Source organism: Lucilia cuprina, chromosome 4, assembly GCF_022045245.1.
Source record: "Lucilia cuprina isolate Lc7/37 chromosome 4, ASM2204524v1, whole genome shotgun sequence".
Taxonomy (NCBI): domain Eukaryota; kingdom Metazoa; phylum Arthropoda; class Insecta; order Diptera; family Calliphoridae; genus Lucilia; species Lucilia cuprina.
The window spans coordinates 61,199,559-61,271,647 of NC_060952.1; the positions used below are offsets into that span (position 1 = coordinate 61,199,559).

The 72,089-nt window shown below is 31.4% G+C and overlaps 1 protein-coding gene and 1 long non-coding RNA gene across 2 annotated transcripts; both read right to left on the reverse strand.

The window, feature by feature from the left end:
* Positions 1 to 5,121: 5,121 nt before the first annotated feature.
* On the reverse strand, positions 5,122 to 56,628 carry LOC111688923 (pinin). The gene is made up of 2 exons (XM_046949560.1): positions 56,363 to 56,628; positions 5,122 to 5,957 (listed from the first exon to the last, which is right to left on the reverse strand). The coding sequence occupies exons 1-2, from the start codon at positions 56,494 to 56,496 to the stop codon at positions 5,150 to 5,152; spliced, it is 942 nt and encodes a 313-aa protein (XP_046805516.1). The 5' UTR covers positions 56,497 to 56,628; the 3' UTR covers positions 5,122 to 5,149.
* Positions 56,629 to 62,429: 5,801 nt separating this feature from the next.
* Positions 62,430 to 63,196, reverse strand: LOC124419722. The gene is made up of 3 exons (XR_006940781.1): positions 63,018 to 63,196; positions 62,714 to 62,820; positions 62,430 to 62,609 (listed from the first exon to the last, which is right to left on the reverse strand). It is a non-coding gene; the product is annotated as an uncharacterized LOC124419722 (long non-coding RNA).
* Between the last annotated feature and the right edge of the window lie 8,893 nt (positions 63,197 to 72,089).

Consider the following 72,089-nt stretch of genomic DNA (forward strand, 5'->3'; position numbering starts at 1 on the left):
TGTCAGGAAGGACCTTCGTGTATACGAAGAGAGCATACGAAGTTATGTTCAGGATCCCTTAGATCGGACTTCGTATACTGCATCTTTGAACGACATTCATAGAGACGCCATCAATACCGCGGTTTCAGGTTACTGCATGAATGCCGTTCTTGGAGGTCGCCCACCGCCCATAGCAGAAACAGAGAAGAACCTGCCGCGGAAAACAAGAGTTGCTCTGGCACAACTGAGATCGGGATAGAGCAACAGGCTCAACTGGTCCCGCATTGACCGTGCCGTCCCCAATATATTCAACTGTCCAGCCCACCCTACTTCACTTACCCCAATGGATTTATGGACTAACCCTATTGAAGTAGTCCAATTTCTTGGCTTGGACCTAAATACAGAACCCCCAGATTAAAATTTTAAAGTTTAAGCTGTTACAACAACAACAGGAGTACGCGTTACTGTAAGAAATTTTAAGGGCGAGTTTTTCTGATAAAGATAATCTTCATTCTTTGGTTAAACCCGGTTTAATATATGTTTCGTGTTTTTCAGTTATCAGTAAAGTTACTTATTATCTTAGTTTAACTGAGTGTAATTGGCCAATTAAACTCAAGTTATAAGTGAGAAAACACACTCTTAACATTTTTGCAAAATTTTCGATTTTACAAAAGTATTGTTTGCAAAAAACAGCTGTTCATTGTTTATATTTTTAAGTGAAAAGTTGGCAATACTAACAAAGTTAACTGAGCTTAAATCTAAAACTGAAAAGCACAATCATCGGTTAAAGTCCGCATAAATCTGTTCCGAGTTAAATCTAACAGCAAGTTAAGCATAGTTTAACTGAGAAGTAAGAAACCCGGCCTAAATAAGGTATAACGTTCACTTATAAATTAAATAAATAACTGCTACATTTTTTGCAAGTATAGGTGAGTATGTCCTATACTTGCTTATTTAAAATTATCTTTTGGAGTATGTCCGCAATTATAATTAATCATAAAAACACCTTATCGAAGAAATTAAGTATATTTTAATTTAAAATATTTATAAAAAACTTTATTGCGTTTGGTGCGTAAACTTTTTTAACAACCGCGAAAAAATAATAACGTGGTTTTTCATATTTTTTAATGCTCTATTCGATTATGCTTTGCCAATTTACATATCTTGAAAATTGTCATTAGTTATATCCCAAAACTTGTCATTAGAAACAGTTTTACTTACTAGTTATATATAAAGAATGTAAAAATAGATACTTTCCACATACAAGCATGAATACATAAAAAAGTATAATCTACACACAATATCACTCGCCAAGTATATCATTTAGTGTGTCATTTAATTTAAGTAGCATTGCTACCAAAAACTGCTACTAAATTAAAGTAGCAATGCTGCCAAATTTTTGATTTTTGAAAAATATAACATCATTTATTGCTACTTCAAGAAAATATTTACTACTATTTGAAGTATTCAACTGCTACATTGAAACATTAAAAACCAATGACTGCTAACAAATTTTTTTTTTGGTACATCTATAAATACTGCTACCAAAATCTAAAGGTAGCAGTTGTAATAGTAAATGATTTGCTACTACAAAAATAGTTATTTTTCGTTACTACAGCTAATTGTAGTCTTGTTATTTAAAAACTGCATGATATTTAGTTTTATTACATTTTCATTGGATATTGTAAATATGTACACATCGATTTTATTTAAAATTATATGTAGATAGAATAATGATAATATATATGAAAATTAATAAAAAATTCTGTTAAAAACATCGTCAAATTTCGAGGTAAAATCGCCAAAAGAACATTTTTGACTCTGAAAATCCTAAAAATTACTATAAATCTTCAAGTTTTGCAACAGTGGTCGTAACACTTACATTTTCTACTAACCCCCATTATCTCAATGTCTGGTTATATTTTATCGTAAGGTTAAATTGACAGTTTTCATACAAAAATTATTTTATCCGGCAGAATATCTACCGGTTAAACGATAACCGGAATTGGTGTTAACGGGGGTAACAATGTTATGTTAATCCCTCAATGCTTCAGAAAATGTATAGAAAAGACTTACATAAAGAGTCGAATTTCTTATTACATTTTGGTGAAGTGTATACAGTTATTCGATATTTTCTGGAAAGTCAGCAATCGCAACTATTAACTTTAGCTCAAAAAACGGCATTCAAAATTTCTGAAGAAAACCCTGATTTTACAACATGAGTTTTTCAATATTATCTTAAAAATTTAATAAAGTTGTTGAGCTAAGATAAATCAGAAAAATTTGCAACTATGTACATACAGTGTCTCACATAAGTATCCGAATTTTGTTGTACATTGAAAAGAAACATAATTTAATAATATTTTTGTGTGTGAAATAAATAATTAAATTTGTTATATTGTCTAGAAAGTCCTAAGGTATAATATTACATTTACCTCATTTGATTTAACTTTTTTTTAAAAAAAAATTGCCTCACAAAAGTATTCGAATTTTTCCTGTATTTCATATATGACCACATTATACGAAACACAAAAATTTTAATCGATTGGTTTTTTGCTTAAAATTGTGATAAGGGGTTACTATCAACTGAAATTATATATTTTTGGCCCATTTGTTCCACAATTTTGGAGCATTTATTCCATCTTTTTATGTAATGGCGATTTTTACCATATTTGTATTTTTTTCAGAAATAAAACCAATACACCCCTTGAGGTATATAAAAATAATAATTTTTGTTATAAGGATCTATTCTTAAAAAGTTCCATGATGTATTTTTGGTGTCATTCTTCTGTTTCTAATTGAATATTAAGTCCCTTTTAGTCGATATTTTCCTACAAAGTTGGCTAGAATACTATCATGTACATATTAGCACTAATATATTTTAAATTTTCAATACATTATATCGGTATACAATTCCAAAAAATGCCTCTACAAAACGTCATCCTATACAGTAGATTTCAGTTTTTACTATTCGTAACTTTCACGCTTATGTTGCCCATTACATTAACACTGTAAGTACAAAATTTTGGGTTTATTTTAATCATACTAATCAATATTTAAACAGATATCGATATTTTTGAGTTAGACCATAATGATATAGTGGCATGCAGCCAGGACGTCATTGGTATATAACAAGTTAGAGTGCTATATTCGGCTGTACCGAATCTTAAATACCATCCACCAGTTACTTCTATGTTATAACTTTTCTAATTGATCAAATATTTGTAGAAATAAGTTTTCTCATGTCTTTAATAGAAAAAATCCTAAAAGTTTAATCTATTACAATTCCAAGATTTACTGAACGTTATAAATTTAGTAATTTGCATGTATGCATGTCATTTAGAGATTTTCAAAATACAAATACATATATAATTTTGATCTACATAAAATTTTTTTCAACACTAATTGATAATGCTCTTTAAATACGGTTAAAGCGCTTTTAGGGGCTGGACCTAGTATAGGAGAAATAGAATTTTTGTGTACAAAACTAATATTTTTGCCAAATTATGTATCAATAGCTTTATTTGGTAATAAGTAATGTGCGTTTAAGAAATTTTGGTAAAAGAACTTTGTATAGGAGCTATGTCCAATTATGTATATAAAGCCAAAATTTCAGAACTCTTTACCTATATCATTACTTGTTAATAAATATTGTGAATCTAAGTGATTTTCTGGACCTAGTATGAGAGCTATGACCATTTGGTCGTTTGTAAAACAATTTTATAGTGTTTTGCTAAATGTATGGATATAAATATTTGGTTATGAGTTATGTGCGTTTTTTCTGATTTTCGGAAGGGAACCTTGTATGTGTGTTTCTAAAGGGACCTTATATGAGAGCTCTGATCAATTATTGACGGATCGGAAAAACATTTCACAATATCATTTCTTTGTATATGAGCAACACTTGTGCCAAACTTTATATGGGTATCTAAATTTAGTAATGAGTTTTGTGCGCTTAAGTTATTTTCGGGAGGGGACCTTGTATGGGAGCTATGACCAGTTATGGACCGATGGAAAAAAAATTATTAGTAATATATATATATATATATATATATATAATATATATATATATATATATATATATATATATATATATATATATATATATATATAATATATATAATATATATATATATATATAATATATATATATATATGGGAGATATGACCAAATAAGGACCGATCGAAAAAAATCTTTCATTGTAATATTTCTGTATATAAGAGCAATACTTGTACCAAATTTAATATCGATATCTTAATTTAGTAATGAGTTATGTGCGTTTAAGTGATTTTCGGGATGGGTCCTTGTATGGGAGCTATGACCAAATATGGACCGATCGAAAAAATTTTGTGGAGTTTCATTGCTTTGTTTTAACGTGAGCGTGTTTTATACTTTGTTGGGTCTTAGATGAATATTTCTTAGTGTTACAAACGGAATGACAAACTGATATATACCCTCTATCACCACTAATGGTGGTCGAGGGTATAAAAATAATTATGCTACCATATTGAATGGTGTTTCTTCGAGGCATGTTTTGGAGTTGTACACTTCCACAATACATTGAAAACTTAAAATATATAAAAACTGATATATAAAAGAATATATACAAGAAAACTTTCACCGAAAAATTTTGACCCTTGTATTATGAAAATGGACTTAAGTTCCAATATTACATGAAAAGATGGTACAAATGCCCCAAAATTGTGGACCAAATGGTCCAAAAATGTCTCCATTCGGTTGATAGTTACCCCTTAAAACAATTTTTAGCAAAAAAAAAAAACATTCGAGTCTAATTTTTGTGTTTCGTATAATATAGTCAAGTATAAAATACAGAAAAAATTCGTATACTTTTGTGAGGTAATTTTATGGACTTTTTTTAAATAAAGCTAAATTAATTTAAGTAAATGTGAATTTTTAAAGTTTTAAAAAGCGTGATATCAAAGCTAAGGACTGTCTAGACAATTTAACAAATTAATTTATTAATTTTGCATACAAAATATATTATTAAATTTGGTTTCCTTTCATAGTTTACCTAAATTCGAATACTTATGAGAGACACTGTATGTATATTATTTTTGCATGCCATATTTTGATCTCACACACAAAACCGCCCCCAGCGTTGGTAATTTCTAGCAATTATATTTCAAAATGGAAGATTTATTTAATTTTTTAATTACATTTTCTGTCTTTAATAATGCATATTGAAGATGCTAGTGCATTTCCTGCATGAAAGGAATTTTCAAAACCATCATCTAATTTATCTGATATAAAGTTCACATCTTCGCCAGTGTCATATTCTGGAACTTGTAAATTTTCTTCCAATTTTATTAAATTTAATTTCAAATCTTCTTTCTTTTTATTAATAATTGTATCAATATCGTATAAACTTTCACTCAGCAATTTTTCCGTTCTCTTTGTTAATATTTTTGGTCGATAATATATACATGGCTTAGTTTTAGTTTTTATAAATGATTTTAAACATTTCATTGAACTCTCCCAAGTTTCATAGTCTTTTATACGATTCATTTTCGACTCCAAACGCTTTATTTCCATTTGTTTGCGTTTTCTGTCAACAAATAATGTTTCGCGTTCTTTTTTGATAGATTCTTTTTCAAGAATTTCTTGCTCTTCCAATTTTTTCTCAATTTGTGCTTTCTTTTCTTCTTTTTGTTTCAGGCGAGACTCCTCTTGGCAAAATTTGTGCAAAGTACCCAAAAGAGATCCAAACATGCGACGATTTCTTGCTCTAGATTCAGAGTCAGCACACTGTGCAGCAACAATTTCTTGCCGTGATGGCAATTCTCTAATAACCCGCGATGTTAGTTTTGGTCTTGTTTGTACATTATTGTACCGAATGGTTGGCGATGATAACCGTTTAAAAACTGACTTAGTATTATTTGTTCTTTTTTTTGATCCGGAAGACTCCTGCTGAAATTTTTTAATCGTCTTTTCATTATCACAGCGTTTTTCATCCGATCTAAAGAAAATAAGAAAAAACACATGTTATTGAAAAAAAATAATTTTCCTTTCTATTTACGCTGCAGTTACTTTTAATTTTTAATGAAACAGTACAAAATTTAAGTTTCAGAAAAAAACAACTAACAACAATTTAATTTTAAATGATTTAAATTCAAGTGATTATTTCATAGTACAAATCAGAGGGAATGGTTCTTTTGCTTTTCGGCCAATTAGTATTCTTTCCTGCCTTACTAATAACATGTTTTCATGAACAGTTGAATTACTTAATTTGGCCTCTAAAATACGATATCTAATTAACCCGCTTCTACGACACATTCGTAATTCGTTATGACAGTTCATCGCCATGTTGTTTTTTTTTATTCATTATTTTGTCATCTTTTAAAATATAAGTGTTTGTGTATGATACAAAATACGTTTGTTTCATTTGTTCAGTCATAAAATTTTCGCAAATAACATTTTTTGAAACAAAAACAAACGTTCTACGATACAACCCTACAACACCGATTGTTCATTGGACAATTATTTTAACAAATGAAATTATATATTTTCTATTTATTTGCATCTCTTTTGTACCCAATCAATGAAAACAAACAGCTGATTTTAATAAATACTCGATAAAAAATCGAGATTACAGTCATTCGTTCGTAAATAATAAGGTAATTCAAACTGAATTACATTTGAGCAGCTTGTTGCCATACAAAGTTTGTATCTAACCGAGAATAAATCACTTAGGTCAAATCTTTAGGTGAAGGATTAGGAATTAAATTTAAATTTATCCTCCAAAGTTGTTTTTGAATACTCAATTAGTTAATTTTGTTTGCTTAAGGGCTTAATGGGGGAGGTTTAAACTTGATCAAGAAATGCGAAAGTATAAACAAATGATGTAAAAAATTAATACAATTTTTATGAAAATAAACATTAAAATGTTTAATTTATTTATTATATAAAGCAGGGGTGCCCAAAAGTTTCTTATGAAAGAGTAAATACCAATACATTTAAAGAAAAACAAATTTCTATTTAAGATTTTTTGTTGCAAAAACCAACAAAGAAAAAGAAAAAATATTTTATTAACGTACACGGCAAAAAAAAACATGATTTGCATTTTTTGTTAAAATAAAATAATTTTCGCTTTTGTTTTTCAAATTTATTTTTAAAGGATAAAAACAAGTAACTGAAGCGTTTTCAATTATATAAGATTATATTGTGAGTGATCGTACAATAATTTTTATGCGAATAATGTAAGTTTGAAATTTAAAACTAACACAAATTTTTTCCAAGTGCTTTCTAAAACAAATTTTTTACGACAAACAAAAACAAAATCTACGTCTTGTCAATGTTTACCAGCAAAGAATACGAAAATGTAATTGTTTTACTCATGCTTGTATACAGTAAAGAACAACAACAACATATTGCTAAAGCTTAGCTCATGTAAGTGTTTCTATACACTTTACACACTGTCTATAGCTACGCGCATTTACAAAAACAAAGGTGTACCAAGTGCATAGGGCTTGGGCACCCTTGGTATAAATTATAGACTTAAAAATAAATAGTTTTTGTTTTAAATTAAATTTTTCATTAATTTTCATAGTGCTGTTTTGTATCGCAACACTGCAAACTTAAAACATGTACTAAAAACATAAAAAAGGGATAAACATCAGATCAAACTTATTTTTAAATTAACTAATCTGATTATTAAGAATTGCCATACAAACCATCAGAAAACGTCACTGTTTCTTATCAAAACAATGCATGTTTTATAAAAAAGAAGAAGACAATTGTAAATGTAATATGAAAATTAATAAAAACTGAAATTTAAAACAAAAAATATGCATTTTAAAGTCTATTTAATTTGTAGTACTTTCCAGCAAAAAAAATTGGAAGTGGTTCAAAGCGAACGTTATTTTCATGACTTTTAAAATAATGGTTCAATTAAACCTATGCTGAATGCCTTCCAAAATGTTAAATTATTTGTCATAAATGATGTAATTTAAGAAACAAGTAAATCTGTCAACTATACAACATTGATACATTCATTGCAATTGTTCATTTCAATCAATTAAAGTTAAAATGATTTCATTTTTCATTAAAGTTGAATTTACGTTAATGTAAATATGAACACCAAAATTTTTACAATCTTTTCTTATAGAATTTGTTTTTAAATTTTGATTATTTACAAAAAAAAATTATGTATGACAGAAAACAATGAATATAAACAGTATAAATTTAAAACTTTAGTTTATATAATGTAGCATAAAAGTTAATACTTTGGTTCAATGCTATTTAAAATTATTTAAATATTTTTTTATATACATTGTGTCTAAAATATTATCTTTTTTAAAGGAGTTAGAATTAAAGTTATTTTTTATAATATATTGTCTACAAAAATATTTGTTTTTAATGTATTGTTAGTTGATAACACTGATTGTTGTTAAACACCATCCATCGATGGTTATAAAATACTTGATGTATTCGGGTAACCACATTTATAAATTAAAAATTGCGTTATTATACTTTTAATTATTAATAGAAGTATAAATCAACAATATACTGTTGGAATGTTTAAAAATTATTTAATTGCAACTTATTTTAATTTTTAATCATTTTGTTTGTACATAAAACACGACTACTTCTGAAGATTTAAAAGAGTACGGCTACTAAGTATTTAGTAAAAGTATTCACTATATTTGTAGTTAAAGAATGAAGAAGCGCAATTTAATGGCTGAAGTGCTAAAAAGTAAAATTTGAAATAAAAAAAGATTAAGTGTAAAATTTTTAATTTGAAATAAAAAAGGATTAAAAACAATTACATATTTAAAAAGTTGAAACAGTTGTTAAAAAAACTATTAAAGATAAGTAACATGAGTTCAAAAAGAACTTTCAAACGCCAAATAATAAATGAAAAAAAAACAGGATTTTTTCTAAACTTCAAGTTACGCCAGGCAAGGAATGTGTTATTCACAATTTTTTTTAAATATTTATATCGCATCTATATGAGCAATTTGCGGTCAGCGAGAGTGAAGTAAGGACTTTGCTAGTTGGTTTCACCGGAAGTTTTGGACAAGTTTAATGTGGACGGCACCAATAATAAGGAAAGATTACTAAACTACCCAAAATTTATGCATATTTTGTTTTGTAAGCTTCATTAAATTCAACAACTTTTTTAATGACAATATCCAATAATTTTAATGTACATTTTAATTAACAAATTATTTTCATTTCATTACTGCTGGAACTTATTGCGAAGGAACGTGTGTCATTTAAAATGGATATATGGGACGGTTTGAAATTGGCAAAAAACAACAAACTTAAAAACAATTCATTTAATTTGATATCTAAAATGCAGAATAAAACTACATTTTTTTCACTTATGAAACATCGCAGCAAAATCCTTGAAAATTAATTGGTTTTAAACATTCATTCGGATGGGTACCCGTTTCTTTTAAATAATTGCATAAACACATGATCACCAATGACACGCTAATGTTAAAATCATGCATGTTTCACCTAAATCGAATCACTTCCTCATCACTTTGAACAGCATCTTTGTCATGTAACTTTTTGCTGGGTCAATAAATAAAACATTTTAATGTATATTTTTATCAGAGACTGAAAATAACCGAGTCCACTTTGATTTTATAAAGTTAATTGCTGTGATCACCATTCTTAATTGTGTTTTTGCAGTTTATCACTGTTACATTTTTTTTAATAAGTGGTTGACAGAAACCGAAAAGAGGAACAAAATAAGTCGCTGCAATTGATTTTATTTTGTAAACATTTTTTATTTTTATTTTTAAAAACAAAACAATAAATCGCAAATGTAAATACTCGGTTAGGACACACATACACACAAACTATATTCAGAAATCACAGAAACCAACACTCTCATATAAGCAAGAGAAAAAAGAAATACAAAAACCAAGTGCTCAAACAAAAACATAAGTAACAAAACTAATATAGTAAAGGTTATACTGAACCATTTAAGTAAAAATCATTTTATAACTGTTATTCTGAGTGATTTATTAAAAAAAATCACAATTAAATCACTTTGGTTATGTGGCCCAGTCTCCGATTTTTATAAAAAATATATTAATTATTTTTCATCAGCTGTTTACACTTTTGCATTTCTTGCTCAAGTTTAAACCATCTCCATTGATCCCTTAAACTAGCAAACATAATTAACAAATTGAGTCATTCACCGACAGCCGGTTCAACGTACCGGAATGACCCGGATTATTCCAACAAGGGCTGTCAATCCCAGCAATAACAAATTGAGTACTCAAAAACAACTTTCAAGGATTAATTTTAATTTAATCCCTAATCATTCACATAAAGCTCTTCTGCTATCTCTAAGATATAATCTTAATAACCAAGACGTTAGTATTCTTCTTGGATTTATCCATGGCGTTCATTTATTTATTATTCGAACAAGTAATATAAAAAGCCACAATAGGTCAATCAAACTACATTTGCTACTCGTTCACACGACAATTGGATCTTTGCTCCGGAACGAAAGTTTTTCCCTAGGAGAGACTATCGCCCATAGTCGAACTGTTACAACAAAAATCCTCTTTGATCTTTTGAGTACAGTATTAAACTTTGCAGTGTTTCCATACAAAAGGACACTTTTATCAAAACAATGCATGTTTTATAAAAAAGAAGAAGACAATTGTAAATGTAATAAGAAAATTAATGAAAACTTATATTAAATTTGATGTTTCTAGATACCGAGCGAGTAGTTTGAGCCCAAATTTTGATGTATTTTTTATTGTAACAAAAACAAAATACAAGTAAAATTTTAACTCAAACTCATAATTTTTACTAATCGACAAATCAAACATTTTAATGTTTATTTTAATAAAAATTTTATTTATTTTTTGGCATCAGCTGTTTATACTTTTGCATTTCCTGCTCAAAAACCACCTCCATTGGGCACTTAAACTAGCAAACAAAATTAACTTATTCGGTATTCAAAAACAAATTTCGAGGATTAATTTCATTTTTATTGATCCCATGTAAAATTCATTACATAAAAATTCGATTAATACCAAAACAATTTCAAAAATATTTCTATATTTCGTTTAAACCAAATCAAAAACAAGTTGGGTCTCCAAAAACCAATACCATAGATGACAAAGATGGCCTAGAAGCAAGACTAGAGAGCCAAAAACCCTAACTCAACTTTCAAAAACTCCTAACTCTAAGCATGTATTAGTAAGATTTTCTCTAGAAGTATCTACAGTGGATTTTTTAGTCATTTGATTGATAAACAAAAACTACAATACGGAAACCCCATATATTTGAGGAGTACTATGTGAATTTTATTTATAATTGTATAATATTGATTCTTATTTAATAAAGCTAACACTAAGTATTATCCTATATCCACTCTAAGTATGGGGACATAACCGTTTACCAGAGTTGGGGGTAGTGCACTAAATTTGCAGTTTCCACTAAATGTTAGTGATAGTGCAAATTTTTTTACTAAAGGGCCCTTCAGACGATCACACTTTACGTACGACAAGACAAGTTTAATAAAAAAGTAAAATGAAATTCTATCCGTATAACAAAAAAAGAGAATAAAAGACGTATGATTTATATTTTTCTGTTTACACGATTAGTATAAAACAATTAAAGTCAGATGGAAACAGCTGTTTCACTTTTTTATACGTGTTTACATAAAAATACATCCCTGATCTAATGAGACCGGCTTGTTTTTTGAATCATTTTAAATTTTCCAACTGTATTCTCTCTCAATGCGTGATCGGGTAAAGCCGGCTTAATAGATATTTAGTGGTGAGTTCAAAAAGTACAGCATCACCAAGCAATACTGGTCGTGATACAAAAAAAAATTTTACAGCTTAGTGGAAATTTTTATCTCCACTAATAGGATAGTGAAAAATATAATTATTCACTAATGTTGAAGGAACTCAAAAACATATCATTACATTGAATTAGTTTATACCCTTTATTACATTAATTAATTAATACTAATATTAAAGTAGTAACAAAATTAAAAGACAAAAGGAAATAGTAATACAAAAAATACGGAAATTTCATTAATATATTAATGTAACAAATTAAATTGGTACATATATTTTTCTTTAGTGCAGTAAAAATAATAAAATAGAAATATTTTGATTTTCAATATTTTCAATTTGTTTGAAATATTTTTATAAACACTTTTTTGAGGTTTTAATGCATGTTGTCACACTCTTCTACTGACTTTCAGTTTATAAAGACGTATTTTTTACGAGTGAAGTTTACAGCTACATTTTTATTTCTTTTCATAAATTTTTCTTACCAATAACAAAAATCACTACATTATCAAACAACAACATTAAACGTACGCGTGAAAAAGAAGACGATGTTGATGCCTCTAACAGGCTTACGAATATGAGTAAAAAACCTAAGCCTTCATGTTCTCAGAGAGCTGAGAATATTAATTATTATTCACCTCTACAAACTCTCGATGATGATACTGATGACGAGATTGCCATCGATAAACCTGTTAAAGTTAACATACCTCCTATTACAGTGTTAAAATGTAAAATAGAACAGCTGCATGAAATCTGCAGAGTTTTAAAAATAACAGACTATTCGATACGTAAAATCTCAATTGGCTTGAAACTCTTTTGTACCAAAATAGAGGATTATAATTCGGTATGTAAGTCTTTAACAGAAAATTTTAAACTGGAATATTTTACATACGTTGCAAAAAATGAAAAGCCATATAAGGCTGTTCTATTGGGTCTTGACAAAAGTGATCCTATTGTTATTAAAAACAAACTAATCGCAATGGGCCTCAAATGTATTGATGTCAAAATAATTACGAGAGCAAGAGACAGTTCAAATGAACAAATAATTTATGTTGTATACTTTGAACGTAAAACTATAAGGTGATAGAATTAAGGCAAAAGTATACAACTATAAACTATATTGAAGTAAGGTGGGAATACCAAAAACCTAACAAAAATAAGTAACACAGTGCTATAACTGTCAAATGGTTGGCCATGGTTCAAGCAAGTGTAAGGTGAAAACGTTTTGTGCTAAATGTGCCGGAAACCATAACACTGCTTCGTGCAATGTAACAGTAGAGAAATGTGCCAATTGCAACGGTCCACACAAATCAATGTCACCCGATTGTCCTAGTAGGATTTCTTACTTGCAACTTAGGCAACGAACGCAGCCAAAAAGACATAAACCAACAAGACATACATGTTTAGCTTTTAATAATAATGCAGACTATACCAATAATTTTCCAAATTCGTTTTGTACCGATGAATGGAAATTTAAAAATAGCATCATGGAACGCTCGTTGTATCCGGAACAAAAAAGAAGAATTTTATAATTTTTTATCAAAACATAATATCGATATATGTTTGTTATGCGAAACATGGCTCAACAAGAATTTTTCAATTAAACATAAAGATTTTTACTGTTACAGGTATGATCGTGAGGAAAGAAGAGGTGGAGGAGTAGCAATTATTATTAAAAAAAATATAAACCATCAACTTTTACCCCCTTTATTGAAAATATTGGCATAAAAATCATTGCTGGAAATGAGTACATAAATATCTTCTCTTGCTATTTCCCTGGCGGTACAGCTGGAAATGACTCAACTCTCAAACAAGCATTTAAATCAGATGTACGTAAACTTACTTCCCACGATAACTTCATCCTTGGTGGTGATTTCAATAGTAGGCACAGAAATTGGGGATGTCTGCGAAATAACTGTTGGGGTATTTTTTACAACAAAATCACCACACTCATCATTTTGAAATTGTATTTCCTTACGAACCTACATATATCCCATCCGATCCGAGGAGATAACCTTCCACGGACTTTTTCATAACAAATATGTCACAAAATTTTTCAGCAGTAAGGACACTCAATGACCTATCGTCAGACCACCTTCCAATTATTTCCAATTATTTCTATTAGTAAATAGAATTGTAAAAAGTTATCCAGAGTTTGGCAAAGCAAATTGGAAATCGTTCACGAATTATATAAACAGAAATCTTCCCACAACTGTGAATATAAATGACGTATCGCACGAATACCAAATTGATAATATGATAACAAATTTTAATAAAGTCATTTATGACTCTATTGAAGCTTGTGTCCCCAAAAAACAACCAATAAAAACGGATTCCACTATACCAGATAACATAAGGATTCTGATCCAACATCGTAATATTTACAGGAGAAATTGGAAACGTTTCAGGGATATCAACGACCATAACCGAATGACTCAATTAAATAAAAAAATTAGAGTAGAACTAAATAAATTACGAAATCTATCATGGAACAATATGTTATATACTCTAGACAAATCCTCACGCCCATTCTGGAAAATTTCCAAAATACTTAAGAAGAAAACAAAAAACATTCCTATCCTAAAACACAATGGCGTAGTTTACTATACCCAGCAGGAAAAATGTGACTTACTAGCTCAACAATTTAGTTCAAATCATAACATGTCATCACATTTTAGCGATGCTACAACGATTGCATACGTGAACAACACAGTAAACGTTATAAGAAATACTATTGTTGCACCTAACACAGACTATTTTATTACCACATCTAAAACTGTCGATCTTATAAAACGTTTAAAAAATAAAAAATCTCCTTTTTTATTTTTTAATATATTTTTATATACAATTTGGATTTAGAAATGAACACAACACTTCACAACCTTTACTGAAAATTAGAAAGTTTGTTAAAAACAATTTTAAAAATGGAAAATCTACTGGAATGGTTTTATTGGATATTAAATCGGCTTTTGATTCAGTCTGGCACAACGGCCTTATTTTCAAATTAAACCAATATAAATTTCCAATCGAAATTGTTAAAATTATTCAAAATTTTTAATCCAATAGGTCATTTTCCGTTTTTATGGGTTCAACTTCCTCCCAACTTATTAACATCTCATCTGGATGTCCACAAGGATCCTGCCTCTCGCCTATTCTTTACAACATATTTACTGCAGATATTCCAAGTGTACCAAACTGTATTACGTCCATATTTGCAGATGATACATCGATATTCACCGCAGACATTCTATCAGTTGAAATAATATCCACTTTAGAAAATGCCCTAGCATATTTAAATACATATTTTAAAAAATGGAAAATCCTTGTAAATCCTGACAAAAGACAGACTATTTATTTCCTACCTCAAAGACCATTGCGATTCTTAAATAAAAATATTGACTGGGATGATAATGTTAAATATCTAGGAATTCTACTGGATAAAAAACTAACCTTCAATGATCACATATCATTTACTATAAACAAAATACATAAAATCATAAATATTCTATATCCCCTAATAAATAGGAACTCAAAATTAAACTTAGAAAACAAAAAACTTATAATAAAAGTAATTTTCTATCCTGTAATGTTCTACGCCGCCGCTGTATGGTCGACTACTGCTAATTTTCATATTAGTAAACTACAAGTAACTCAAAACAAGTTACTTAAAATGTTGTAAGCTACCCTGGCACTATTCCACCCGACGACTACACAGCCTATCTGGCTTTGATCTTGTTTTTGAGAAGATAAATAAAATAATCACAAATTTTAACAGAAAATGCGAATTGTCTAGGTATTGTCACATTAATGAACTGGTTTCAGCATAATTTTATTCCGCTAACATAATTATTCCTAAGCTTTTCATAAAGGTTTTTTTTTAATTTTTCCTTCCCATCAATATTAATTAAAACACTTATGTTATAAATATTTTTCCTAATTAACAAAGTAGAAAAGGATTTTAAATTTTCCTAAACTCTTTAGAAATTAAGACTACTGTAAAGCAAACAATTTATAATACCATTATAAATAAATAAAAAAATAATGCATGTTAAGGCATTCATGTAGTGACTGTTAAACATTTGCACTATTTTATTGTAGTGCAAAATTTATACTACCACTAACGGTTAGTGGAAGTGGAAAAATTTTCACTACCACTATTTTTAGTTCATATATGTTTCACTACCACTAATTTTTTTTAGTGATAATAAATAGTGAAAAATCAAAATTTCGTCACTATAGTGGGATTTAGTGGAAACATTAGTGCACTAATTATTTAAAGCACTACACCCAACTCTGCCGTTTACCACTATTACATACTAAAATCTTGATTTTCTATCTCATATTTTGAATACTTTATTTTATAAATTAAACACAGTAGGCGTATTTAGATCTGGATAGTTAATCTTGATTTGGGTTTCTAAATATAAAGTTAATCACAAAAATATGTATACAGAAATACTGATAATTGGTTTTATTTAAAAGAGGATGTTATTGTTTCAAAAAACAAAAACACATTTATTTATTAAAAACAGTTATGATAATTATTATTAACTACTTTTTTCTGGATATTTTTGTTGAGTACTCTCATTTAAGTACGCCACAAAAGTAAGTATACAGATTATTTCAATATATTTTTTGTTTTATGATATTATTAAAAATTAACTTGTTTGAATATAATTGCAATTCATTTCTGACCATTATTGTTTTTAACAAGATATAGCGTCCATATTCGATATTTAATGGGGATTTCCTAAAATTCATTTCTTAAAATGCAAAATTAATTTAATATACTAATTATTAATACTTGTACTAGTTTCCATTAATTAAAACAAGTTTTTTGATTCCAATCATTCATTACACACTTCTAAATACTACCAATAATCGTCAAATGGTGACCATGTTAATAACTTACACTACATATCGGTTCCGAATTGGTCATTGTCCAAAATAATATGATTTTTATATTAAATCAGGACCAGTTAGTGGTATGAATACGAATTGAACAATTTTGAACAATGATATGTCACAATTTGTTGCTAGAACAAATTAAATGACCGATCCATAAAACATGGTTATTTTCTGGGATATCAATTTATGGTTAGTAGCATTTTTGTATACTTTGGATATCAGAAGATTTGAAAAATCTGTTTAAAGGAAATATATAGAATTATCAAAATTTTCAAATATATATGGTAAGTACTAAGAAATCGGAGTTAAATTTTGGATTATAAGACGTACTGTATTCAAAAATTCCAAATCCAAGAATATCGCATTATTTTGAAAATAACAACTCATTTTCAAAAGTTAAAAACTCAACTTCTATTGCATCATTTGGAAGGTTCAATGACCAAGTCCAAATCTAAAGTGGGAAAATATTTCGTAAAAATGAGAAAAACTGTTCTACTAAATATTTCCGGAGCCAATCGGCCCAAATTTCAAAATTTCGGATCTAAAAGTGGATTTTTTTAAGCAGGTAAAACTTTTATTAATTTTGTCAATATCATTAAACCAAATATATATTAAAATGATCTGTATACTTACTTTTGTGACGTAAATTTTGCACCTATTTTACTTCACCTTAACTTGGACGTTACACGATCAAGTTTTGCCTTTCAAGTTTAATTTCTTTTATTAATACACTAACGCTTTTTAAAATTGAAGCAAACTTGCTTTTCAATTTTTCTTTTCATCTACTGTTTCAATTTTACAATCAATAAATTAATTTTTGATAATTTCTTTTTTGTTCTTTAAAAAAAATAATAATTTTTTGTATTTATTTGTATTTTATTAAAAAAAATACAAATCAAAATTAACAATATTGTGAATAAAATTAATAAATATAAATGGCATCTTGAAACATAAAATTGCCTGCAGCCTACGTCACAGAAGCAATTTCAAATGGATTTTGACAATCAGTTTGTGTGAAAAACTTGAAAGCAAAACTTGTAGGTGTAACTGCCCCGTAAATGAGAATTCAAATAACAAAAATATCCAGAAAACAAGTTAGAGTGCTATATTCGGCTGTGCCGAATCTTAAATAACTTATCCCCACAGAAAATTTTCAGAGTACTCGGAATTGTAACCAATGTTGTGTGCTTCACTTTGTGTTACTTATAATTTGATTTACTTGTATATAAAATCTGGATATGAAGTTTAAATTTTTAATAAATTTTTTTTTTCTGCATTACATTTTAATATACGAGTGATTAACATTGTATATGAGAACAGAAAATTATAATATATAAAAATCAAGTGTGCTGTAATTTAATCAACAAAAATTTTTTCATTTATTGAAAAATATTATTTGGATCAACAGTTTTTGCAATGTTTAGATGAATTTAAGCAAAATTTGTTGTTTAAAATAAGGATCATGATCTAGTGATGATTGGAATGGCATTTTACGTATGAATGAATTTGTAGATACATGTATTTGGGTAGCATTAAAAAAACATACATATTTAGATACTTCTTAATACACATGTATTTTAACTAGAAAGTTGTTGTAGATACTTTTTGATACACTTGTGTTCGAGCTAGGAAGGTGCTGTAGAAACAATTTTACTTACTAGGTATATCGGTGAGAATGTAGGAATAGCTACTTTTCAACACACAAGTATATTATAAAAAAGTATAATCTACACACAATATCGCAAACCAAGTATATCAGTTAGTGTGTCATTTTCAAGCGGCCATACCCTGTGTAAAGTAAGCCAGAGTGTGTGTAAGTTTGTAAGCACTTTCGAATACAAAATAAGTAACACAATAACAATGTAGTAAGCTATAAATTTTCTGTTGGGTTCTATTTGATCAAATATTTGTAGAAATAAGTTTTTTCATGTCTTTAATAGAAAAAATCGCATCAAATTAAATCTATTACAATTCAAAGATTTATTGAACATTATAAATTAAGTAATTTGCATGTGTGTAAGATTTAGAGATTTTCAAAATACAAATACATATATAATTTTGTTCAACACAAATTGATAACGCTCTTTAAATACGGTTAAAGCGCTTTTAGGGGCTGGACATAGAATAGGAGAAATATAATTTTTGTATACAAAACTAATATTTTTGCCAAATTATGTATCAATAGCTTTATTTGGTAATAAGTAATGTACGTTTAAGAAATTTTCGTAAAAGGACTTTGTATGGGAGCTATGTCCAATTATGTATATAAAGACAAAATTTCAGAATTCTGTATCTATATCATTACTTGGTAAAAAATATTGGGAATCTAAGTGATTTTCTGTACCTAGTATGAGAGCTATGACCAAATATGGACCGGTCGTAAAACAATTTTATAGTGAATTTATGTATATAAGAGCAATATTTTTGCTAAATGTGTAGATATTAATATCTGGTTATGAGTTATGTGCGTTTTTCTGATTTTCGGAAGGGAACCTTGTATGTGTGTTTTTCTAAAAGGGACCTTATATGGGAGCTATGATCAATTATGGACCGATCGGAAAAATATGGATATCTTAATTTAGTACGTTTAGTGCGTTTAAGTTATTTCCGGGAGGGGACCTTGTATGGGAGGTATGACCAGTTATGGACTAATGGAAAAAAAATTTCTTAGTAATATTTCTATATGTGAGAACAATGCTTGAACCAAATTTTATATGGATATTTTATTTTATTAATGAATTATGTGCGTTTAAGTGATTTTTGGGAGGGACCTTGTATGGGAGCTATGACCAATTATGGACCGACCCAAAAAAACTTTCATTGTAATATTTCTGTATATAAGAGCAATGCCTGTACCAAATTTTATATCGATATCTTAATTTAGTAATGAGTTATGTGCGTTTAACCAGGGTACAGATAGCGATCGAATTCAATTCGCTCGCGAGCGAGTTTAATTCGAGCGATTTAAATAATTCATTTTCCGGCGAATAAATCTATTCGACTCGCGAGTTTAGTTTTTTAAACTCGCGATAAGAGTTGAAAATTTAAAGAGCGTAAAATAGAACTCGCTCGCGAATCGAGTCAAAACGAGTTAATCGAGAGTTTTATAATTTTGTAAATGGAATAAATTAATATTTATAAGGAATAATCAATTTATATATAAATATGACATAACCAAATAAGTTTAACATTAAAATTATGTACGCGAATACATTCAATGTCTCTCATAAGTATTCGAATTTAGGTAAACCATGAAAAGAAACCAAATATAATAATATATTTTGTGTGCAAATAAATAAATTAGTTTGTTATATTGTCTAGACAGTCTTTAGGTTTGATATCACGCTTTTTAAAACTTGAAAAATTTACATTTACTTAAATTAAATTAGCTTTTTTTACAAAAAAGTCCATAAAATTGCCTCACAAAAGTATACGTCTTTAGGTTAGGTTAGGTTATGCAGACTGCTTACTGACAAGAGTAAGTCTTTACTTGGGTCCTTTAAGGTCCCTTTATAACGTCTGGAAAGAGAAGAAGATTAGGGAGAAAATATTTGGAAGGAAAAATAGTGATATGGACTGTAGTGAAGATACAGAATAGAACATATAATAATAATAGAGATAATAATACTAGCGCATAAAGATAAGGCCAAGACTATGTTTCAAGAAACAAAAGATCGTAGTGTGTAATTAGTTACACACCCACTTTGTCAATTTCAAGAATGCTAGTATACACCCAACCCAGGTTGAACATCTGATAGATCAGAAAAGTGAGACGAGCCCAGCGCCTGATGCCGGAACGATTGCAGGGCCGGACAGTTACACAGAAGATGGGTAATTGATTCCTCCTCCTCATTATGACAGCTCCTACAAAAGACATTATATGGAATACCAATACGTCTAGCATGATTTCCGAACTTTGAATGACCGGTAAGAACCGATAACAGAGCGCTAAGATACATTCTGTTTAGCCCTATAATGCAGGATGTTTTATGAGAATCTGTACGAGGCCACAGTAGCATAGAGATCGAGCAGGTGTGCTCCTAAGACTACCGTTCCTGAGCTAATCTAAAGAAATAATCAAGTATTTGTTTCTTGATGACCGTTAAAGGGACACCACAGAACTGGACTATATCCAGTATGGACATACTCGTACCGGCTTTTGCCAAAATGTCAGCAGTAGTATTGCCAGTTATATCCCCGTGTCCTTTGACCCATACGAGGGTAATTCTTGAATGTCTCGCCATTCATTTAGAGACGCCCGGCATTCTTGGACAAGTTTTGATGTAGAATACACACCTATCAGGGATTTTATGGCGGCTTGACTGTCAGTATAGATTCTGATATCCCTGTTGAATATCCGATAGTACCTAAGCCAATTAGATGCCTTCTTTATAGCTGAGATTTCAGCCTGTAAAATAGTACATTCGTCTTTGAGTCGGAAAGAGATTTTCGTCCCGAATTCTTGAATGAATATACCCCCGCCAACACCTTTAATTGTTTTAGAGCCATCTGTATACACATTTAAGCTTTGAACGCTATCAGGTGTCAATTCATTATAATTACAGATTAAACTATACCGGAAGTTCCTTGAAATGCACGGTTCCGGAATTTGGTAGTCAGTAGCATGATGTAGGTTTGGTAGAAGATCTACAATCTTTGCATGACCTCTGGAAACAAAGTTCCATCTATTTGTAATACTTAATCTGGCTGCAGTATTCATTGCCAATTGTTTAGCAAGAATGTTCACAGGCAGCCAGTTCAGCATGGTAAACAACGCTTTACTGGGCGTAGTCCTAAGTACACCTGTTATAAGAAGAGCAGATTGTCTCATAACTTTTGTGAGAATGTTTCTGTTAAATGTTTTGTCCAGTGCAATTATACCAATTATACCATACATCATTATCGGCTTAGTCACAGCCTCATATAGCCAATTTACATTTCCAGGGTTGATACCCAATGCAGGCCAATAGTCTTTCTACAAACGTATAACGCGGTGACGGCTTTAGAAGATCTGGAGATGATATTCAAGCTCCAAGACAATTTTCTATCGAGAATAACACCTAAGTATTTAGCGCTATCCGACAACGTGAGCACCTCGCCGTTGAGACGTGGTAGGGGGAATTGAGGAATTTTGTATTTGTTCGTGAACAATACTAGTTCCGTTTTTCCTGGGTTTACGCTGAGACCGCATGTAACACTCCATGAGCTTATTATCTTCAGCGCTTCTTCTAATCTTTGAGACAGAGTCTCAAGATGCATTCCAGTTACCGCTACTGCAACATCGTCAGCGTAAGCAACCGTCTTAAAACCTATTGAGTCAAGTTTAACCAAAGCCGTCTCAACAGATTTACCTTTCATGTAGGCATGCTGAGAGTTTGAAAGAAGAGATTTGTCAATAGATATCCTGATATTGATATCAATTATTCTCTCCAGAGTTTTAAGCAAGAGTGACGCCAGACTAATGGGTCTGAAGTCTTTTGCCTTGGTGTGAGATGTCTTTCCCCCTTTAGGGATAAAGATCACGTTACACTTGGTCCACTGAACAGGAATGTAAGACCAGTGTAAGCAGGCCTTGTAAATACTACTTAGCCAAGGCATGATACGATCTAAATTATTTTGTAGATCCGCTGGAATGATGCCATCAGGGCCAGGTGATTTATAGGTGTCAAAACTCCTTATTGCCCAGCGGATGATGTCATCATCTATTGAAACATCAACAAGTTCAATACCATGCTGATTATATGCAGCTGAGTCACCAATAGGGATACAACCGGGAAAGTGAGTATTCAAGTGGAGTCTCTCTTGACTATCTGCAGTCCAGTTTCCGTCCGCTTTTTGTATATAACTTGGGACGGAAGGAGATTTAGACAGGATCTTACGAAGACGACTCGTATCTGATGAATTTTCTATAGAACTACAGAAATTTCTCCAGGAACTACGCTTTGCACTTCGTACCTGATTTTTAAATTCATTAACTTTTGACTTATAAAGAGACCAGATACCAGTTCTCTTTGCTTCGTTAAATAATTTACGACATAACCTACGAGTTTTCGCAATTTCGGAGTCCCACCAATGGGGTTTTCCCTTAAGTATACCTTTTGATAGTCTACAGGCCCTATTTGTGGCTACACTAATAGAGCTTGAGATCCAGTTAACGGCCAAATCAATGTCACTTCTACTTTCTATCGTTGGAACAGTAGGAAGAATATCATTCAAGGTCGGTTTGTGTACCTCCCAATTTGTCTTTCTTCTGTTAAGAAATGGTTTTATAATCTTTGCTTGAACTACTATTTCGAATCCTTCCAATCCTGAATTAGATCAATATGGTTTGCATTCACAATCGTAATATCCAGAACCTCCCTTCTATTTGTAACTATGAAAGTAGGTTCTGAACCTCTATTTACTACTACTAGGTTATTGTCTAATAGAAAATCTAAAAGAGACTCACCTCTAGGGTTAATATCTGAGCTAACGTATACGTATTTCATATTTGATCATATTATACGAAACACAAATTTTAGAATAAAATGGTTTTTATGCTTTAAATTGTTTTAAGGGGTTACTATCAACCGAAATGATATATTTTTGACCCATTTGGTCTACAATTTTTGGGGAATTGTACCCTTTTTATGTAATATAAAATTAAAATGGCGATTTTTGGCAAAATTTGTAGTATTTTCTCTTTTTTCCAGAAATAAAACCAAAATTTGATATTGGGATGTGATAGACCCCTTGGAGTATCTAAAAATAGTATTTTTTGTTACAACAATCTGTATTTAAAATATCCAAGATATATTATTGATATCATTATTCTGTCGCTAATTCAATATATTGGAACTTAAGTCCATTTTCATAATACAAGGGTCAAAAATTTTCGGGGAAAGTTTTCTTGTATATATTCTTTTATATATCAGTTTTTATATATTTTAAGTTTTTAATGTATTGTGGAAGTGTACAACTCCAAAGCATGCCATTCAACACCATTCAATATCATTGTTTTTATATACCAATGACGTCCAGGCTGCATGCCACTATATCATTATGGTCTAACTCAAAAATATCGATATCAGTTTAAATATTGATTACTATGATCAAATTACAGTGTTATTGTAATGGGCAACATAAGCGTGAAAGTTTCGAATAGTAAAAACTGAAATCTACTGTATAGGATGACATTTTGTAAAGGCATGTTTTGGAATTGTATACCGATATAATGTACTGAAAATTTAAAATATATTAGTGCTAATATGTACATGAATGTATACTAGCCAACTTTGTCGAAAAATATCGACCCTAGTGGTACGAAAAGGGACTTAAGATCCATACAATTCAATTAGAAACTAAAGAACTACACCAAAAATATTTCTTGGAACTTTTAAGTATAGATCCTTATAACAAAAATTATTACTTTTATATATCTCAAGTGGTGTATTAAATCCTCATAAAGTTTGGTTTTATTTTTGAAAAAAAGAAAAAAATTGCAAATATGGTCAAAAATCGCCATTTTAATGATATTACATGAAAATATGGTACAAATGCTCCAAAATTGTGGAACAAATTGGCCAAAAATATACAATTTTGGTCGATAGTAACCCCTTAACACAATTTTAAGCAAAAAAACACTCGTATATAATTTTTGTGTTTCGTAAAATATGGTGATATATGAAATACAGGAAAAATTCGAATACTTTTGTGAGGCAATTTTATGGACTTTTTTTTTAAATGTTAAATCAATTGAGGTAAATGTAATTTGTTTAAATTTTAAAGAGTGTGATATTATACCTTAGGACTTTTTAGACAATATAACAAATTTAATTATTCATTTCACACACAAAAATATTATTAAATTAAGTTTCTTTTCAAAGTACAACCAAATTCGAATACTTATGTGAGACACTGTATGTACGTATATTATTTGCTGCAAAGTAGTAGACACTTCGTACATACATACATACATACATACATACATACATACATACATACATACATACATACATACATACATACACCATTCAACACGTGTTTTATTATCTTCATAATAAAATTTTCCAAACCATTTGATTCACAATCAATAATCTAACAGCCTGTTTCACAATATCGAAACAACATTTTCTTTCTTATAAATATATTGAAAACAAAAACAAAATTTTAAATTTATTTGTTGTTTTCAATATATTTGTAAGAAAGAAAATGTTCTTTCGCATTTAGAGAATAAATAATAAATAAAAAAATTTTTAAAGATCACTTGCATGTCCATCAATATACAGTGTCTCTCATAAGTATTCGAATTTAGGTATAATATAAAATGAAACAAAATTTTATAACATATTTTGTATGCAAAATTAATAAATTAATTTCTTAAATTCTCTAGACAGTCCTTAGCTTTGATATCACGCTTCTTTAAACTTTAAAAATTCACATTTACTTAAATTAATTTAGCTTTATTTAAAAAATGTCCATAAAATTACCTCACAAAAGTATACGAATTTTTTCTGTATTTCATATTTGACTATATTATACGAAACATAAAAATTAGAATCGAATGTTTTTTTTTGCTAAAAATTGTTTTAAGGGGTAACTATCAACCGAATGGATATATTTTTGTACCATTTGGTCCACAATTTTGGAGTATTTGTACTATCTTTTCATATAATATCACAAATTACGATTTTTTTACCATATTTGCATTTTTTCTTTTTTTCCAGAGATAAAACCCAAAATTTAATATTGGGGTTTAATAGATTCCTTCAGGTATCTAAAAATAATAATCTTTGTTATAAGGATTTGTTTTTAAACATTCCATGACATATTTTTGGTATCGTTCTTCTGTTTCTAATTGAATTATCTGGATCTTAAGTCCCTTTTCGTACCACTAGGGTCGATATTTTCCGACAAAGTTGGCTAGTATACATTCATGTACATATTAGCATTAATATATTTTAAATTTTCAAGATTTTAGTTTTTACTACTCATAACATTTACGATTATGTTGCCCATTACAACAACAGTGTATGTAAACAATTTTGGGCTTATTTTGATCATATTTAAACAGATGTCAATATTTTTGAATTAGACCATAATGATATGGTGACATTCAGCCTAGAGGCCATTGGTTATAAAACTTAAAATGAATAATAGCTGATATCTAAAACAATATATAGAAGACAAGTTTCCCAGAAATTTTTGACCCTAGTATTATAAAAATATTGAATTAGCGATAGAAGAATGATTCCAATACGGAATATGGAACGTTTAAATACAGATTATTGTAATAAAAAATATTATTTTTAGATGCCCCAAGGGGTATATTAAATCCCAATAACAAATTTTGGTTTTATCTCTGGGAAAAAGGAGAAAAATACAAATATTGCCAAAAACCGCCATTTTAATGATATTACATAAAAAGATGGTACAAATACCCCAAAATTGTGGACCAAATGATCCAAAATTATATCGATTCGGTTGATAGTTACCCCTTAAAACAATTTTTAGCAAAAAACCATTCGATTCTAAGTTTTGTGTTTCGTATAATATAGTCAAATATGAAATACAGAAAAAAATCGTATACTTTTGTGAGGTAATTTTATGGCCTTTTTTTAAATAAAGCTAAATTAATTTAAGTAAATGTGAATTTTTAAAGTTTTAAAAAGCGTGATATCAAAGCTAAGGACTGTCTAGTGAATTTAACAAATTTATTTATTAATTTTGCATACAAAATATGTTATTATATTTGGTTTCTTTTCATATTATACCTAAATTCGAATACTTATGAGAGACACTGTACATATGTACATACATAACTACAGATAAAAAACATACACATTTAAATAAAAAGGTAGACAATATATTTCTTATACTTTCCCACTTTTGCTTTGTCAGACCGTCATAAAACCTACATCACACATACATAATTATTTCCCATATTATTGGTTCTTTTTTACTACCACAACAGAACCTGTTTCTTGCACACACATTTTGCTATATACAGATTTATTTATTTATCCATTACAATACAATTACAAATTATACTCAACCCAATTTACCGAGCAGGGTAAATTAATAACAGAGTCTCCGGTAGGAATTCAACCAACAACCCCCAGACTGACTAGCACACTACCATATAGTATACCGAGGTACCCAAATTTATATATAGATTTTTCTTACTTTAACAATCCCAAAAAGAGGATTTTCGAAATCGATCTTTTAGAATTTTTCTAAAATTGCTCAATTTTTGTATTTTTTTCGACTGCATAAATAAAGGTTTTAGCTTAGTGCGCAAACCTACCAAATCCGCTTATTTTGGGATAATTTAAATACCGAATTTAAAAAATGTCAAAATTTTTAATTAAACCAAGTGAAAAATATATCAAATTTATCGAAAATATTTTTCAAATATAAATTGATTGTTTTCCAAAATTGATTTTAATCTCAACAATTTAAATTAAAAAATCATTGATTTAAAAAGTAATTCCAGAACTGATCAATTGAAATTTTTGTTTGTGAATATTTTTGAAATTGAGTTTAAAATTATGATATTTCGAATCAAAAAGTACAGAATATGTATAAATACATACATATATGTTCAATAACTTAAAGTTTTTACTAATTTTAACAAAAATATGTGAAATTTGTATTGAATTTTTTGTTAATGAACAAACATATCATTATAATTCCGAAAAAAATTTAGAAAATTCTTTAAAACGTATGTACTATGCATTTTTTAGTTATTATATATTCATTCAGTTCCCTCTTTTTTCTCATGAGAAGGATCGCACAACATGCCCGATTGTGGCCTAGGTGTATTTCTTCGGATTTGATCCTCCTATCAACCTAACCTAACCCATATATCCAGGTCCTGTGGCGCGAATTTCTCTATAGCATCTATATTGAAACAATTATTGTTAGTAGTAGATTTTTTGGGATAATTTAAATTGCTCTAAAAAAAATGTTTAGAATTTTTGAATTACTATATAAATATATAAGTTATTTCTTTTGAATATTATACGAATCGATAATTCTACAAATAACCGGTTAAAACTTATTTTTATACTACACATATTTTTCTAACATATTTTTACAGAAAAAACAATTAAAATTGACGGAAACAAAATATGTAGAATATATTATAAATAGTGCTGAAAAATGCCAAAAAATATTTGAAAATTCTAGAAAAGGTGCTAGATGCTAGATTACATTTTTGGGTGCTAAATGAGTTTAAAAAATGCTAAATCTAGCACTAAAAGTGCTAAATTGGCAACACTGGGTAGGACCTAAACAATTTTGCAGTATGATTGGTATTCAAAATGGACAAATTCGGTTTACATTTGGACATGACCTCCAAATAAGGTTCGCTTCAGAAAATGACTAACGAAAGATATGTCAGGCCCATTCGTAAAAAAATTCGTTAAACCGAATAACCATTTTTTCTATGATTTAATGATAAAAACGGTAATGAAAGGTAGGAAGTCTATTTTTTAAATCTTTTTGAATGCACCCATAAAGTTTTTGTCAATTCCCATGCATTTTTATGCAGTGTGCAAATAATAGTTTTTTTGTTAAGGCCCAACTATAATATGAATAAGCAAGCTTAAGTTATTGACAAAATCGAACGAAAAGTCTCTCAAGTGCTTAGAAAATCCTAGGAAACTTTTATGTGGCTATAATATACTTACGTGCATTCAAAACACTTTAGCTACATTTGCAAAAAAGTACTTATTTCATAATATTTTATTGAAAAAAATTAATTTTCTTGACAATTTTCATTTTTTTCCTTATTTTCTTTGTGTACAATAAACAAACAATTGATTTCATATTGAATGTGCTGTAAGTATCGCTCTTTGCTTAAGCAAATAAAATAGTTTGTCACATACGTTTTGTATGTGTTCGCACAGTTGCTTAAGCTGACTTCAGTCTATGTAAGCATATTATAGTTAGGCCTTTAAATTTGCAATCAAACTAAAACTAAAGATTTTATGAACAATTTTATTACAATTAAGTAAAAAACAATATTTTTTGTTTAATGAAGTTAAAGTTAATTCATTTCGAAAATGAATTCTTCGCTTATAAAAAATAGGAACTTGATGCCCTTTTTAATCGATGCACAGTGGTATAGGAAAAAAAAAAGAGGGAAATAATTCGGTAACTTCTAAACGGTTAATCCGATTTTAATGAAATTTGGTATGCACAAAAAGGAGGTGTTGTCGAGTTTAGGTTTTGAATTTGGACCTTATAGGCCAACCAGGGGCCCGGCGGGGGGTCCTCAAATTAGGACACCTCGGCTATGTTAAATTTTTAAAACGATCTTATTTCTTCATTTGAGTTCCGATTTAAAAAAAATTTCGTATATAGAATCTTCTCATCGAGCACTATAAAAAATGTCGTCGTAGCAGTAAATTATCTCTTATAGTTTAGGAGATATTCGCATTTGAAAATTAAAATTTTAAAATTTTTACCGTCCTTACTTTAGTTTTTTGATAATAGCGGGTCCAAATATTCCCGATTTTCGCCATTTTTTTTTTTATTCGCTTAACAACAAGTCTATATATCTATATATAGCAGTGAAAGAATTATGTAAAAATCATGACTGAGTCCAAAGTTATAGGCATTTTAATTTAAAAAATTAAAAAAAGGCGATTTTTTGCCATTTTTTGGGGAAAAAGTATATTTTTCTTTTTAAGTTATCTAAAAAGTTTCTAAGAAGATGTATATAGAATTTATACTTTTTGAAAAGCTGACTTTACATAAAATACGATAAATGAAACAAAACCTAAAAATTTTTGATACATACATTTGGTGTTGAATAAAATATTTGGACAATTTTTAAAAATTATTTAGTTAATTATTTTATTAAAGACTATAACATTGTCCCGCCCACCGAAATATAAAACACAATTGAATACAATATCATCAGTTAGTATAATAGCTTTTTTTATTTGAACTGTTTATCTTAAACATAATACAATTAATTCTTACAACCTACTTATATAGTTAATTCCTAACGCTAATTACCTAACGCTAAGGTAATATAAGTCCTTTAAATCTTCCTCGTTTTGAGATGATAAAGTTTCATAACAAATCCATCTTTTTCGCATAGTTGAAAGAACAGGATCAGAAGATAGAAGTAAACTATTAAAAATATCTTCATTCTGTGATTGCCTGGAGCATTTTCTTGAGCTGAAAAGTTGAACATGCGTAAAATCTCGATTCCTCGCTTCCTGGGCTTCTTCTGTTAACTCCCCAAGTGAAAGAATATTCGATTCAATTATTATTTGACCATGACACAATACTTTGTGTACTGTTGGTGTTAGATCCATGGATACAGAGATACAAGTAATTTAGAAATTTCAGATGTATATTCCACAAATCGATTTCCATTAATTTTATGTTTACTATTCAGTGCCATTAAAATAGTGTTAACTCTTAAAAGCAACTCCTTGTCGATTCCAGTTATTTTTGAAGTAATTTCAAAATCACGAAAAAACCTTCTCGCCGTATTACCGTCATTTGTAATACCGCAACTTGGAAGTGGTTTGTCGATGTTTAATCCCATCTGAACTTTAAATTCTTCTTGGATTCTGCTTTTTTCCGCAGCTCTCAGTTCTTTCAATTCTTCATTATTTTTTGTTAATTTAGTAAGATTCACAACACCTCCTCTTTGTGCATACCAAATTTCATTAAAATCGGATTAACCGTTTAGAAGTTACCGAATTATTTCCCTCTTTTTTTTTTCCTATACCACTGTGCGATGTGAAAGTATTTTATGGTAATTTTAATTATAAACAATTCCAATTCTCACTTTATTAGTAAAATAATCATAATATTCCCTTTAAATAAAAAATTTTATATTAAAATGTATTATACATATTTCCGAAAATAAATTTATAAATGTTATTTTCATTTCTATTCCTGGATTTTTGAATTTGTAGATTTTGTACCCATTGAATTGGGAATTGAACTTACATAAAATCATAATTTGTTATTGCTTTTGGTTTATAAAGAAGTTTCGTTATCTTTCCCTATAATTTTCACCTCTTTTTATAGAATATTTTTTTAAAAATTCGTTATGTTAAGTACAAAATTTACTCACTCATTCGTAATATAAGGTACTCAATTGAAACAATTTGCCCGTTCGTTGAATCGCGAATTCGCTAAACTGAGTATTCGTTAAATCGGGAAACCAGTGTATACTTAAATTTATTATGAACCAATATTTCATATAAATCGGCAAATTGAAATTTGCGAATTGTGTTAGGTATTGTAAGTATATTATTATATTATATAATTTTATATTTTTTAGAAACTGTAATTTTATTAATTCGATAAAATTCATTATGATTTCGATACGTATTTAAAACGAAATTTTGATCGTTTTGGTTCGGCCGAACTTTCAAATTTACCGAAGTTCGGGTTCGGTGTTCGGTACCGAACCAAATTTTGAGTTCGGTACCTAAATATTATTCTTTCCATCTTTTACGATTCTATCAATACGTGATAGAATTGCGTTAGTGATAGACTTAAATCTCGAATTATCTACATATATTTAAATATTACTTCGAAAAAGGTTACAATAAGTGTCATATAGTAGTACATATAGGCGAAACTGAAGGGGTTTTCAAAGAAAAATTTTTATTCTCTTCACACAGACGAGCTCTGAGAGAACAAATTTTTTTCGCAAAATTGCGAGGGTATTACCACTTATTAGTGTTTCTTATCACTTAAACTTAATGTTTATTATTTTTTTCAACACTTTTCATTTATTTAAAACCCCGAAAATAATTTATATTTTACAAAGGAAAAAAAAAATATTTTTTATTCTTTGACATTTTATTTTAATTAAAATTAAAAAATGAAAAGCTGTACATTTTAGTATTGAAAATTAAAAAAGTATTTTACATACTTTTTTAATTTAACAAAAAAATAACAAAAAGACGTGTTTATAAAATGTTTTAAGATAAAATATATTTTCAAAAAAATAAATAACTAATATTTTCATTCACTGCCATATAAAATTTCATTAATAACACACAAAGAAAATAACGTCCAAAAAATACATTTTTTATTTAGTACTTTTGAACAACTGTGTTTATTTTTGTGCTTCTACTAATACATTCTCACCAGTTAGGTCTTTGACAGAGGACTTAGGTCCTTGACAATTAGTTTCGCCTATATACTACTATATGATAAGTGTTTGCACGTAGTGCCTTGTCGTGGACGAAATGAAAAATTAATGCTTTACAAACAATTTTAATTGTTGCTGTTCTATTACAGATTGATAAACTAATTAGTTCCTAGATCATTTGGGTTCGTTATGTTTCCATGTTGGAATGTATATATTTTTAGTTGGCCTATATCTTTTCTTCTTACAGTACCGGTTAGTACCCAACCAAATACGGTTTGGTACTAACTAAAAGCGAAACCGAAAGCATATTTCTCGAAATGCTTGGAAAAATAGATGTCGAAGTGTTTAATAAAAAACATGAAGCAGTACTAGAACCTATTATCAAATTACAAGACTTCGTCGAAATGACTCAAAATTCCTCATTTACGCCTGTTTCGGAAATGGTAGGGAGCTTTAATCTTTTCATCAACATTTCAGAAATAATACATTCTGAAGCAGAGTCAATTAAAGCTCTAACTTGATATCTATAACAATTGAGTACCAAGTCGACTGTTGCTGTACCTAAAAGAAGACAATGATTCCTACGAATATGGAATATTTGTCGTTCGGTCATGGTGCCTGTCGTATTAGGTCTTCAAGCTGTTGTACCTGACAAAATGGGTCGTTGGTCATTAGAAGTATTATTAGTGGGTTGTAGAAACACACTAGAATTGTCATCTAATGAATTAGCTAAATTACCTAAAGGAATAGAATGGTTTTAAATGGTTGGAAATACTTGTCGTTCAACTATAGCGCCTGACGTAGTCGGTCTTTCTACCAATGCAGTCGACAAGTAAGTAGGGCGTTGGACATTAGGAATGAGATTGTATGGTCGTAATACCATAGAAGAATTGTCTTCTAATGACTCAGGAAGTGCATTTCTAGAGTTTTGTGAAGCTGAAAAATCCCGATGTAGTGAAGTATGGTGTCGCTTATTACAAATAGAACAATCATTAACTTCATGTGAATTAGCTAGACAATTGAAGCAACAATAAAATTTTTTAACCGTTCTAACTCTCTCAGGCCTCCGGTAGGTTACTGGTTAGTGTTCTAGTCTGGTATACCGGAGGTGGTGGGTTCGATTCCCACCCGTGGCATTGGTTAAGGAGCGCACAACAGGCCCGATAGAGGCCTAGGTGTATTTCTTCGGATTTGATGTGTATACATCCTCCTTTCAAACTAACTAACTCTCTCAGGAATAGACATTCTATCGAACTAACGTTTATATTCTTTCGGTCAAAAACATGCCCAAATCTTTCCATAAAGATAAGGCAGTTTTGTCCTTAACACTTTGTTCACATAGTCACCGTCTGAGAGGACAGTCTTTAAATCCCAATTTTTAGTGGGAATCTCATATACCGACATGGCAGTTAAAAATCGATTGATTCCGCGCTGTAACCTTTTCAAGGAGGAACTAGTCTCTTCCGTTACTGTCTCTAAACTAAACAAACTCTTTAATTGATTATAAACTGACATTCGAGGATTTTATAACAATTGAGTACCAAGTCGACTGTTGCTGTACCTAAAAGAAGACAATGATTCCTACGAATATGGAATATTTGTCGTTCGGTCATAGTGCCTGTCGTATTAGGTCTTCAAGCTGTTGTACCTGACAAAAGGATTTTCGTATGTATCTTTTAAACTTTTTCATGCTATATCAAACGCAGCATTAGTCAACGGACATTTAGATACAATTTCTCTCGCTTCGTTATCTGTTCTTTTCACTAAATTACATAATAGGTCGATATTACTAAGCTGATATATAAAATCCCTAAACATAGGCCATGAGAGATAATCGCCGTCCCACAGTGGTATAGGACAAAAAAAGAGGGAAATAATTCGGTAACTTCTAAACGGTTAATCCGATTTTAATGAAATTTGGCATGCACAAAGAGGAGGTGTTGCCAAGTTTAGGTTTTGAATTTGGACCTTATAGGCCAACCAGGCGCCCGGCGGGGGGTCCTCAAATTAGGACACCTCGGCTATGTTAAATTTTTAAAACGATCCTATTTCTTCATTTGAGTTTTGATTTAAAAAAAATTTCGTATATAGAATCTCCTCATCGAGCGCTATAAAAAATATCGTAGCAGTAAATTATCTCTTATAGTCGGGAATATTTGGACCCGCTATTATAAAAAAACTAAAGTAAGGACGGTAAAAATTTAAAAATTTTAGTTTTCAAATGAGAATATCTCCTAGACTATAAGAGATAATTTACTGCTACGATATTTTTTATTTTTTATAGTGCTCGATGAGGAGATTCTATATACGAAATTTTTTTTAAATCGGAACTCAAATGAATAAATAGGATCGTTTTAAAAACTTAACATAGCCGAGGTGTCCTAACTTGAGGACCGCCCGCCGGGCCCCTGGTTGGCCTATAAGGTAAATTCAAAACCTAAACTTGGCAACACCTCCTCTTTGTGCATACCAAATTTCATTAAAATCGGATTAACCGTTTAGAAGTTACCGAATTATTTCCCTCTTTTTTTTTTTTTTTGTCCTATACCACTGTGCGTCCGATTTACATGGCGAAAGAGGTAGATTATGAATTTACTTTCAGCCAGTTGAATATCTTCTGACTCAGCGTCTTGAGAAGATTCAAGATCATCTAAACACTTATGAAAAGTAATTTTTACTTTTTCCCAACACATCTTCAATTCACTTTCTAAAAATTCAAAGTGATTTTCTTCCACGCGAATATTATTAAAGATTGTTTCAAATTTGATTATTTTCATAAAAAAAAAGACAAAATACACTTGTTTTCTTCATAATGTATGTTTGCTTATGTACTTTTTCGTTTTGACACAATCACCTTAAAATCAATTTACTAACCTTATTTAAATTAAGACTTAAACAAATCTCCGACAAAAGGGCGCTTATTAATTCCTTGGCAAGGAGTCTTCCTTTCATACGTTGGAGTATGTCCTTCTTCGTGTTTTATCCTCGGTTCGGAAATAGCATGTAATTATTCGGAGTGTCTAAACAACTACTTATTTTAAAGTACTGGAGGCTAACAAAGTTTAAATACAGTTAGTCCAGATTTTTTTGCCTAGTTACATTTGGAATTGTAGTATTATTAATTGTTAGATTATCTGGAAAGCAGTTGTGTTTCCTGCATACATGAAGTATGATTTTTCAAGAGAAATTTTTGCACCTGATATTTTAGTCCAAAATTCGTCGATCATGATTATGACCAGGGCTTGTTAACTTAACATTATAAAGAACTTTTATTAATTCACTTTTATTAATTCACTTTTATTAATTCACTTAATGTGAGTGTAGATTTTATTTTCGAAGCGTCAAAATTTTTTGCCTGTATATTTAGGTTCTTTAAGGAATAATTTTTTCTGTATTAAATTGGGCAGAGAAATTGTTATCAGAGGAATATTCTGACCACTTTTTCGCAAAGAAATTTGCAATGACTCTTGCATCGAAATCATATTAATTTTTTAACATATGTATGATAACAAGGGAATCCCTAGATATAGTTTTACTAAAGTTTTCAAAGCTATATGAGCTTTGGGTTTTTTTTCGAATCTGTGATTATGTTGCATTCCACCAGGGTACTAAACGTTTTTAGATAGGCTGAGTTCGAGGAACATGATGATTAGCAGAGTTGTTTGTTACCTGACATTTGTGTCAAGTTATGAAAATACTACTATATAATTGCAACCCTGTGTCGAATGTTGCGAATAGGCGAAAAGATGATTAGTCGACGCAATTTCAAAGGAAAGTTAAAGTATTTTTTTTTTTAAAGGAAAATTTTGATCAGGAGATTGGAAGAGAACTTTCGTGAAATGATAATAAATCTGTTCCTTATTAAAATAATTGAAATGTCGTTTTTTTAATTTTGATTATAATTTTATTTGCCATTTGACATTCTCGGAAGTGGCATAGTTAATTCCTGGAAGACGCTGCAAGTTCGAATTGATATACAATGGAGAATTTAAATTCATTGACAGTTAAAAAACTGCAAGCTAAGTGCAGGGAAATTGGAATGTGTTTCGGGAATTAGAACCAACTTATTAATAATAAACAAGTAAGAGTGCTATACTCGGCTGTGCCGAATCTTATATACCCTTCACCATAGTGTATTTTAAACATATTAGTTTTATAAATTTTTTCCCGATTACATTGATATTACACCAAAAGCAAAACAAAATGAACAACAACAATGCTAAATGAAATAAAAAACAAAATACACGAGGCTTCAAAACCAACAGACATCTAAACATACATAACGAAAAACACAGAAAAACAAAATAAACAACGCAATAAAACCAACCTACATCTAAATATACGAAGAGAATTCACAAAACAAAAACGCACAGCTGAATAAAACCATATACATACATCTACACACACGTGTACATCGTTTTCTAATATACAGTGTTGTTGCTTATTTAACAAAGCATGAAAAAAATATGACATTTTTTGATAAAATTTTCAGAGGTTGTCTCAGATTTTTGCTCATATCTCCGTTATTTACCGACCGATTTTGCTGATTTTAAATAGCGATCTTCTCGAAAGCATGTCTAACAGAATTATTGAAGCTTCGGATCTCCCCGATATCTGGGGTCCTCTAAAAACTGATTTCAACAGACAGACAGACTGACGGACGGACATGGCTTAATCGACTCCGCCATCTATAAGTATCCAGAATATATATACTTTATAGGGTCGGAAAATTATATTATAGAAATTACAAACGGAATGACAAACTTATATAATGAGTCGTCAAGACGTATCTTGTAATTGGAGAATTAAGTTGCGAATGCACGCTAATTGACTAATTACTATAAATCATCTGCTTGAAACTCTTGCTGGAAATATACCAGCAATGACAAATATTGCATCGTTGAACTACAACATTTACGCAACCTTCGAATTGCATTAAAAATGTTCTGATATTCACTGCTCCGCAAACTACAAATTATGCCCAAAACACAATACAATACTCCACGTGCACCGACAATAGCGAATTACATTCTGTCACAGCAAGCTGCACCGACAACGAATTACACCCCAAACTTTCCGTTACAATCCAACTACACTAGGAATTCTTTCGGTCAAGTTAGGGAAATTATATGTATATTACTTTATATTATTCATTTATTTATAGATATAAGATAAATACTTTATCTTATATTTATAATAATGTTACAATTAGTACTGAATACTCTGATATACATTATTTTTTACAAAGGATACAATATTTCTTTTAAAAACATTAAGATTTTTTCATTTTTTAAATCAATTGGTAACATATTAAACAATTGTAGTCCTTTGTAGAATAGGTATATCATGGCATTATTTGTTGCTTTGTTTATTCGGAAGTCCATTGCATTACGTAAACTTTGAATTACATTAAACTTTCATTGACGTACTTAAGTTGCTCTGTCAAGTACTTTGTTTTCATTTTGTGTATAAACATTTATGTATTTAGTTGAAGTCTCTGTCTTATATTTAACCATTTCAGTGTATCAAGCATTAATTGCGTTGATGTGAATCTATTACATTTTATTATGAATTTCATTGCTTTATTTTGAAGTTTTTGCAGTTTTTCCAATTGTGTATTTGTGCAGCATTTCGTCCAAGTTTTATATAATAAAATAATTAAGAAGTATATAAAAATAACATTTATTTATACATACTTTCAACTAAAATATATGGATATGTGCCCTTATTCCATTTTAGCAAAATTTCAAGTATTAATTTTGGCAAGTTGTGACTCGAATTTTTTACTGAGTTTTAGCACAGGGATAAATGTGAGTTATATTTATGCATATATGTGAAAAAAGTAGGAAAAAATGCCGATTTTAAAGTTTTATGATGTTTTTATCGTCTCCTGTAAAATTTCCCAAATGGTTTATAAGCCCTTATTCGGCTCCATGCTTCATTTGACTATATTATACGAAACACAAAAATTAGAATTGAATGTTTTTTTGTTAAAAATTGTTTTAAGGGGTAACTATCAACCGAATGGATATATTTTTGGACCATTTGGTCAACAATTTTGGGTATTTGTATCATCTTTTCATGTAATATCATTAAAATGGCGATTTTTTGCAATATTTGTATTTTTCTACTTTTTCCCAGAGATAAAACCAAAATTTATTATTGGAATTTAATATACCCCATGGGGTATCTAAAAACAATATTTTTTGTTACAAGAATCTGTATTTAAACGTTCCAAGATATATTATTGGAATCATTCTTCTATCGCTAATTCAATTTATTGGAACTCAAGTATATTTTTATAATACTAGGGTCACAATTTTTGGGGGAAACTCGTCTTCTATATATTGTTTTAGATATGTTTTGGAGTTGTATACCGCTACGAGATCTTGAAAATTTAAAAAATGTGCCAAATGTGCCAAAAATATATCCTTTCAGTTGATAGTAACCTCTTAAAACAATTTTAAGCAAAAAGACCATTCGATTCTAATTTTTATGTTTCGTAATATATGGTCAAATAAGAAATACAGGGAAAATTCGAATACTTTTGTGAAGTAATTTTATAGACTTTTTTTAAAAAGTCTTTTTTTTTTAATTTAAGTAAACATGAATTTTTAATGTTTTAAAAAGTGTGATATCAAAGCTAAGGACTGTCTAGATAATTTAACAAATTAATTTATAAATACAAAATATGTTATTAAACTTGGTTTCTTTTCATATTATACCTAAATTCGAATACTAATTCTAAATACTTATGAGAGACACTGTATGTATATCATTTATGTATATAATAAATAAGAGAGCTCCTAAAATCGATCCTTGTGGTACTCCATATTCATTGCTAATTTCTTTCGATATACTATTTCAATTAGTTAAATATGACTTAAATCAACTTAATTCTTCATTTTGTATACCATATCTGCGCATTTTTATAGTAGGATGTCTTTTTTATAGTTCCAAAATTCTAAATAGTCTTCAATTTGCATTTTAACAATTTTCTCAAGAATTTTTTCACATAATTTTAAAGTATTAATGAAACGGAATTCTTCTCATTTACTAGTTTTTGCTATCTTTTCTATTGGTGTTATCATTAAGGTTTCCCAATTTTCAGGGAAAACTCTAGTTGCCATTGATGTATTTACTAAATGTGGCATGATATTTCCGATTATATTCCAATTATCCAGTGTCATACTATTTACTTTATTATAATCAGGTTTATTTTTTAAGATTTTTAAGTTCTGTAATAGATATTGCCCGAAATTTAAATTTTATATTTATCTCGTCTATTTGATTATCATATTGCAAATATTCTATATTGTCCCTGATTTCTTTTATACTGTTTACAAAATAATTATAAAATTGGTGAGCTATATCACAGTTATTCTTATATTGTATATTATTAAATATCAGTTTTTATCACAGATTGGTTTTTCTTTAGAACTAAGTTTTTAAAGTTTTTCCACATTTGTTTCTGGTCTCTAGCTTTATTAATTTGATTGTTAATATAACTGGCTTTCTCATTTTCAAGTTTTATTTATTTCTTGCACTTTTATTTTTTCCATGCTATTATAAAATTTTCTGCTTTAGGTGTATTATATTTTATTATTTTTTCTTTTTTTAAACGTTCTAATTGTATTCCAAACCATTTATTATTTATTTTTTGCTAATTCACTTTCTTATTTATTGATAGCTTTTTGCATTTTCTACAGTATCATCAAAATGATTCACATTTAAATAAAGTTCATGTCTTTCATTAAATATTATTTATCCAACTATTTTATTTCGAAATCTGCGTTTGTTAAATTATAAAAATCTCCAATTCTCTATTATTTCGTGATCAATATCTGTTTATTTGACTATTATTTGTTTCTATATTTATTTTATTTGTTATAATGTAATCAATCAATGTTTTTGATCTATTTGGAATTCTTGTGTATTCATGTTTGCCCAGACGTCTGTTTTCATGTTTGTCGATGATTGGTGTTGAGCGGGGTAAAGAAGAATGGGGGATAAGAAAACAAACATGATTTGGATTGCAGTCCTTTGTAGAATAGGGCCCTCTTCATTTTATTGCTTGTAGCTTTGTGTAGTCTAAAATCGTTCGCATTTCGTAGATTATAGGGCTGTATTTGGCTGACATAAGTTAGTTGATCTGTTAGGTATTCTGGTGCATTTCCCATTTTCATTTTGTATAAAAATATCAATGTATTAATCAAGTTTATTAAAAATAAATCATATTATTGGATAAAAACTAATTTAAAAACAGCCCAACAATGACTGATTGCAATACATGCAAGTCAGCCATTAGAGGTGAGACAGGCATTAGATGCAGTGGTATGTGATAAAATATATCACTGTACAAAAAAATGCTTTATGTCGAGTTGCATTGCGGTATTCGTATTTTTTGGCGTCATTTCTGGGGCGGAATTTATATGGGGGACTGATCCTCATAAAAATTGATAGAGTGATTTCGGTTCCTATAAAAGAGATAGAGATATTAGCTTACACGAAACTAGTTTATGTTGAATTTCATAAATCTACTGAGCCAGTACTGAGCTTTAAAGTCATTTCCTGAAGGGGCCTTATATGAGGGTAGCGTCAATTATAGACCGATCTCCGTAAAAATTTGTAGAACGATCTTAGTTCCTACAGGTCAGCTTTATATCGAATTTCATCGCTTTACTCGTTTTTTAGCCCATTGCTTTACTCGTTTTTTTATGAGGACATTATATGGGGACATTATAGGTCAATTAAGGCTCGATCCATATAAAATTAGGTTAAGAGTTTTTGACTGGCAAGAAACTTAATTAAGTCGAAAGAAACTTAGTTAAGGGTCTTAAAGTATTTTCTGATAGGGACCTTATGTTAGGGATATGGTCAATTAAGTCCTGTTCCACATAAAATTTGGTAAAGAGATTTTGGCTTGTGAAAAACTTCTGTGAAATTTCATTGCTATACTCGTATTTTTAAGGCAGTAATGAGCGTTAAAGTAGTTTTATGGAGGGGGCCTTATATGGGGGGAAGGGTCAATTGTGAACCGATCCACATAAAATTTGGTAAATTTTGACTTGTATAAATCTTACTTCTGTGTAATTTCATTGCTATAGTCCGATTTTTAAGCCAGTAATGAGCATTAAAAAATTTATGGGGGGACTTCTTATGGGGGGTAGGTCTAACTATGGACCGATCCACATAAAATTTGGTAGAGAGATATTGCCTAGTATAAAACTTATTTCTGGGAAATTTGGTAAAGAAATTTTTGACTAGTATAAAACTTACTTCTGTTAAATTTCATCGCTTTAGTCGTATTTTTAAGCAAGTAATGAGCGATATAGTAATTTTATAGAAGGTCTTTATATGAGGGGTAGGGTCAATTATGGACCGATCCACATACAATTTCATAAAGATTTTTGGCTTATATCAAATTTCATCGCTATATTCCCATTTTTAAGCCAGTAATGAGCGTTAAAGTCATTTTCTGAAGGGGACTTTATATGGGGGGTAGGGTCAATTATGGACCGATCCACATAAAATTTCATAGAGAGGTTTGGCTAGTAAAAAACTTACTTATGTCAAATTTCATCGCTATACTTGTATTTTTAAGAGAGTAATGAGCGGTTAAAGTCATTTTCTGAAGGGGACGTTATATGGGTGGTAGGGTCAATTATAGACCGATATACATAAAATTTGGTTGAAAGATATTGACTTGCATAAAACTTATGTGTGTCAAATTTCATCGCTATATTCCCAGTAATCAGCTATTTAGTCATTTTCTAAAGGGGACCTTATGTGGGGGGTAGGGCTAATTATGGTCCTATGTCCGCCATAATGCAGAAATATTTTTCAGACGTCAAAAAAACTGACCTATGCGAAATTTTATTGTATTTGCTTCATAAACAACGAATTTGTGAATATTTGAAGCTATTTATACAATATTCCGGGGGGTACAGTTGTATGGGGGCTATGTGAAATCGTTGACCGATTTTGCCCATTTTCAATACCAAACATTTCTGATCAATAAAATATATTTTGGGAAAATTTTATCAATATCTCTTATTTTGTGGACGCTATCGTGCCAACAACAGACAGACGGACGGACATGGCTAGATCGTCTTAGAATCTTACGAGGTCCCAGAATATATATACTTTATGGGGTCTTAGAGCAATATTTCGATGTGTTACACACGGAATGACAAAATCAATATACCCCCCATCTTTTTTGATGGTGGGTATAAAAATTTCTGTTGAATGTTTAATAGTATTCTTGAGGCTGACGTTTACATTTTATAGGTAAACATAATTCGATTTTACTAAAACTTTAATATTCGAAATTTATTTAAAATTAAAGAATTGCAATTTTTGTGACCAAAGTATATAGTTAAAGTTCAAAATACATTGTATATACATAAATTCATATATACATTAATATACGGCAGTGTATACATATCTATATTTCATAAGTTTTATTTATTACATATGAAGTGTAATATCAAAATATTTAAAAGTCTTTAACTCTGTTATAAATGCTTTACCTATGTCAATTGTTTATGTTTGAGTTAAGTTTTCTGAATTTTAACATTTTCAGCTATACTATGTATGTACTAAATCATAAAATACATTCTCTGCTTTTATTAGGATGGTCTTTAAAAAAAAAAATAATAATTCTAAATTCACTTAATTCATATTGATACTTGACATTATGAAGAATTTGTTTTGAAATTATTTATATATAATTACTTAGCAATTTTCTAAAATTTGTGAAATAAAATTTTCAATAACTATGTAATGACTAGGATTAATAATAATTTATAATTTTATAATTTTAAATAACACTATGTATCAATGGTCTAGGGGTTGAAAAATTCCTTTGATAACATAACAAATTCAAATAATCATTACCATTAAAAATCTAAATAAAAACATTTTCCTTTAAAAGATACACAGTAGGTCTTAATGAACAAAACTTGGCATTAACTAAACTACAATGTTTTGGTATAAATTATGGGTATCGATGCATAGAGGAAGTCCTCTAGATACGAATTAAAAAAAGAAAAAGTTGCACTTAATGCATTTGAACGTAAGACCAATAATGCATCTTTCAATAGCACGTTCAGCCATTATTTTACTACTTTCCACTACTTTACTTATTAATTTCGCATTCAATAATTAGATTTCAAATAAAATAAAAATTTAAATAAAGGCAAAAACAGGCAAACATTTTTATTTTGGTGTTATTGATAATCAGTGGCCAAATTGTACTTTTTCACTTTTAAAAATTACAAAAAAAAAAACATAAATATCTATAAAAATTGCATTTTAATAATTAATCGTTAATAATTAAGTCTCTGCCTGTAAAGATGATTTAAAATAACACCTTATCATACGTAACAATGGTATATTTGGTATCGAAAAAGAAAATTTTAAGAAATTTTATATTAATGGTAGATTCGTACAGAAAATGTTACAGTATCAACATATCCATCATCTAAAGGCCTATACAATAAAAATGGGAAAACTAATGATAGCGTTATATAGAATAAAGTCTTAGCTTTCCAGGCATATTAAATTTTTATTAAAAAACTTTCTGAATATTTACATTATGCCAAGTTTACTTAAAGGAGAAACAAAAAATACATCATTAAATATTTAAATAACCATTTAATTAAATAATAATTTTACTTTTCGCGAAATCTTCATAATTTACGAAATGTTTTTTTTTAAGTTCCGACTTTTTACAGGATTTTCAATAAAATATTCGTGTGATTAAAATATCTTAAAATCATTTAAATATAATATTATCTTTTTAATATTTAATAAAAAAATTAAAAATAATATAACTTAGATTAGAAAATATACCGTACTCCTATTTTTTGAATAGTCGTAATCGGATGTAAATTAAAAAAAAAGTCAATAACCAAAAAAAAAAAAATAGAGCTATATAAAAAATTCGTTTTTTATTTTAAACACTCAATAAACGAATATCTTTAAAAGAAAATCGAAAAAATATTTCTTTTTAAAAATAAGTTGCACAATTATTTTGAAGTCTCACTCCTATTTTTTTGAACGCAGTTATACGTACACGTATAGCTGATTTGCATTTTTTGTTAAAATGAAATAATTTTTCCTTTTGTTTTGCAAATATATTTTTTAAAGTATAAAAAAAAGTATCTTAAACGTTTTCCGTTATATTAGAGTAGATTGTGAGTAATCGTACAATAATTTTTATGCGAATAATGTAAGTTTGAAATTTAAAACTAACACCAATTTTTTCGAAGTGCTTTTTAAAACAAATTTGTTTACGATAAACAAAAACTAAATCTACGTCTCGTCAATGTTTACCAGCAAAGAATACGAAAGTGTTGTTTTACTCATGTTTGTATACAGTAAAGAACAACAACAACGTTTTGCTAGTGCTTAGCGCATACAAGTGTATAGAAAACACACTATAGCTACGCGCATTTACAAAAACAAAAGTGTACCAAGTGCATAGGACTTGGGCACCCTTGATCTAATTAATTTATTAATTTATATTTATTTTTATAGACGAATAAATAAACGGCTAAACCGATTTTCTTGAAATTTTCACAATATCTTCCTACATTTAGAGTTGTTGTTGTTGTAACAGCTCGACTGTGGCCGATAGTTCTTTCCTGGGGAAAAAACTTTCGTTGATACAGCTGTCGCTGGGTTGACAATCTTTGGCCGAGTATGACTCGGGTCGTTCCGGAGCGAAGATCCAATTGTCGTGGGAACGCTACATTTAGAGTCCCAAATTTTGGTTTAAATACAAATAGGGAGTTCAGCAAGAGCGGACGTAACACCTACCATATGAAGTAAATACTAAAATCTAATTATTAAAATCTGTATATCTTGAAAACGTTAACAGCTAGAGTCCCAAATTTTGGTGCTTCTCACGTGAAGTAATTACAAAAAATTGTATATTCTTATTAATTAATAACGACTAATAAATGATGAACAATCTTATCGAGGCGACCAGTGTAACTGGAAAGTTGAAGGAAACTGATCTATTGCTACCACGTATTAATAAGTCCACATCGGGACCATTCCATTTTTAGCGCCTGCAATTTGGGATTAAGGAATCCTATATGGTTTCGTACATATGTTACATTTTCTCAACTCGCCTATACTTTCAGCAAAACAGGACTTATGATCATTCAAAATTTTTCGGAGTTGTCTACCTTTTTCCACTGTCAAATATTCACTAGTGGAACTGATATAATCCAATGTTTTAAATGTAAAGGCTTCAATCTTAAATACGTGAATTGTAGAAATGAGGAAGTTTGTTTTAGATGCAATAGAAACCATAAAACAAAACATTGTAACATTTTATAAACTGTATTAGAAGTAATAAACTTAAAAAAGAGAAGAATAGGATTTATAAATTAATAACCAAAGATAATAAAAGGAAAGTGTACAAATATTTAAGACCTAACCAATAATTTTGACCAGAGAACTTAGATTTTATAATGCTAAGGGAAACCCATTTTACAAATAAAATACATGAAAGTGAAATACAAATAGAAGGATATCAACAATATGCTACGCTATCAAACTTTACGTGAACAGGAGGATTAATCATATATTTTAATAAAGAATAACAAGTTAAACTACTACAAGAAAGGGTTTGCGAGACAAAATACTGGATAAGTGCAATCACCGAGTAGTCCAGAAGTACAACGGAGAACTTAGATTTTATAATGCTAACGGAAACGCATTTAACAAACAAAATACATGAAAGTGAAATACAAATAGAAGGATATCAACAATATGCTACGTTATCAAACTTTACGTGAACAGGAGGATTAATCATATATTTTAATAAAGAATGACAAGTTAAACTACTACAAGAAAAGGTTTGCGAGACAAAATACTGGATAAGTGCAATCACCGAGTAGTCAAGAAGTACAACGAAGCATTTGAAGAAATAATAGAAGAACTAAATGAAAAAAACAGATGAGATTTTATTATTGATTGGATCAAAGAAAGTACATATAAGAACACATTGGAACATATAGTCAACTATAATGGCCTAAAACAAATAGGCGCAATTTACATGAAGACTTTTCAGACGTCTGTTTTTTCCAATTCTCTTTTGAGAATCTTTCAAAAAATCATGAACATGTAAAAAATCACCGTATAAAGATTTTTTACATGCAACTATGCATGTCTTTTTTATACCCACCATCAAAAAAGATGGGGGGTATATTGATTTTGTCATTCCGTGTGTAACACATCGAAATATTGCTCTAAGACCCCATAAAGTATATATATTCTGAACATTAAAAACTTAGTTCTAAAGAAAAACCAATCTGATAAAAATGTGATATTTAATAATATAGAATATAAGAATAACTGGGATATAGCTTACCAATTTAATAATTATTTCGTAAACAGTATAAAAGATATCAGAGACAATATAGAATATGTGCAATATGAAAATCAAATAGATGAGATAAATACAAAATTTAATTTCCACGCAGTATCTATTACAGAACTTAAAACATATGTAAAACATTAAAAACTAAACCTGATTATAATAAAGTAATATATACATATATACATTGGTTATCTACCCCAGATATTATTATAAAATGTGATTTATTTTCGTAATAAAGCATTTATGTTACATTGCACTTTGTTATTAATTTATTTTCTTGCAAGTTCCGCCAATTTATTTCGGATAATAAATTGGCGGACTACCCATGAGGGGAACGGTACTTCCCATATAAATTAAATACACAAATTCGTTTATCTTGAAAACTAGGGATTTGATGGCACTACGCAATACAAACAAGCGTTTTTAGAATGCAATAATAGCGATTCTCATGCACTCATTACAAGTCCCCTTACAACTCTCCTATAAAGATAACATAATATGGAAAAAAATACGAAACCACCATCTACTTGCTACTGCAGGCCCCTTAATATTCAATATGTTAAGGAAAGCAGGGATGTTATTATTAAGGAGAAGCAGAAAATTGATAAACAAATTCGAAATTTGAACACCACAAACCTTACCGTTAGCAATACAAATCTCACTGTCAAACACGAACTACATATTACAATGGTTGATGTGAAAATATGTAACACTCTTACTCTTACACGAATTACCAAATTAGACGTCGACATTATTAAAAATATTTATATAATATTGGTTGTTCTTTCCGGAAAACATAAAATCAAAATTGAGGAATTTAAAGACTTTTGTACGAAAACCGCAAAATTGTTTGTAGAAAAATATAACTGGTTTTGGATGTCAGCAAAGTTGTACAAAATTCAAAATTAAGCGTAGCAGATATATCGGAAGAAGCTCAAGAAGCAAAGAACAAACTATTAAAAAAAACGAGAACAGAATTCCAGCCGAATACAATATATGAAAGATATTTTAAATTTTTTATTAATTAATTCGGATCCCTTTAAAACTGTAAAAAGAACTTTCCCAAAAAAGATGATGAATTAAATTTATTATTTTGCGAAAGTAATTAGGATATTTATAAATATTTATAATAAAAATATTTCTTAAATAAAATTTTGAAAACTTATCTGGAATTTCTGGAGCACAGAGGAGGAAGTTGAAAAAGATGCTTCAGGAAATCATAGTTAGTCAATCCCACGACACTCCAAAGGAAAAATCGGACTCTCTCACAAGATCTGAGGCAAAAAGGATCAGGTCTCCCGAGGAGTTGACAACCGAAAATAAACCTAAGAAGAAAAAGAGCTCCCCGTCTTCTAATACACAGTCGAAGCCAAGCCATACTTCACTTGAAGAAACCTCAAATAAGAATTCTGCGAGTAAGGGTGACAACGCCAAGCCAGATATTCCGAAGACGAACACGTCGGCGAAATCAACCTCGAAGGTAAGGGTATCTGAAAAGAAGCCCCGAAAAACAAGGAAGGAGAAGCTAGACGGAGGAAAAGGAAAAGAGCCGCCATCTTACGCCAAAGTTGCCAGAAGTAGGCACCGGGACGATCTCTGCTATGCAGTTTATGATGCCGGTAATCCGACACGCAAAATTCCAATAGAACAACAGAGTAAAAAATAAGATCTGGTCAACAATAAGATAGTGGACCATGCAATCGCTTCAAAGGGCAAACAACCAATAGAGAGCGACAGGTGCGAGTTCATCATGGGCGTGATGATGATGAGGTTAGCATCTCACCAATGTGTTAGCACCCTAAAGAACTTGGTAGGAAGTATCCCTCCTCCCTGGGACGACGCTAGGCCGGGACAGGTAAAATACATATAGCTTTAATCCAGGAACCTTGGACGATTCGCAACAAGGTTTCTGGATTAAATCACGTAAATTTCCAAATTTTCTACGCTGATACAGGATCTCGCCCAAGAACATGTATCTTATGTCACAAGAACTTATGTTTTCTCCTCTCAACAGGATTATCAACAGCGGATGCAACGGTGCTGAAGCAAGATCGTGGCAACATATATCTTTCATCTGTTTACCTGCCTTTCAATTCTCCGACACCACCACCAACATCGGATCTGATGAAACTGGTTGAAGAGGCACAAAAGAAAAATAAGAAAATTGAAATAGGTAGTGATGCCAACTCGCACCATGTAGCTTGGGGTAATACAAACTACCTTCGTCAATAGAATCAGAGAAGAGGTATTAGATATAACTATATTTTATAAGAGCTTATAAACGAAATTCAGGATTGGAGAGTTTCGGACGAGCACTCCTTTTCTCATCATCTGTACATAAGATTCAAAATACTAAGGCCACCACCAAAGCCGATAAAGTTTCGGAATAAGTCTAAAACTAATTGGACAATATTCGGGACCTTACTAAAGAACCGTTTAGGTCAGGAAACTTTTCAATGTCGAAATAAAGAGGATATAGGAAACGTTCACATGTGCCCTGGTTGAATCGTTCGAGGACAGCTGCCCTCTGCGAGAGCGGAGATTTGTCCAGGAAAAACCCTGGGTATCTGGGGAGATCCGGAACCTTGGGAAGACTCTTCGCAAACTATTTAACCGGGCACGGCGTAAAAAGACCGCAGTATACTGGGATGAGTATCAAAATAAACTTGGTGAATATAAGAAACTCCTGGAAACTTTTCTGTGAACAGGTGGATAGCGTAAATGACGTATTGAAGATAAAAAAAATCCTATCCAAAACTCATGTCCAACCGAAATCCATGATCGATGACACGGGCAGGAGACTTGAGGATATGGAGGAGACAATGAAACTCCTAATGGACTCTCATTTCCCGGTGTTTCGAATAACATAGATGAACCGATATTGGAGGAAGGAGAGGGTAACATGGAAATATTTATGGAGGCAGATGGAGGCGGGACTGGTTTCCGTACATCTGTCACAGATATTCACTGCGTGCTTAAAACTGGCATATACCCCAGGGAAACCTAGCTATGCGACACCTAAGTCCTATCGACCGATAAGTCTTACGTCCTTCCTACTTAAAACCTTGGAACGGATAGTCGATAGCATGGTTTGAAGCAGTATACCTTACAAAGACCTTAAATATAAGCATGCTTATGTAAAGGGACGATCGGTGGAAACCGCTTTAAACGAAATCGTCCACTACATAGGTGAATCTTTCGATAGCAAACTGTGTACACTGCATTGACATCGAAGGCGCTTTCAATAACGTGCACACGTATCCAATCCCTAGACCAGTTCTATGTTTTTTTTACAAGAAAGACAAAAATTTCTACATATATTGAACCTTGCTTTCTGGGCAAGAAGATACCGGTGACAGACAAAGTTAAGTACTTAGGTGTAATATTTGACCGGAAATTAAAATGGAGACACCACATTGAGGATAGGATCAACAAGGCACATCGGTGCTGAGCGACATGTAGGATAACCATAGGCATGAAATGGGGTCTTAGTCCTGCTATGACAAATTGGATTTATAAAAGTGTAATTAGACCAATTCTAGCTTATGCTTCATTAATCTGGTGGACTGTTTTGGACAAAAAGTGTAATACAAAACTACTACGGGGAGTTCAGCGTACATGCTGCTTAGGTGTAAGTGGTGCCATGTGTACTACTTCAACCAAGGCTCTGGAAACGTTGCTTGATATTCCACCCATTGAAACATATATAAGATATGAGACGGCGCTTACAGCCGAACGGCTCTTTACTTTAGGCAAACTGGCCAAAAACAATTATAGGACACGTCATCAATTATTCTGGACACATTGGAAGGTTATACACATTCAACGGACGTTCCTGATCGCATACCATACACAGAATATGTCGGAAACTTTGAAAAGCTAATCCCAGATAGAATGTCTTGCTCAAGCGGAACATTGGAGCAAATACCAGTAGGAATCCGTTGCTACACGGATGGCTCTAAATTAGGGAACAAAGTGGGCCTGGGGTTCTACATTTAAGACCCAGAAACAGAAATATAACGCAAGCTTCTAGGCAGAAGTACGAACAATAACGGAATGTGTAAATTGCGTTGGTTTAAAAATGCGACCGCAGAAGGCAATTAGGGCGATATCAGGTAATAGAATTAAATCTAAGACCGTATTGGATTGTAAGAAAGCTTTAACTGAATACTCCCCAAGAGGTAAGGTTTACATCATATGGGTACCAGGCCACTCGGGAGTAGTCGGCAACGAAAGAGCGAATGTAAAAGCTTTAAAGGGAGGGGAGCTCAATGTAGTTAACCTGACAAACGTAAAACCATTCGACGCAACAAAAGCTGAATTAAAAATATGGATGAGAGAATCCCATAATTCCTCTTGGAATAATGAAACGGTGTGTAGAACCACAAAGATTCTATGGGGTGACCCTGATGAGAGCAAGACTAGAAATCTCCTCAAAATGGACAAGTCTGAGGTTAGTATGGTACGTATTCTGAGTGGACACATAGGATTACGTGCACATCTATACAAAATTGGACGAGCAGAATGTAGAGCATGTGGAGAGGACAGTGAAACTCTGGAGCACTTTCTTTGCCATTGTCAGGCATTCGTCGAAGTTAGATCCAAGTATCTTGGAAGTGATGTTATTCCGGAAATAAGATTCTTAACCAACACTGATTGGAAGATTCTTAGGAATTACGTTCAGGAAACTGAGTTTCTAAACATGGAAAAATAATGCATTCAGTGAACAATTTTTTTTTCATGAATTGGAGCGCACAACAACCTCAATAGTGGCCTAGGTATATTTCTTCGCATTTGATGTAGTATACATTCTCCTATCTACCTAACCTAACCTATTCGGATTGTAGTTATACAACATCGTGGTCAAAATTTTCATTTCAATTTTAGACCATAAAGCATGAATTCAAATAGAAAAAATTTACCAAGTAACATATTTGGAGGTGTTTTCAAACATTAATTTTTATTGCAAGAATACAAAAATAAACTATGTTTTTAGATCTTAATCAATTCAAAAATATCTTGGAAGTCCATTAATCGAAAAATATAAAGCTTTAACTAACCTTCAAAGATGTGGTATAATAGGAATAATTCATAATATGTTTCACAAAAAGGGTATAGCCTAATAAATTGTAGAATGGAATCGTAGACCAAAGATTGTACATAAACATATTACCCCAAGAAATGTTCTCATATGCCCTACAAACAAATTTGATAAATTGGCAGTGTAGCTACATGAAAACATTATTGACTCCAAATCATTAATAGATGTTGGGTTTTACGTCTTTAAAGGGGTTCAGAATACATGACTGCATATTTGGTGGTAATCGGCCACGACATGCGTCATTAAGCCTCTCAAAGCCGTTGTCGGAAAGTTAAGTTTTTGAGGCTCATACATCAAAATTTTAAATAAAATCTTGACAGAAATAGATTTGCAAAACAAAAGGGCAAATTATTTTGTTTTAAAAGTAAATCATATTTCTTGCCGTGTACGTACAGCTGTGTTCAAAAAAATTGGAGTGAGACTTAAAAATAATTGTGCAGCTTAACCTAAAAAAGAAAGATTTACAGAAATCAAAATATTTTTTCACGATATTTATTTGTTAAGTGTTTAAAATACAAAACAAATAAAATTTTGTAAATAGCTTCATTGTTTTTTTTTTTTTGGTATTTTTTCGAAATCCATTTCTGATTACGACTGTTCAAAAAAAAGATAGGAGTACCGTATATTATTAGATTAATTTTCTTTATTCCTCGTAAATATTTAAAATATGATACAAAACTGTTATATTTTGATAATTTTGAGCTCAGTTCACAATTATTTTATTTAAAATCCTGATAGAAAATGTCAGAATTGACGAAAATATAATCTGCTCAAATATCTTGAAAATTATAAAAATATCGCGAACAAAATATGAAAATTCTGATGGTAATTCCATTTAAAGACTTTTTGAATACTTTAGGAAGCCAAAAATTTTAAAATCTCTCATAAAAATAAACATTTTATTCAAAAATTATAAGAGCTTATCTTTTTTTTAAATCAGAGAAGATCAATATTGCCATTACATAGCACGCGTATAGGGTAAGAAAATTCTGCTGACGCTAAGTTTATACACATACACTATAGGTTTAATTCTTCTTCTTTTTAAAATGAGCAATATCAGTTGGTTTGCTCTCAACCTGAAAAACAAAATCAAATCAGTTGCTGATCAGCACTTGTCGAAGCAAGGTCTGTGCGCGGCGTTTTTAAAATACACACAGAAATACAAGAACAAAATTTTGAGAAAGCCGAATTAATTTAGGATAACATGAGAGAACAGTTAATAGTTTTTTATATATAGACTTTGATATACGCTGGCTGTCAAAATCCATAATAAATATTTGACAGTTAGCATATACATTATAGTTTGTAGTCATTTTTTTAGTTGAATGGAATTCTGTTCTCTGCTGCTTTACCAACACAAATAAAACTATGGTAGTATGTGTGTGAGCAACACTGTTTTAAATTAATCCCATTAGGGCGCCCCAACTTAGTGAAACTAAGGCAAATTGTAGTTATTAAACATCGTGATCAATATTCAGTTAGCTCAGATTAATTTGTACACAAATCTTTTTTAAAAATATATAATTTCAGACCATAAAGCATATAGTGAAACCCATTAAGTTTGCAAAGTAACACATTTAGAGGTGGCTTCATAAATGGATGAATTTTTAATGCTAAACTAAATGAATTCAGAAAATATATTGGAAGTTCATTAATCGCAAAATATTAAGCTCTAACCAACTTTCAAAGAAGTTGAATAATAGGAAAGATTCATGATGGGTGTTGACAAAAAGGGTATGGTCTAAAAAATGGTAAAATGGTATCGTACCCCAAATGTTGTAGAAACACATATTAGCCCAAGATATGCTCTCATATTCCCAATAAACAAATTTGATAAAATGGAGGTGTTGTCGTATAAAAACATTATTTATTCTAAATTGGTGGAAGCTCGTTCTATAGGAAGTAGGCCATTACATGGTTGTCGACTTACTGATTCTAAAACAAAACGTTAAAAGACCTTGAGTATAACATCTCTTAAGGCTTTCTGAATAAATTACTGCATATTTGTTGATAACCGGCCACGACATGTGTCATCAAGCATCATAAACCGTTGTCGGAAAGACATTAAGTTCCAGGGACTCATATACCCAAATTCTAAATAAAATTTTTAAAAAAAAGTCTGATTTGTACTGCCACACATTAAGTAATAATATTTTAGATGGAAGTGCTTTCGTTTTTGTTTTTATTTTAAAAATAGTTGAATTTAAATCGAATACTCCTATTATTTTGAAGAATATATTTTGTATATAAATTTAAAAAATATTTACCTATTATTTTATATAAATTTCTTCGATATTTAAAATAACGATAATTAAAATTAGAGAACAAGTTAAATAAATAAATTAATGAAAATACTTAATTAAAAATCTAAATCTTTCACTAAAAAATGTATATTCAAAATTTTTCAAATTTTCACTCCTATTATTTTGAACGCAACTGTATGTATTTAAAATGTTTTTTTCTTTTTCCTTGTATGAATGTGTTGGTTTTTGCAACAAAAAATCTTAAACAAAAATTTTTTTTCTTTAAATGAATTAGTATTTACTCTTCCATAGGAAACTTTTGGGCAATCCCGAATTAGATACTCAGATACTTTGATATGTACATAACATTTTAAAAATGTAAAATTTGATAATTTAAAAATTAGAGTAAAATATTCAAGTAAATTTTGTTTCATTGTTATTTTATTGAAAAATTTAAAACAAATTGTATTAAATATTTTTCCAAACAAATCAATACAGAACAATTTAGATTTACTTTTTACTTGATAAAAATATTCAAGCCAAAAAGAGAAAAATATTTTTTCAAAGAGCTTACTATATTTTAAAATTTTTTGTGTACAAAAACAGAAAACTTAAAAAAATAGTAAAATTTTTAAAACTAGTGAACATTTTTTTGTAAACCAACAGACTTAATATGTTTTTTGTATTGCAGAGCAAAATTGTATATTAATCGATTCAAAAAATCGATTTTCAAAATATTTTGAGTATTTTTAAAGTTATTTTCAGTCTACAATACTGAGTATTAATACTTGTCAAAATGTTTGTATCATAATACAATTTTCCAATCTAAACATAATTTGTAATTTAGTTTTTAAAAATAATTTTTTAAAACACTTTTTATTCGCATACGTATTCGGTATGTAAAATAATAAAACATACAAAAAGTATAAAATATATTAAAAATATGAACGAAAAGTGCATAAACGATTGAAAATTGTTAAAAAAAATACAAATTTTACAGTGTAAACATGAAATATATTTTTCGGATAAATTTTTGAAAATCTGAATTATTTTCATAATATTTATACCCTACACCACTATAGTGGGGAGGGTATTATACGTTTGTAATGATGTTTGTAACATACAAAAATATTGGTCTAATACCCATCTTAAATTATACCGATCGATTCAGAATCATTTTTTGAGTCGATTAAGACATGTCCGTCTGTCCATTTAAACCTTGTGCGCAAGGTACAGGCCGCAATTTTTAAGATAATTTGATGAAATTTGGACCAAGCATGTTTTTTTGGCATAGGGAGGAAGCCTATTGGTTGAAATCGGTCCATTATTTTACCTAGCCCCCATACAACCGTACCTCCCGATTTGACCTTTTTATGCCATAATTACGTCAAATATTCTATTATCTCTCTAAAAATTGGCACAAATAAGTTTTGTGTAAGTATAAAGGACACTGCGGATTTTCGTAAGGATCGGCCCTTATTGACCCTAGCCCCCATACAAACCCCCCTTCAAAGAATGTCTTAAACGTCTAAAATTGACTTGTAACCATTTGTATCGCAATGAAACTCAACAAAACTAACTGTTATTTAAAAATATATCCTTTTCCCAAATTTGCCGAGGATCGGCCCATATTTGACCTATATAAAGCCTCATTTAGAAATTTTAGTTTTTTCTATAAATAAATTGCTTAAATATTTTGGAATTATGGTAATATTCAACATAAATTTTTTTATAAAGAATAAAAATTTTAAGAATATACTATGGTGTAGGGTATTATATGGTCGGCCATGCCCGACTATACTTTCCTACTTGTTTTAATTGGAAGTATCTTAATACTCATTATTGTAGTCTGAAAATACCTTAAACTGTATCTGATACATGAGAGGTCCTTTTTAAATATTTTTTAAAATTTTAACATTTAAAAAGTTTTTTGAAATATATTGGACACATGTTTATACATAAAATGGTACCCAAAAATTTTGATATGGAGAAAAGTATTTTAAGCGAAGCTAGTTTTTGACGTACCCAGAGGCGGCTACACACAAAAATGTGAATCATTAATAAATCCTTTCCGGGTATAGGAAGACCGTCGTGCGTCATTTGCAATTTCGTTAAGCGGGAATCAGACTGTATTTTTTTTTTTGTTCGATTACATATCAGTTTTTAAACCGCATTAGCCAAAGTGTGACATCATATAACTGTACTGAGTTACCTGTTTTCGAGTGCAAGTTGGCCATATGTTTTGTGTTTAATGTTGTTATAAAAGATAAAACTATACAACAATCTAGTTGGAGGTTCTAGATCAATGCCCAGGCATAATAATTGGGCTACTTCAACTTTATGCGTCCATAAATCCATTGGACAGTGTGAAGTAGGGTTAGTTGGGCAGTTGGATATTCAGTGAGTTTCATGAGGACCCTGACCACATGTATTTTATGTTTTTAATTTTGGCAGAGACCAAACTAAACTCAACTTTGTATTTTGGCAAGTCGTACTGGAAAAGTTTGTATTGTTAAACTAAGATTCAAATCTAGATAGTTTTAGATGTACCTATATAATATTATATCTGTGAATATAAACATAAACATCATCATACAAATTATTGCAGGATCTAGGTTTGTTCCCAAGGAATGTATATTTTGAGTGGCATATCAAAAACACTGCTTTCTGTAAGTAGGTCTAACATATATGTATACATATAATTTATTAATAAATTACATTAACTTTTTTATATCACTCCATTTAAATGAACTGCATTCATTTAAGTAAATTTTAGTATAAATACATAATTGGCATGCATGACAATATATTATTATTACCTAGAATCTCTTGGTATCTTCGGGCCGCGGCCTACAATACGCTTGATATTATCATTTAGAACAATTAATGTATCTTTCGCATTCTCCAATTCTTTTTGAAGATCATCGTAACTCTGAATATAGTCCGTACACATTTTACGTTAATATTTATACATTAAACACCAGCAACACAATTAATTCCAAAATGTAATAAACATTAACAATATTCAACTACTAAAGTTAGAAAAGTAATGGGTATTTGAATTTTTACTAATACTCTGTCAAGTGTAGATAAATTGTAGAGCAAGGCGAATTCATATAAGGTGGTGTTAATCAATCAGCTGATAATTTTTTTCTTAATTCGCCTGTTTTTCCTAGCTGTCAAAGTTTGTTATTGCTTACATTCAAGGCGAATTCATATAAGGTGGTGTTAATCAATCAGCTGATAATTTTTTTCTTAATTCGCCTGGTTTTCCTAGCTGTCAAAGTTTGTTATTGCTTACATTTTTATATTTAAAAATTTCCGTTAAACAGAGAAAAACTTCGTTAATATTTTGAATAATTTATGTAAGAAATCTGAAAATACCAAACATCTCGTAAAGAAATATCATTTTATTTAAATAATGGCATAATTGGTATGTATACAAATATGTTATTTAAGAGAAATATTTTTTCTATTAAATGTTAACATATTACAAAATATTGTTTTATATTTTATATAAAAATTGTGTAGATAACGTGATTAACTAAAAAAATCTCTTCCGGAACACTTAATATTAAGAAACGCATACGAAGTATTTACCCGGCTGGCGGCAAATGACTTCTACGTTATGGCTTAATTTTGAAATCTATTAAATGTTAACAAATTAAACAATATTGTTTTATATATACACTATGTTGATAAAAAGATTAACTGGAAAAAGTCTGTTCCGGAACGCTTTATATAACAAAACCCATATGAGGTATTTACCCGTCCCGCGGCTGCACCATTATGGACAAATATTGAAAATTACTCCGCCGGAGTAGAATTATACATTCGCAACAAGTATTCATTCCTTCGTAATATAATATTTTCATGAATATGTACTTTTTTTTGTTTATTTTTCACAAAAAATGAAGTTTTACTTAACTTAAGGCACTTACTTAAATTTTGCAAATTAAGCTGCCGGAATAGAATTTTTCGATGGAAACAAACATTATTCAATTCAGAATATATTTTCCTCACAAATTTTAATACCTTACAGTCTTATGCAAAAAAACTTACAACATGCTTACTAACCGTTGTTAAGCTAAATTCGATAAAAGTATATCCAAAAACGATAATTAGCTTAAAATACCTGTAGTAAACCATTGTTAAATATACGAAAGTTAATAATGGTTCAACCGTACTTTAAACCTATATTAAAGTCAAATGTCATTATTGTATTACAATTTATAACTGTTGACGTTTTGTGAAAAATATTGTTGTGTTAATTTTTTAAATAAATTATAAAAAAAATAAATAAATAAAAAACAATATGAATACACTCAATTTAATTGTCTCCATATTTTTTCTTTTCTTTTTGCCAAAAACATAAATTTTGTTTATAAAATAGTTTAGTGATGTGTAAAATATCAATGCAAATTTAAAGAAAACGTTACTCGATTACTTTCTTTAATCAAAATATAATTTTGCTATTACATTAGTTGTTTTATTTGATTTATACGTTGTTTTTATTAAATAAACAAATACAACCCCATTTTTATGTTATTAAATACAATTATTTTATATAAAAGCATAAAAAAATAATATTAGACACGAATACCAAATGAACTAATAATCGTTCATATACAACATTATGAAAATATTGACAGAATAAAATAATAGTGTTGCCAGCATTAAATATAAAAAAACATTAAAATGTATTTTAGTTAAAATACTGTTTTTGCATATACTTTTTTAATAATGGATTATTAAGCTAAAAGTCGTTGTTAACTAATGTACACTTTAAGGTCATAATAAGGTTTTTTTTTGCATAAGACTGTTAATCTTTATTTTTAATATAATAAAAACATTTTACAAAAATTTTTCATCAAATGAATTCTCCGTACACGTGGATTTTGACATTTACGAAAACCAAAAGCAAAAACAAAATACATGGGAAATGTTGTTGTTGCAGAACTGCCACCACCTTATCTGAATTCGCCTTGTTGTAGAGTTCTATAAATCGACTTTCGAACAATCGACCTTTGTTGAAAAAATCGAAGTATTTTTTTACACGCACATAAAGAAAACAACCCGACGAAAAATAAAACAAACCGTAACAGCTGTTTTATCAAAATAAACATTTTTTTTGGTGTGGTGAGTTCTTTTTGTTTACAAATATGTGTTTCTGCACGTGGAAAAGACGCAAAAACTCGTTTTCATTATTTACATTTTCAATATGTGTTTATGCACGTGGAAAAAATTCAAAAATTTGATTTTCATGATTTACATTAAAAAAATATTTTTGATCAATTTTTTCCGGATTTCATCGTTCTAGGGTGTGTACTACAACAACAAACTTTTTTTTTGCAAAAAATGTTATTATGGCCATATATATGAAATGATATATAAATGATATATAAATGGCATAGGGTGTGTACTACAACAACAAACTTTTTTTTACAAAAAATGTTACTATAGCCGTATATATAAAATGATATGTAACTGCTATCGGACGATCTTGTGCACGATAAAAACATATATAGAACTTTAAGTTGGAAGTGTAGAAATCGGATTGCATACATTTTTTCCGAATTCCATCGTTCTAGGGTGTGTACTACAACAACAAACTTTTTTTACAAAAAATGTTATTATGGCCGTATATATAAAATGATATATAAATGATATCGGACGATCTTGTGCACGATAAAAACATATATAGAACTTTAAGGTGAAAGTGTAGAAATCGGATGGCATACATTTTTTTCCGGATTTCATCGTTCTAGGGTGTATACTACAACAACAAACTTTTTTTACAAATAATAACCGTATATATAAAATGATATATAAGTGCTATATGACGATCTTGTGCACGATAAAAACCTATATAAAACTTTAAGTTGGAAGTGTAGAAATCGGATGAAATACATTTTTTCCGGATTTCATCGTTCTAGGGTATGTATTACAACAACAAACTTTTTTTTACAAAAAATGTTACTATAGCCGTAAATATAAAATGATATGTAACTGCTATCGGACGATCTTGTGTACGATAAAAACCTATATAGAACTTTAAGTTGGAAATGTAGAAATCGGATGGCATACATTTTATCCGGATTTCATCGTTTTAGGATGTGTACTACAACAACAAACTTTTTTTACAAAAAATGTTACTATAGCTGTATATATAAAATGATATATAAGTGCTATTGGACGATCGTGTGCACGATACAAACCTATATAGAACTTTAAGTAACATTTAAAAAAAAAAGCTGTTACGGTTTGTTTTATTTTTCGTCGGGTTGTTTTCTTTATGTTCGTTTTTTACGTCTAACGTCTATGAAAAACGTGGATAAGTCGACTTTGTAAATAAAGTTGAGAAAACGAGAATATTAGTTTTTTCCAATAATTTAAATTAAGACAACGATAGAGTAGTTTGAACACAAATTTTACTTATATTTTTTTGTTATTATAACACAAAAAATGCGAAATAAATCAAAAAGTCGGAAAAAGAAGATTTTTTTTCACCGATTTAAATTAAGTTAAATAATTTGTTTATTTATGTGCTGTTTCAAAAAAACGAGGGAGTACTTTAAGCAAAACATTTACTTGCATTTTGTTATTGAAACAGTAAGTAAAATTTTAACTCAAACTTCTCACACATCATCTAGAAACAACACATTAAGTATTTGGTTTTCTTTTTGCTTCAAGTATGAGGATTAAAATTAAAATTTTCTACCTATACTATTTCTATACATATCTAGTTTTTGACTTAATAGTTTATGTTTATTTCAATTATGAAAAGTAAAAAAGTCGAAGGGTCGATAAAATTCGTTTTTTTTTCATAAATCGCAAGTCGAAAAAACAACTTTTTATAAATTTTAATAAGTCGAGGAGTTGACTTTTTTATGACAATGTTGTCACACCTCGTGTCTGCATCAGTCAAATATTTATTTATGCTAAAACCATGTCTATATTAAACAAATATCACGCTACTTGACAAAACGTCGGCAGAAAAATTGACAGTATCTTGTTTATGGTCATGCATAGGTAACAAAATGCTGATTTTATCTCGACCGCCCACAGATAATTTTATTTAAATAATGCTATATTTAATAAAAACTATTAAAATTAAATGCGAATTTTGTAATTAAATACCAATTTCACTAAAACTTATGTTAAAAATCAATTTTAATTGCACAAAAGCAAAATTCTACACAAATTTTACATTAAAATCACGTTTAATATCAAGACAACGTTGTCTAAACAATTGTTTAGACAACGCTGTCATAACGGCGTTACAACGCTAATAAATGCCCTCTGTACTTGCTAATTTGTTATCATGATAACAATTTCACGCTTTGCATAATAAATGTTTGTGTAATATAGGCACAAATTGTTATCATAATAAGAAACTAGTAGGTACATGAGACATTTATTAGCCTTATAGGATCGTTATGACAGTGTTGTCTAGTGTTTAACTACAAAATTTGCAATCAAATTTTTAAAAATTGTTTTTAAAAATTATTTTAGTAAAATTATCTGTGAGTTGTCGTGATATAATCCGCGTTTTGTTACATAATCAAAACTTTGAACATTTTTTTTCGACTTTGTGTTAAGTACGGTTGTTCGTGCGTGAAATAAAAATAAATATTACCTTGTGTTTGTGGATGATTTATACGAAACGTATATGTTAGCGATTAGGAGCTAAATGATATTTTAAATGGCAGAAAGAAATAAGCTGATACCGTTAGCGGTTTTACTCGTTAGATTTTAGAACCAGGATCGGCAGACATATACTACTACATTTTGCACTTGTATAAGTGAAAGAGCGAAAAAACAAGAAATGAGAAATCATTATACTCTCATCTCCACAAAAATGCATGTATGGAAAACTGATATTTAGAAATAATATTAATGTAACACAAAACTAATATTTTTTAGTTTAAAGTAGCAAATATTTGTTGCCCTGTTTTGCACATATTTATTGTAAATATTAAAATATATGTATATAAAAACACAAATTTGAGCTTTTTAATTATATTTGTAATTAAATATATACATATTAAAGGTAAAAATTAAACAAAAGTACTTACAATTTTGGTTAATTATTATAATTTGTAAATTATGTTGAAAGAAAAAAAATTTAAAAAGTTAATAATTCTAAAAACTACTAAATATGTAGTGTAGATACTAAAAAAGCACAACAATAATTAGTATTATCCATCCCTTCATTAATATACTTTCGTTCATTTTCATTGCAAAAGCAAGAAACGAGCGACGACACAACCTTCTTTTATGACAGCTCAAATGAGACTGAATTGTGTTTTCTATGCGTGTGAGTAATCTGTGTAAATTTAGTAACAGCCAAAAAACACAGTGTATAGGAGTTGCCGATCGTGGTTTTAGAAAAATATTCCCACCCAAGGGTGTAAAAAATGGGTGTGTACTAAATCCTAACAAGTATCAAATAATCAAAAACGTAAATAAACGTACAAAATTAAACGAACTTAAACATTGCCGGCCACCTTGTGTAGGCCGGCAATGTAGTAGTAGTAGGGAAAAATTTAAGAAGAAGAAGTTAAGTAAAAAGTTGGCAACGCAGATTAGTAAACAATATGACAGTTGGAGAACATAAACAAAAACAAAACTATGCCAGAAAAAAACTATAGAGGACTGAATAGCTGAAAGTAAACTGAATAATGACCAAAATATCGGTCCTTATCATTTTTCCCTGCCCAAGAAGAAGGTGGAGCCCCTGGCCGTCAAAAAATCTTGATTTAAATTAAATAATTCCTTTTTTATTCATATAAGTTATAAACTAAAACTTCAAATAAAAGTAAAACTAAACGAAATAAAACTTAAAACAAAATTAAATTAATCTTAAAACTGAATAAAGCCAGAAACATAAAATTAGATCAGCCAACTCTGAGCCACGCCATCGCCAGCTCCATCCAGCGTGGGACTACTTTAGCAGATCCGCACCAACAGTCCTGTGGTATCCAGGTATTAAGGTTTTCGACATAGAAGTGTAACTCTTACCCGAACGACAGGACGAACCGAACCAGTCCTTTTAGATAAATTCTATATAAAAAAATTAAAAAAATTTAGTAAACAAAAAAGGCTATATATTAGAAAAAAAAACAAATTATTTAAAAGGTTCTTATAATATATTATTCAATACTTACCTGAAATACCCGAACAAACTAATACGGACGGACAGAAAACCTGTACATTCACCACCTGTCGTCAAGAACCGTTGATCCTTGGAAAATTAGTCCAGTCTATTGCGAACCTGAAAGTAAAAGTGGACAGTAGGATCATGCGGAATTCTGGATTCATTCGTTGCTATCCTTTTCTAACAACTTGAGGCTAAGAGATAATAGACACAGTTTATTCTCTAAATGCTCTAATTGGAAGGAAGGATAGCTACAACATCCCTTTAGATTACAATAGCCCAAAATTAATTGTTCTTAATATAAAAATACTTACGTTTTAGTTCTACAGGAGGTCTGGGAAGGTAGTCCTTGAATATTAGGAGAACGTAACCCTGGTCAAGTTGCACCTCATTAGTACGTACTGTAGAAAGACAGTTAGTTCTTATCCATCCTTTTGTTGTTTTGTTATTTGTTAGTACTCTGCATCTCCTGAAACCAGAATAGGAAAAAGAATTAGGTCATATCTATACACAAACTGCAAACTTTTATTTACCCGAAAATGCCGCCCGCATTCAAGTTATTTGAGCTTTTTATTTGAGTTTTTTTTAATTTTTCTTTTTTGAAAGGTGGAAAATCTTTTAGTTTTATATTTTCTTCGATATCTACGCTGCTAAAGATTCGGTACTACGAATTTTTTTTGTAAATATAAATATATACAAGCCTTTTATGAAGGAGGTCGACAACAAAATACAAAAGTATTAGATGACATGAAGCAGATTTTTTTGTCGCTGTCGACGAGTAATGCGGCTCCAGCGCCTACCGAGATGTCCCCTATCGGCCAAGGAATGCCGACTACACAGCCTCTCAGAACCTCTTTGGAAGCACAGCCATCGGTGTATGGTCATCCAGCAACGCCGCTGGGCCCGCCAACTTACCAACAGCCACCACCGCCAGCTCCAAATTATGTGCCCGTTGGTTCAGCAGCGCCAAGAATAGTAGAAGCTAACATCCAGCCGGCTCCATTACAGACTCAATACCAGCAGCAGTCGCTGCTTCAGCAGAAGAATCTTCTGCCGCTTAGCCAGCAGCCGGCGGGCTAAGCAACTTTGGTCGCAGGGAAACCCCCAGAATCTACTGCCAGCGCAACAGCCTAACCAGCCACAACAACAAAACCAGTTGCCGTACGTCCAACCGTCAGCTCACAATTTCATTCAGCAACAGCAACTATGGCAGCAGCCACCGCAAAGTTCACAGGCCAATTTCCAACGGCAAAGTGCGTCCCAGGCTGGGTATCCACAGGTTACTTGGTCTGGTCCACCGCATCAACAACAGTCACCACCTCTAAACTACAACTTGGCCATATCGTGGCCAAGACCTCAAGAGCACTTGGACAAATTTAAATTAGCCAAATGGGGTGTTAGATTTGATGGGACCAACAAAACTATGAATGTCCAAGAATTCATTTTTAGAGTTGGAGCGTTGAGGAGGGATTATGGATGCTCTGATGATGAAATCCTGAGGAGTTTCCATCTCCTTCTAGACGGCCCCGCTCTAGACTGGTACTGGGATTACCGAAAAATTGTTTACATTAATATTGGGAGGAGCTGGAGAAAGCCGGTTCGAGCAGGAACATGAGGTTCAGATGAAAATCCTGAACCGCCGGCAGCTGCCGCAGGAAGTCTTCGACGATTTTTATAACGCGGTTATTAAGCTCCGAAACCAGCAACAGCACCCATATGGGGATAAACAGTTGGTGGAGATCATGCGTGGTAATTTAAAGCCGTCATTGGCTCAAAGGATGTTTTCTGTTCGGCTTAAAACTTTTTCCGAATTTTGTCGTGAAGTAAGGCGAGCAGAAAATTTGATAAACAACCAAAGGCAACAATATCAGCGAGCTAATGTCATGCATCGGGTAAATGAACTGGCTTGTGAGGACGATGATTTGTCGCTGATAGATTTGTCGGTCTACAAGTCATTATACCTGCTGGAATTGCAAGGTCGTCGATCATAGTTTTGTCGACTGTCCCGAGCCTATTAATAGAAAATTTTGCTTCCGGTGTGGTAAAGTCAACGTGGTGGCCCTAAGTGTCCCAATTGTCAGGGAAACAGGTCCCGGAACCCGTCTCGAACTGGGGAGGCGAGGTCGACCGAGGTATAGGCCCAGTACAGGTTAGGGAAAAACAAAAACAACAACAACCACAATTGAGAATATTAAAGAATCCGAATAGGTCGGAGTTTGAGTTCAAATCTAAGCCCCGGCTCCGAGAACTCAAACCCCTGCATATTCGAATTCAAGAGTACAATGAAGCAAAAGGTAGAATATTTGGTCGAGTGACTAATAGGATTAGAAAAGCTCTCGTCGGCTTCACTTTACGAGAGTGAAGACTCACGACTGTATACGCGATTAAGTATAGGCGGCAAAAATATAATCAGTTTACTAGATACCGGGGTAACGGTAACTTGTCTCGGTAGGAATTGTCTAAAGTTCGTTAATGACGCCGGTCTTGAGGTTTACGATATTCGGTCGTGTCAGGGCTGAAGTTAGGTTTCGTGATACGGTATCACATTCTTGGGCGTCGATTTTATGAGAGTTTTCAAAATGTTTGCCAGTCTCGAGAGTCTTACGACTAATGGTATTAGTCTTTGCGAAGAGGCAGATAGTACCCTAGATCTCGTGACTCATAAGCTGACCCCGGATCAGCGACAAAGATTAGATTGCGTCATATCGATGTTCCCCTGCTACAGTAAAAAGGGCTTAGGAAAAACAAATATGGAAGTGCATACAATAGATACTCGAGATGCAGTTCCAGTTAAAGATCGTCACTATCCTGTCTCCCCGGCAGTTCAAAAGTTGATGTACGCGGAGCTCGATAGGATGCTTGACCTCGTTGTGTTTGGGCTTATTGAAAGTTCATGGAGTCATCCAGTTACTCTGGTCCGCAGGGGCGAGAAAAACCGGCTGTGCCTGGACGCACGTAAGCTCAATGCACTGACAGTCAAGGATCCCTATCCATTGCCGCACATCGAAGGTTTGCTCAGTCGTTTGGGAGACACGATATACATCTCCAGTGTTGACCTAAAAGACGCGTTCTGGCAGATACCACTAGAATCGTCCAGTAAAGAGAAAACTGCATTCACGGTGCCAGGACGACCGCTCTACCATTTTACGGTCATGCCTTTTGGGCTGTGCAATGCAGCTCAAAGGTTATGCCGTTTAATATATAAAGTGATCCCCGCAGTAATTCGTGATAGGTTTTTCGTTTATCTGGACGATCTTTTGATTGTATCTCCAGAATTCGAAACACATCTGTATCTATTTGTTTGGCAAAAGCAGGTCTGACCATCAATGTGGCGAAGTCTAAATTTTGTTTTAAGGAGTTAAGATATCTAGGATACATAGTTCGAGGTGGCAAACTGAAACCTGATCCGTCCAAAGTAGAAACCATTACTCGTTTTGCTTATCCTAAGACAGCAAGACAGGTGTGGAGCTTTATGGGAGCAACAGGCTGGTATAGGAAATTTATACCAGACTATGCTACCATTGCAGCCCCAATCTTTGAAACGCTGAAGGAGGGTAAAAAAAGGTTTGATCGTCTCAAGGAAGCTCTAGTTTCAAGTCCACTCCTTAATCATTCTGACTTCAACAGACATTTCTTCGTTCAGTGTGATGCGTCTGACGTAGGTATTGGCGCAGTGCTTTTCCAGAAGGATGATTCCGATGGAGAGCATCCAATAGCCTACTTTTCACACAAACAAACTAAAACTATTCTGTAACTGAACGAGAATATTTAGCTGTAGTCTTGGCGATTAAGAAGTTTAGGCCCTACATAGATTGATGCCTTTTACCGTCATTACGGACCATAGTAGTCTGAAGTGGCTCATGAGTCATAAAGATTTGACAGGTCGTTTAGCTAGATGGAGTCTACATCTGCAATCGTATTTTACGATTGAACACAGGCAGGGGAAGCAAAATGTAGTACCCGACACCCTCTCTCGCTTTAATATGGACGAAATCTCGTCAAACGTACCTAAACTCATTGACCTAACTTCAGTTTCTTTTCGGTCCGAAGATTATTTAAGTCTGATAGAAACGGTCGAGAAAAATGCCGATTAATTACCGGATTTAAAGATCGTCGATGGTTTTGTTTACAAACGTACTAAGTCTTACGACGGTATAGCTACGAATGAAGATTTCGCGTGGAAGTTATGGGTACCGCCAGATCTGACAGAGGACATCATAAAAGCATGTCAAGATTCCCCTCAAGCGTCTCATGGAGGCGTCGGTAAGACTCTTTATAGAGTAAAAGAATATTTTTATTGGCCGAATCAAAATGTCCAAATCAAAAATTACGTGAGAATGTGCCAAACCTGCAAGGAAGCTAAGCCCGCGAACACTACGCTCAGACCACCGATGGGAGCCGAAGTCCAAACTGAACGCCCTTTCCAAAGAATCTTTGTCGATTTTCTCGGTCCGTAGCCGCGTTCGAAAAACGGAAACGTTTTTATTTTCATCGTCTTAGATCATTTGACTAAGTTCGTTCTTTTGAAGGGCTTGCCTAAAGCCAGCACCAAGAATGTTGTGAAATTTTTAATCACAGAGGTTTTCCATAAGTTTGGAACTCCGGAAACAATGGAAAGCAGTTCGTAAGTAAAGAATTCGCGGATATGATAAAGAATTTCGGTGTCAGACTTGTTAGAACTGCAACTCACTCGCCGCAAGCTAATGCATCCGAGCGGGTTAATCAATCTATCTTAGCAGCCGTAAGGTCGTATCTGCAGGAAGACCATACAAAATGGGACAAGCTTTTGTCCGAAATTGAGTTTTCCTTAAGGTCTTCCGTGCAATCGTCGGTAGGAGTTACTCCTTATTTCGCCTTATTCGGAATGAATATGATTGCCCATGGTAGTGTATAACAGTTGGCACGCAAACTTAGAATTATAAACGATCCCAAAACTAACGTCATTCCGAATGCTGCTAGATTGGATTTGATACGGCAAAGAATTCGCGAAAATCTACATAAAGCCTACGCTCGCAATGAAAAATCTTATAATACGCGGTGCCGTCTAGTCAAATTCATACCCGGTCAGGAAGTCTACCGACGTAACTTCCAGCAGAGCGATTTTAAAAACAATTTCAATTTTTAAAGTGCCGAATTGTACAGTCTATATGAAGTCGAAGATTTTCAGGGGAAATCGTTAGGAGTATTTCACTCCAAAGATTTGAAGCAATAGCTTCAATATCTTTGATGGTTCTAGTCCTGACATTTCTTTCTGAATATCTACTGGTTGACAGCGTCTACTAGTCACCTAAAGTGTGCCTAACTGGGTACCTATATTTTTTTTAAATACTTTCTGTTGAGTCTTCATATTAATCTGTTTTTTTATTGCAGTGAGTTTCTGTTTGGTATAGTTGTTGATGTATCCTGAGCAGTACTTTCATTTATATCGTAGACCAGTGAGATCCATAGCTTCTTTGGAATGAGTAATTATTTGTTTGGATCGACTTAAGGCCAACGTTTCTTAGCTGATTACATGTGTAACCGGTCATTACCCTATTAGAAGGTGCAACCCCATCATAGCCTTCCGGTACCGTGCCATTTAAGGCGTAAGGGTTATTAGTTACCTAGGGCAATGACGCAATTCTGAGTCCGATCTTATAGCGAGCCAATACTAAAGAAAGCAATTGGGACAATACATATTGGAAGACCAACATGTAGTTGTTCATTCCGTAAGCAGATTGTCACTGGCTGAGATATAAATGATTGATAGTACAGAATCTTCAGTTTTGTCCAGGATATAGTCAGTAACTATACTAAACACAATTCATATATATATATAATATATATATATATATTATTATATATATATATATATATATATATATTATATATATAATATATATATATATAATATATTATATATAATATATATATATTATATATATATATATATATATATATATATATATTATATATATATATATATTATATATATATATATATATATATATATAATATATATATAAAATAATGTAAAGTAAATGTATGCTGAAATAGTCAGGACTAACTCTACGTTACATATTAACCTTCCGAATGGAAGGCTCGGCCCTTAACTAAAATATGCTGTTCTGCAGCTTATAACAAAATAACGAAATAAAATGTTGCTATTCTACGGCTTACAATTATATATGTGTTGCTATTCTACAGCTTTTTTTTAATATACATATAAATATTCAATTATAATTTTTTCAATAATTACTTAATAATTTATTTGGCTACCATCGCCACCACTCGGAAAATGTCCCTGGCATCGTAAACGAGCGAAATTACTATTGAGGATCGTAACCTTCACTGGAGGGAACGAAGGCCGATGAATAAGATATTGCTTATGCTTCGTGTACTTCCTGGGTTTATTTATTTTAATATTCTCGAAGACCTGCACCTCAGTATAGTTGGGGTATCTCCGGACCTTCGGTCTCGGTGTTTTTGGAGCGGCAGTTCGATTATTTCCCGACACTGGCGCGCTCTTCGAGGTCGTCGGTACCTCGTCGGCCGCGTATCCGGATATAATCGTCGGTATCGGTTGGGCCGAAAGAACTGGTCCTCGTGGTGCCTCGGCGGTCGCTCGAGAAGTCGGGATAGAGGCTTTTGGAGCTTCGGGTGTTAATGTTGAAGGAGCAACTGGGGTCGTCGTTGTACGGGCAATTCTAACCCGACGTTGTACGGGAGTAAGGTACGATAGCGGAGGAGGTGGCTGGGCATGAGCGGGTGGAGGACGTATCTGAATGTCCGAGATAATACGAGGCCTTGTCTCGGGAGGCGGCTGGAAAGCAGAAGATTTTTCTGCTTTGATCTTTTGCATAATTTTTCTCGGCATGGTAGGTTTCCCCTCCATGTATACACTTTGACGTTCGATGCACAACTGGTCAATGTTGTTGAAAACCGCTTCCATATATACTATTTTTTTTTTTTTATTTGATTAAATGAATGGGAATTATAAAAATTTTATAAAAATAGTTCCTTATATGGTAAATTATTTCATTTACCATTATGAAAGAATAGTATGCTTAATTTTTAATTTAGGTTGTTATTTCTTTGGAAATAGGTTTTTAAATCCTGGATATTAGCTTTTGAGCGAACTTGTCAGCGGCGGACGATAGGTGTCGTTCCTTCTTCCAGACTAATTCGCCAGTCTTTGGTTGCCACTCCGCCACTGTTCCGTTGGTTCTTTCGGTAGGATTTTCATGTGGTGCGTAAGGAGCCGTAGTGCAATGTTGAATACCGAAAAATAATGCGTTCCCGTAGCGCTTTTACGACGTCTTTTGCCAGCGCTTGTCGTGTGGGGACCAGTTCGACCCATTTGCTGAACATATCTATTAGGACGAGGAGTGCGGTGTGACCGTTTGTAGAGCGCGGTAGGGGGCCCACAAAGTCGGCTGCAACAATTTCCCACGGAGCGCTACATTGCATTGTATTCATGAGACCGACTGCTTTCCTTTGTTCGGGTTTGTATCGTGCACACACACTGCAGGATCGTACATATTGCGTAACATCCCTATATAAGCCTGACCAGTAATAGTTTTCTTGGATTCGTTTTATGGTTTTATTAATCCCGAAGTGACCAGCATTGGGAGAGTCGTGATTTTCTTGCAAGACTCGTAAGCGATCTTCCTGGGGTACACACATCTTCCATTCGGGTCTCGGATCAATTACTGACTTTCGCGGTATATATTTAAATAGTTGGGGTTGGACTAATTGGAAATCTGGATATTTCTTTCCATTCGTTAAAACAAGCTCTGACATTCGTTGGTACCAATTGGGGGTTGACACTCCCATTATGGTATCCATTTCGGTAGATGGTAACGGGGCTCGGGACAGTGCATCGGCAACGACATTGAGGTTTCCCTTTCGGTACTCGATACTAAAGTCGTACTGTTGGAGCTCTAAAGCCCAACGGGCTAGCCGTCCCGAAGGATTCTGAAGTGAATAAAGCCATTTTAGCGAATGGTGATCGGTAATGACAGTGATGTGGTATCCTTCTAAATACGGCCTCATTTTCCGTATTCCGTATAGTATGGCTAGACATTCTTGCTCTGTGGTGGAGTATTTCTTTTCTAGTTCGGTTAACGTTCGACTGGCATAAGCTACGACCGACTCTGAACCCGAATGGCGTTGAAACAGTACGACTCCCAGACCTTCCAAACTGGCATCTGCCTGTAAGAAGAAAGGATGTTCGAATCTAGGTCATACAAGAACTGGTGCGCTAGTGAGTGTTTCCTTTAGTTTCATAAAAGCGTTTTCTTGTTCTGTCCCCCGCGGAGAAACCAATTTAGAGAAATTATTAACAAATCGGCGGTACCACGAAGCCACACCTAAGACCCGGCGGAGTTCTTTCAAGTTTGTTGGGGCCGGCAGTTCTCTGATTGCCTTCACCTTGTCCGGATCGGTACAAATACCTTCTTGGGTGACCATATGACCTAGATATCTTATACTCGTGCGAACGAATTCACATTTGTCGAAGTTTAACGACATTTGCGCCTTTTGTAGCCGGGAAAACACCTTGTCCAATGTAGCAATATGTTCCTTAAAAGTACGGCCGAGAACAATTATATCGTCGAGGTAGACAAAAACGAGGGGGTATAAATCGGAGCCGATGATAGAGTCTAACGTACGTTGGAATGTTGCTGGAGCCGAATGAAGTCCGAACGGCATGACCTTCCACTGGAACAAACCCCGGCCGGGAACGGTAAAAGCGGTACAGGGTTTTGACGCCGGAGTTAGGGGGATTTGCCGATATCCGTTCTTGAGGTCTAACGAAGATATGAATTTGGCTTCTCGCAATTGATCTAAAATTGCATTAATTTGAGGAAGTGGGTACGCATCTGGTTCTGTAGCGGCATTAAGTTGGCGATAGTCGATACACATTCTCCATCCTCCTTGTTTCTTTCGTGCGAGGACGATCGGCGAGCTGTAAGGACTTCGTGAGGGCTCAATTCGGTCTTCAGCTAGGAGTTTGTCTACTTCTTCGTTTATGACTTCCATCATGGCAGGGTTTCTCGGCATGTATCTCTGCTTGATTGGTTTCTGGTGTCGTAGGCGGATTTCGTGAGTAGCGACCGTACATAGTCCCTTAACCTGGTCGAATCGGGTCTTATGAGTCTCCAGCAACGAAGTGAGTTCATTTCTTTCATCTTCGGACAGAAAATCGCGACTAGTAAGCGAGTGGAGGGTTTCGGCTTGTTCCGTCCAAATCCTTCTGGAGTGTGTCGCTCGTTGATGGCTTATCGTGTTTGCTATTCTCGTAATTTTGGCCCGATTCCTCCTCGTTGGTGCTGATTTCCTTTTTTCCGCAATGCGATTTAGAATCGGGTCCCTGCTCGGCCGCCATTTTGTAACGTGGTTTTGTC

Excerpts from the sequence above, each read along its gene's own strand:
- LOC111688923 (XM_046949560.1), bottom strand. The coding sequence starts at position 56,496 with ATGTGTACGGACTATATTCAGAGTTACGATGATCTTCAAAAAGAATTG. Across the intron at positions 5,958-56,362 it reads AAGATACCAAGAGATTCTAG|ATCGGATGAAAAACGCTGTG; the intron begins GTAATAATAATA and ends TATTTTCTTTAG.